This window comes from Podarcis erhardii (genome assembly GCF_964252035.2).
Source record: "Podarcis erhardii genome assembly, chromosome: 1".
Classification (NCBI taxonomy): domain Eukaryota; kingdom Metazoa; phylum Chordata; class Lepidosauria; order Squamata; family Lacertidae; genus Podarcis; species Podarcis erhardii.
In genome coordinates this window covers 89609388-89680561 of record NC_138497.1, presented here as the reverse complement: position 1 = coordinate 89680561, position 71174 = coordinate 89609388, and the positions used below count along the sequence as shown (strand labels likewise).

At 42.0% G+C, this 71174-nt stretch overlaps 4 protein-coding genes and 1 long non-coding RNA gene across 8 annotated transcripts in view; 1 reads left to right on the top strand and 4 right to left on the bottom strand.

Annotated features, from left to right (window-relative positions):
• Nucleotides 1–4484, bottom strand: part of LOC309337123 — a 10802-nt gene extending 6318 nt beyond the window's left edge. The window contains exon 1 of the long non-coding RNA XR_014154117.1: nt 1–4484. This exon is cut by the window's left edge and continues 3004 nt beyond it. This is a non-coding gene — a long non-coding RNA (uncharacterized lncRNA).
• Nucleotides 4485–5222: 738 nt separating this feature from the next.
• Nucleotides 5223–33549, bottom strand: MAP3K2 (mitogen-activated protein kinase kinase kinase 2). The gene is made up of 17 exons (XM_081852920.1): nt 33432–33549; nt 25235–25304; nt 24800–24918; nt 24409–24449; nt 22839–22938; nt 22615–22728; nt 21407–21494; nt 20711–20841; nt 19797–19876; nt 19615–19682; nt 18794–18886; nt 15051–15257; nt 12350–12498; nt 11095–11226; nt 9336–9465; nt 7947–8124; nt 5223–6342 (listed from the first exon to the last, which is right to left on the bottom strand). Exons 2-17 carry the CDS (start codon nt 25236–25238, stop codon nt 6117–6119), a joined length of 1860 nt encoding a protein of 619 aa, XP_081709046.1. The 5' UTR covers nt 25239–25304; nt 33432–33549; the 3' UTR covers nt 5223–6116.
• Nucleotides 33550–37383: 3834 nt separating this feature from the next.
• PECR (peroxisomal trans-2-enoyl-CoA reductase) lies at nt 37384–53635 on the bottom strand. 2 transcript variants are annotated; one of them, XM_081853291.1, is made up of 8 exons: nt 53473–53635; nt 51529–51662; nt 44244–44409; nt 42760–42841; nt 41527–41623; nt 40329–40436; nt 39090–39201; nt 37384–37918 (listed from the first exon to the last, which is right to left on the bottom strand). In XM_081853291.1, the coding sequence occupies exons 1-8, from the start codon at nt 53618–53620 to the stop codon at nt 37830–37832; spliced, it is 936 nt and encodes a 311-aa protein (XP_081709417.1). In that variant the 5' UTR covers nt 53621–53635; the 3' UTR covers nt 37384–37829. The 2 variants fall into 2 exon arrangements, with proteins under 2 accessions (XP_081709417.1, XP_081709418.1); XM_081853292.1 differs by lacking the exon at nt 53473–53635 and adding an exon at nt 51783–51940.
• Nucleotides 53636–53721: 86 nt separating this feature from the next.
• On the bottom strand, nt 53722–54495 carry LOC309336973 (uncharacterized protein; the record flags this gene model as incomplete). The annotated part of the gene is made up of 1 exon (XM_081853535.1): nt 53722–54495. One exon carries the CDS (start codon nt 54493–54495, stop codon nt 53893–53895), a length of 603 nt encoding a protein of 200 aa, XP_081709661.1. The 3' UTR covers nt 53722–53892.
• Nucleotides 54496–54500: 5 nt separating this feature from the next.
• On the top strand, nt 54501–69168 carry TMEM169 (transmembrane protein 169). Of its 3 annotated transcripts, none has more exons than XR_014154075.1 (4): nt 54501–54638; nt 59557–59994; nt 65484–66176; nt 66415–69168. XR_014154075.1 is itself a non-coding variant. In XM_081853336.1 (3 exons), the coding sequence occupies exons 2-3, from the start codon at nt 59691–59693 to the stop codon at nt 66104–66106; spliced, it is 927 nt and encodes a 308-aa protein (XP_081709462.1). In that variant the 5' UTR covers nt 54501–54638; nt 59557–59690; the 3' UTR covers nt 66107–66229. The 3 variants fall into 3 exon arrangements, 1 of the variants encoding a protein (XP_081709462.1); XR_014154076.1 differs by having other exon boundaries at nt 65484–66193; nt 66421–69168; XM_081853336.1 differs by lacking the exon at nt 66415–69168 and having other exon boundaries at nt 65484–66229.
• Nucleotides 69169–71174: the final 2006 nt, after the last annotated feature.

Genomic DNA, 71174 nt, shown 5'->3' with positions numbered 1-71174 from the left:
ACTATTGTAATTAATATACAAACAAACAAAATTAAGGCATACAGATAAAGGCACTCTGCTTGATTTTTGTTGTTTGTATAACTAAATAGGTTTCGTTTCACTCAGTGGGGTGTGCATCTGAAAAATGAGTGCAACAAACTACAAAAAATAAAATGCTTTAGAAATGTAAGGACTAAAGCTTAAAGCTTATGCTGCAGATTCAAATTGCTTCCAACAGACTGTACATGATTTTGGTGAAACTTCATTTTTCTTTTAACTTCAACAAATCATGTTAGGGTTGTTTCCTGATTTTCAAAAACTTATTTTAGGTATCAAAAATCTACAGACAATGGCTGGATTCCATTTCAATGTTTTGTTTGTTGAATTCTTCTCCAAAAGATGACAACTTTCAAGATATACCAAATACAAGAAGTTATGACACTAATGCATTATTGCATTACGCTCATTTCTGACTGGCTAAAATGTGCCATCTAAATTCTGCTAAAAACAGTGACAAAATCCAACTAGCATGGCTGACAATTGTTGCTGCCAGATCTGCAACTTATGCTTGGAGAGATGAATCTTTAGTTTGCTGTGACGGTTCTTTTACCAGCTTTTTGTTGTTTCTAGTTTCACCCTAGAATGATCATTTGATCACAGTCCCCAGACCAATTTCTCATAATTGTCCTTAAGAAACATGGAGAATATTCATGATTTAAAATTTCTCCGCAAATAGCCTATACATGATAGCAGTTGTATGCAAGGTTATTGGCTTCATGGCCTCATCCTCCCTGCATCTTTGGAATTCTAGGCACACAAGAATTTTAGAATACACACCTAGAAAGGGGGGATTTAATGAACTGACAATGTCACTAGGATTCATTATGCACCCCAGTGCATGGGTGAGGATATATGCAACTTATTGAGAGATCAGTGCTTTTTTTCTAAATAAAAGTGTACACTTCTTGTAGATGTTGTTAAAAGGCTCTAAGTGGTTTTGTCAGTTAGACAGCAACCCACAAAGTAATCATGTAAACACTCTGCTGTCCCATTTGGCAAAGTCTTAATTGTAAACAAAATGGTAACTTTTGGGCTCCTTAACATCAGAGCTGCTGCCTTTCACTAAAATTCCTCACTGCATTTTTTGGTTTGGTGACCTCAGTGACCAATTCATGTGAGGCAAAGGGCTTATATCCAAAACTTGCACTACATTAAGTGCAAAATTGCTAAGGATTAAGAATCAGACACCTTTGATCCACTCCCCATGCTGCTTAGGGGGCAAATCACAAGTGTTTTTAATAATAACTAGCAACAATGTTAAAGAACCACTGGGACTCCTATATAAGCATGTATTTGTGATAGCATTTATGTCATCTAAATGGTATTAAAGACAGTAGTTCAGATTTCTGAAATCTCCAGAGATACTTATCTCTCTGCAGCGCTTTTACATTGCCATTGTCAAGACAAAATGCAGTACTGGGGGGGGGGGGGAGGCACAGAGAGCAGGCACCTTATTCTGCTAGGTTCCCCCAAACCCTTGTCTAGCCACAATAAGGAAATGGACCTGCAGCTGAGAGAAACAAGCTGTGCACCGCAAGCTGGTGGGTTAATATAGAATCTGAATGCTGCCAAGCTTCAAATAGTTCCTTTTAAAACAATTCAAGAAGAGTTTAAAATTCATATGCTGCAATTCATACATTCTTTTTGAAGTCCATTCTCATACTTTTTGGTAACAGAAGTAACCTTGTTAAAATAGCGCAAACTTTTGAACTGCATGCTTCAGCACAGGTATTCAGAGACCAAAATAAACAGAGATGCAATTTGAACCCTCTAGCCCTCTGTCAAGGCTCTGGTTCTTTAGAACAAAGGAAATGGGAGGATGAAACAACATACTACTTCAGATCATAAAGTGGCTTTAAAACTGACTTTGGGTTACTGTAAGCTGCTCTGTTTAGGAACAAAAAAGGGTGGGAAAATATGTTGATAGTAAGCAATATAACCAAAACCCATAAGGCTCCCCCCGCCATCTAGTAAGATTTAGGTTGCAAAGAACTCTAGAAAAGCAGAACTCATATCTGTGTAGCCTGCTAGCAGCATCTACTTGCTTTGTCCTAGAGAACTGCACCCAGCTAAATAACCCAAAAGCCTGACTACAAAGCAAATTCTGTTTGGATTTTATTTGAACTCTGAATGCCTGAAGCTCTGAAACGACTCTAAACGTTTGCATATTCCCCCTAAATGACCGGTAAGAGGTATTGTCCTACTTGCTCTATATTGTACCTACACAACTAATACTCTAATAACATTGTTACCCTTCACATAATCAATGAGTACTATCATACCTGTACACTATAAAGTAATGTTAACATTTTTAGGCCCCTTTTAACTGCTCAAAATTTAGAGTTTCAGAGATTCACATTCTCCCTTCAGGTTCCACAAGCGAGTAGTGTGTAATAAGAAGCCAAAAAAAGCTGACTTTATTTCCTTCCTCAAGGACCTCTCCTAAGATTATACTGCTACCCACCCTGAACAGTGGGGAAGAAAAGAAAACTGAAACCATCACTACTATTCCTCTGCCTCAGACACTAAAACAGCAACTATGGTATAGGTGGCTGAGCTAAAGATAAACAGGTTAAGGCAGATCCAGACTCCTAAAAGCAAGCCTCAATTCTAGATTTTAGCACATTTTTCCATCCTCACATTTTAAGATTAAGTCTTGGTAACTTTCCTAGGTGCTTTTTTAAAAAAGTTCACTCTTCCATCCTCGCCTCAATCATGGCTTACACATATCTGAGACTTCTAAAGGCAAGAGGTGATACGACAAATCCCAAATGATTAGCAATCCAATAATAAAAAGCACCAAGAGACACTGTTCTTGACACAGCTAAACAGCAAGGGTAGGCAGCCAGTGACTTTAGCACCAAATTTATATTCTGCAGCTCAAAACAGATATTCAAAGAATCATGTTAAACAGTGTACACTACTGAATGGCATCCAAGCTAGAAACTTCTGTCAGCTGTTAAAAACTAGGAGGAGATACGATAGCCATTTTCAATTATCTAAAGGGCTGTCACATGAAGATGGAGCAAGCTTGTTTTCTCTGCTCCAGAGGCTACAAGTTACAAGAAACAAGATTCTGACTAAACATCAGGAAAACTTTCTGACAGTAAGAGCTGTTCAACAGTGGAACAGACTTCCATAAGAGGCGGTGGACTCTCTTTCCTTGGAGGTTTTTAAGCCGAGATTGGATGGCGACCTGTCATGTATGATCTAGTTGAGATTCCTGCATTGCAGAGGGTTGGGCTAGAAGATGATCCTTGGAATCCCTTCCAACTCTACAATTCTATGACCACTCAGCATAAAATCAGGTGAGATTTTGATGAAAATTGGAGGGGGCAAATCCAATGGCCCAGTCCTATGCATATTTACTCAAAAGTAACTATCGTCTTGTTTAATGGTGCTTATTTTCCAGTGAGTGTGCTCAGGATTGCAACCCTAGTTACTGTTTTCTGTAGAGGGGAAGGTTCATTAAACATGCTCCTCAAATCACTGCACTGGAGGAAGATTTTCAGTTCAACAAGTCTTTAACTGGTGCAGCAACACTTTATAAGAGGTCACTTACAGGCTGCAATGATTGTCTGCTAGATATTAAACAATTCTAAACAGTGACAACGGAGTAGAGCAAGGAAGTTTGACAAATATGCTCAACATAGTTTGGTACACTTTGGAAACTGGGGAGTCAATACTTCCATCTTAGCCTCATCCCACATTCCATTAATGGACCAAACAATGCACATTTGTATATGTTTACTGGATTTGCATGTTTTACACAATTTGCATAGTTACAGTTTTATGGGAGTTTAGAAATCTGAACCTTAGGGATCTTCCTACGAGGAATGGAAAAAGAGTGTATAAGAAAGACGAGCACACGTCTGTAGGAGAAGACAACAGACAGTGGGCCACAGAGAGGGATCAATACCTATGGTATAGAAGGAAAGTCAATCACTGGAATCACACCCAGACTATTATACTTCTTTCTTTCTTTTTTGGTAGCAAAAATTGTCCATTTCTTTTTTATTCACAATTAAAAGGATTTGCTTCTTTAAGAACTAAAGAAATTATTATTCTTAGAAGTCTACTCAGTATGATAGTTTCTACATTAGGTACTATATTTCATAGAAAACTGCAAGAGTCTCTTAGTGTGACCTAGAGTAAATTTTGTTCAATCAACTTTCAATTCCCAAACTTTGAGTGCTCTCATAGTGCTCTGCATCCTTTAACCATAGCTAAAGGATCAGGTATTATCTCTAAGCCTCTTGTGCCCCTGCTCCCAACTGCAAATTTCCCTTGTTGGCTTTAACCACTTACAGCTGTAAACAGGAGTTAGGGCTTGCAACTCTTATTTCTAACCTGTGGCTAAAGTATTGGGAGCGTTATATACATGCATGCAACGTATCACATGCATAGCATTACACTGTTCCAGATCTGATTGATGTTGAGACTTATGACATAGTGTCACCGACTATACACTGTCCATGTAATATCTGCACACCTGCAGTATGTTTGGTTTGCCAAGGATGCTTTTATACAGGCTGCGCTGAATTTCCCTAGGAAACGTTTAATAGCAGCATTAAGAAACATCACCTCTGGAAAACAGACACTGTGGCACCGGAAACTAGAATTATTTCCTTTCAGGAACTTTTCCCAATTTCTTGAAGGGACAGAAAGTATTAAAGCATTCTAAAGGGGTTTCTTTTCAAGACTATATTCAGGTGTCCAAATATGAATGTACACATTTGGGATAATAATGTCAAATCTGAAATTATTTTAATTACTAACAGTCAGATAAGGTATAAAATGTACTTTAGAAAAAGGACAGTAAAAATGGTACCTCATTCTTTGTGCCTCCATCAGGGTCAGCGTGCCGGAACTTAATTATATTGTTGCGATGCACATGGAAACCTCCATATCTATTTCTACTCAGCTTGCTTTATCTTTTTGCTTAAAAAGAGGAGGGATCATCTATACTCCATATAAAAAACCTGGAAAGCCAAATTCTGCAGGCTCACCATGATGCAAATTCTGCAAATACTATTTGATTATTAAATCAAATGTACTTAAGACAAAGACTTCTGTTTAGCATCAACATAAATGGTAACGGCTTAATTTTGACACTGATACCTATTCAAGTACTTTAAAATTTCATCGTAAGCATGATAATAAAGGAAGGAAGGAAGACTGGGTCTCATTAAGTATTTTATGCAACAGACAGACCAGTTGGGACAGCATGAAGGATGCAGAACAGAAAATTATCGAGAGAGAAACTAGCCTTCACCCTGGCCACCAGAGGCCCCGTCCAGCACAACTCATTGCGGTTCTTAGCAGATTAAGTAAACTCACTTGTGGCACGGTATGTGAAGCCTGTTCTTCAACTGTAAAGGTTTATGGATCTACAGTAATCTGTTTATCTACGATTCCTGGTCTAGAACATTCACACATCAGAACTACTTGACTCAAAAGACTCTTGAACTACTTCAGCTAGGGAACCCTCCTGTATATTCTTTTAAAATTATAAATATACATTTGGTTGCAGGCGATGCACTAGTCAGATTTCTTTTCCAGAATACACCTTGGTCGGCAGTTTGAGTTTGCAGCTTTTAAACCTGTTTCCAATACTGTGGATGAGCCTCACGTCAAAGCTGAAACACAACCAAAACCTCCCAGGGCATCTATCTACATATTACAAAGAACAATTGGACACATTTTCCTTTTCTATATCTGCTAACAACATGTATATTTTTCCTGCATCCTGAGTTAATCAGTAGTGCTAGGAAAAAAAACCTTAACACACAATTCCTGGCAGTCCCAATAACTTGCCTTTCCCCCCTTAAATAAGGAATGAATATGTACTAAAGTGCTTTATGCGAACCACATCAGTACATTACCAAAACAAAAAGATCTTAAGTCCTAAATGGGGAACAAAATCTGCAGTGTAAATATGCAGAGATTATTAACAATCTATATGAAATAAAGAATCAAGAGAAACAACTTCTCCCTTGTCTTTTCTCAACCTTGTGTAAAAAAAAGTGCAGTCAGAAAATAAATGCAGTAGGTGACAGCTGGGTTGAAGCAGGCCATCAGTGATAATGTGCAAACGTGTGTCTTAGCAGTTCATCTGCGGATGGTCGCAATTTGGCCTCAATAAATATTCGCTTCAGAAAATCCCGACCGTGGTCCGAGACATGAGGTGGCAGCTGGGGATTGGTTGGCTGTGTGGCAATTTTAAAGATGGCAGCCATTGCTTCAAACTCTGCCCAAGGTGGTTTCTCCGTAAGCATTTCTACCACGGTACAGCCTACACTCCTGTAACAGTCAAGAATGAAAAGCAAGTTGAAGTCACATAAATTAATAAGTATCTCTACTATCTGCAGGAGTAAGCAGACAGGGATATCTAAAGAGCACAACTTACATTCAGTTCAAAAGACTGCATTTCTTTCACATGTTGGAGTAGTGTGTATTATGCCAATAATCAGAACATAATAATTCTGTTGCTAGATCTAATGGTCAATCTATCAATAACTTAATTACCCAACAGCACCACAAAGGGTTTGTACACTTGGTAGGCACATTTACCTAAAAACCATAGGCCAGCAAAAGTGTTTTGTGTTACAATTAAATCTCTAAAATGGTGGGAGACTGAAATTGTACTGAAGAAAATTAGAATACGAAGTATGGAGCTACATTAATTCAATATTTAAAGTTGCCCCTCAATTTTAGAACTGGCCGTTGTCAGACTGAGCCAGACAACTCTCCCAACTGTCACTTACGGGGACTTGAGAAGAGAACCACATTGCCCTTGTCGAGAAAAAGGGCATACAGCATTTTCAAAACAAACAACTGCATTTTTTTATGTGGAAAGGTTTTCGATGCTTATTGTTGTAATAATCTTATGCAAACACTTTGTGAGATACTTCTGAAAAGTGACATAAAATACCTTGAAAAGCAAGGAAATAGCTGCAATCACTGCAAGAAAAGAACTTACAAATCTTCTTACAAAGAAAACTCACACACAGCAGTCTCTGAAGCTAGAATAATCTATTAGAAGCACATAGTTAATTCTCCTTTCAGAAACATAATCCAAACTAAATGCAAGTGATGCCAACAATGGTATGGACCATGGGATGGTGACCTGAGATAAGGCCTTCTCAGTAGTTGCATCCTGGGACTCCCTTTCTGTAGAATGCATTTGTTTATCACACTGATGACACTTGGCTGTAAACTGAAGACACTTTTGCTTGCCCAAGCTTTTAGGACATGAACATTGTCTGGCGATTCAGCAGTTCTTTATTACTGCTTATGTTTTTCTATATTATAGAGAATTTCAAATGTTTTAATCATTGTAACTATTATCATGTTGTATATGTGCCTGGGCTCCTGCAGGACAAAGGTCAGGATGATGATAATAATATTAATAAACGATAATAATAAAATGTCAGAGTGAAGAGTTAAAACTAAGCTTTCTCCATGATATGCTAGTTTTTTAAAAAATAAATAAATCTGGAATACATTTGTTTGTAGGGAAGAATATTATCTGAGACCCCACCTGTAACATGAAGTAGTCTAGACCCAAGCCATACCAGAGAATCAGTTCAAAAAATGGGAGCCTGTGAGCTGTATCAAAGAGGCAATGGATCATCTCAGCCTCCTCCAGAGATCATTTTCTCACATGTATTACCTGAATTCTTTCACAGATCTGTACACAAGTGACCAGTCATATTGCCCTGCTTACTAATGCCATATCATTATGCCACTTCTTCATAACTTTCTAATCCAGATTTGTGAAGTGTGTCCTAAGTAGATGAAAACACACACACACACACACACACACACACACACGTGTGTCAAGCATACCATTTAATGTTAAGACCCCTGTACATCTGATTTTCATTGGAACAGCATAGACATACCAGATATCTGCTTTCCTCCCATACCCTTCTCCACTAATGACTTCTGGACTCATCCAGTATGGCGTTCCTGTGGCAGACTTCATACCTGTACCAGACAAGCAAATTGTTTGAAGCCGCTTGCTGGCACCAAAATCGCCCAGCTTAACATTCCCTGCAGAGTCTCTGAGAATATTTGCACCTGCAAAACACAGAGAGATAAAGTTTGGTGTATATTTGGTAGCAAGCTAACTCTACAGAAGACTTATAGTAGTCCCATGGGGCTAGCTGAATCTTACATGACGTTACATGTACATCTGCTCAACGTAGAATTCAATGTTTGATTCAGTGGCCCTTGCATACAAGTCAATACATTTGTGCACACAGATCAATTCCAGGGTGTCTTGGCACTTCACCCACATAAGTAGGCCAAGGTAGAGGAGACAGGATGAGGAAGTAGAAATAAAATTACTATCGTTTTCCTTGAAAACTGATAGATGTGTCAAGAGGTGTGTGAGCCTGGGGCATTTGCCATGCTGTTTTCCCGGGGCTTTGGAACTGTATATGGCTGTTTTGAGAATTTAGTGCAGTGTCCATGTCAGGACTATGAGCCAGACTCAAACTGCAACTAAGCAATGTACTCCCTCGTTGGTGATCTTAGGCAAGCTGCTATTCTTTCAGCAATATGGGGATAATACTGGCATACGAGGAACATTTTACACATTAGCACAGTAGTATATGTGAAGCTCTTTAGGCACCGAGAAAAGCACTGTGTAAACGCTAAATATTGCCAACCTTTGTGGTTGAAATTCCAAATACAGTGGTACCTCGGGTTACAAACGCTTTGGGTTACAAATGTTTCGGGTTACAAACTCTGCTAACCCTGGAAGTAGTTGCTCCGGGTTGCAAACTTTGCCCCAGGATGAGAACAGAAATCGAGGAATGGTGGCACGGCAGCAGCAGGAGGCCCCATTAGCAAAAGCGCACCTCAGGTTAAGAAAGGTCCTCCGGAACGAATTAAGTTCATAACCCGAGGTATCACTGTACTGGAAAAGCATTCACAATGAATAAATGGAAAAGATTCACCTATTGGTACCATGATAGAGTTGTTTAATGTTCTGACTGCTTTGGATATGTTTTGAGAATTTTTTGACAAATCAATATGAATGAGAATGTCTGTTAGAATTTTCTAGCAGTCTTACTTGAAATGATGTCTTAACTTGAAACGTTGTAAACTACCAACAGATATATTTATATTTTAATTGCAAGAAGAACCTTGAATAAAACATCGTCTTGTTTTCATCATAAAGATTTGGCTCATCACTGGCATTTAGTTAATAGTTATTTTTTCTAACCACATTACTTATCTACAATTTGGTAAGTGCACACCTTCAACAATTCTCCCATTCTTACCTTTAATATCTCTATGTACAATCATGTTACTGTGCAAATAATGAACTCCTTCCAAAATCTGCCGGGTATATTTCCGAGTCACATTCTCCGTGAGTGCGCCATATGCCTTCAACTGATCTTTAATTGAGCCCTAAAGACAAAGAAAGAATAAGAATACTGTAGCACCTGTTTTAAGAGTAGAATCACTTTTGCATGAAAAATGGTTGCATTTAAAAATGTTTCACAAGTTTGTAGAAGCAATCCTCTAAGGACCCTTCCCCTATCTGGCCTTAACCATAGGCGCCGACTCCATGGGGCCTGAGGGGGCCCGAGCCCCCTCAAAAATTCGTTTGGGGGGGCTCTGCCCCCCCAATAATTTAAGAAAATTATTACCGTAAATTTCGCTCTATAACACGCAGATTTTTTCTCCTAAAAAGTAAGGGGAAATGTCTGTGCGTGTTATTGAGCGAATGTGTGGCCCCTGGAGCTGACTCGCCGGAGCACAGGGGCAAAAATAGGCAAAAATCAGGCAAAAATAAGATCGGGCGGGCGGGCGGAGGGAAGGCGGAAGCTGCTGCTTTCCTGCATTCTGCCTCAGGGTCTTACTGCCCACCCGCTTCTGTTGCTGCGTTTGCTCAAACTCAACAAAGAGCAGGGAATCATCCCCTGCCCTCCTGGCAAGCAGAGGGTTAAGGAAAGGATCGAGTCCTTCTAATTCTTTCCTAGTCACACTGCGTGCAGGCTCCAGCCCACCTCCTCCTCTCCGTGCTCTAGGGACTCGCAGGCAGCCGATAAACATGCAGGTGGGAGAGAGAGAGAGAGAGGGCTGGCTTGGGGGGGGGCTTCTCCGCACACCCCTCTTGTGCTTCTTGTCCCTTCTGTGTTTTTCCTTCCCTCCCCATTTAAAACGTGGTGACAAAGCATGGATCCACATGGATCCTCAGGATTTTTGCATTGGGTCACCCCAAACTCACTGTCAGATATTAAAAATCTTTATAAAATAGAGAATTAAATACATACAGAATGTTAAATTTTCAGTTTCGAAATATTAGTACTAGTTTAGTACTGTATTTCTATATTACTATAGTACTGTATTAGTTATTTTCAAATACTTAAATATTTTTAGGGTGTAAGACCCAATTAAAGCCCGTTATTTACATACAGTATTACAGTATTTACATACAGTATTAGGCATACTGTATTAACTTTATTAACTGTATTAAAGCATTAACTTTGAGATATTATTTTTATTTAATGAACCCTCAGCCTTATTCAAAGTAAGCTTAAATTAGCTATTTCACTTATTAATCAAAGTGCTATTACTGTGTGACAGCAATATTTTATGTTTTATTCTTTTAATGATAGTTTAGGATTTATTTAAATATCATTTCAGTCTTTTCAGAGCTATATATTCACTGCTCTGTAATAGTCTATAAGCATAATTGTTACTGTAAATTAAATTAGCTTTTTACAAAAATACCGTGAGTGTTTATGTTTTGTTTCTTTTCTCAAAGCCAAAAAGTGTTTCAGGCTTGTCGAGTTTCCCGGAGTGTGGAGTTATAGAGAGTCGAGTTTTCGGGGTTCTAATGTTGATCATATGACTCTAAAATACTTTTAAAAAAACTTTAAAACTCACTAATTTTCATCTAAAATTTAGAAAACTTCCCGGGGCAGGACCCCGGTATGGGCCCCCCCAATATTTTTTATAAGTCGGCGCCCCTGGCCTTAAGTCTAACTAGCCCACACTAAATTACTATCTATATCCAGATCTCTGGCTTACCCCAGGCATATATTCCATAAATATAGAGAGTGTCCTTTCGGGAGGGTCCCTCAAGCAGCCATAATACTGAACAATTCTCTCATGTAGAAGGTTTTTCAGAAGCTGAATCTCACATTCAAGTGCATTTACCTCCTGGAACGCAAGAGCACAGGATTAGCCTTAACAGAATCTGACAAGCAGGTTTGATTCAAACAACAATAAACGCATCATTTAACTTGCACTTGGAACCAAAGACTTCCAAAGGCCACATTGGGGCTCATCCTTTAGCTCACTAGTAGAAAGCCTTGAACTTGGGGAATTAGCAAATCCACCATCCCCAACTATTAAATAAGAATGGCTAAATTGGATAGTACTTATTATTTTATCTAGTACACCACATAAAATTACCACTTTCTTATATAAAGACTGGACGTTTTCGAGTCCCTTTGAAATGAACTTGAGCAATTTAAGAGTTCTTATTCTGTTATTTTCACCGCACAGTGGCCTGGGTTTCAACCTCTTCATAATGTCCACATGGCAAAGTTACCTTGTAGCAGCAAAAATAAAACTACAGGAAATTTTCAGAATATTATTGACTGAGGATTGATTGCATTCATAGCCTACCATTTTTCTACATGGAGCTCAAGGTGGATTGTACATGGTTTCCCCCCTCCTCATTCAATCCCCACAACAAAGACAGTGACTGGTCCAAGGTCACATTCAGTGAGCTTCATGACTGAGTGGGGATTCGAACCCTAGTCTCCCAGGTCCCACTCCAGCACTCTAACTACTATGCCTCACTGGCTCTGGAAGTAGTTGGGTAACAGATACATGAGGCACCTCTCCATATATGAAGCTACCTGGACACTGCATTCCTGGTCCTGTTCTGCCTCCTCCAAGGAATGTGCAGAGGGAGGCAACATAGAAACAGGCCTTTGCAGTGGTGGCTGCCCATTTGTGGAATACTCTCCCCAGGGAAGTAAGCCTGGTGCAATCATTGTTTGCTTGTAGGTGTCAGGCTAAAGCGTTTGCGCTCAAACATCAAGAAAGAGAATTAGGTTTTTTTAAAACTTTTAATGCTCATCCTGTTAATGAGGTAAGTAAGATTTGTCCTACTATTACACATATTACTGGATGAGCATGTTCAGGTTTTTTTATGGTTTTATACTGAGTTTTAATGTATTTTATGCTGTAAGTTGCTTTGGGGCACTCCTCTGTGTGAAAAGTGGTTAACAACAACAACAACCAATTAACCAACCATAACCAGTACTCTTACCTTGCTGGTCTCCGGGCTGTCAGGATCAAACTGAACTTGCTTAACAGCTAGTTCACGTCCTGTATCTGCATCATAGCATAGATAAACTCTGCCAAATGCACCCTGCCCCAGGAGTTTACCTAGTCTCCAGTTAGTTGGAGCTCTTGGGGCTGAAAACAGAATATAAAAAAATCAATTTCTATTACTCAAAGAAAAAGGATCAGAAGAATGTTTCAGCAAGGATTCATACATACACACATTGCATTTTGCAACTTAAGTATTTAAAGAGAACCTTTAAGACAACAATCTGTAGTAATGACCAAGAATGCAAGCCACAAACTACTCTTGCATTCCTCACTTTAATGCAACTAAAGTAACTTAAAATAAAAAGTGGCATTTTATCTGGCAGAAAAATCATTAAGCTATTAATATTATTTATTAAAAGTAAATGTGCATCAATAAATATCCCCTGAGTAGTTTGCAACATAGCATGTTGTAAAAATGCTAAACATTTTCCATCTGTCAAAAACTCAAAGAAAATGCTCATTAAGCACAGCAGTGTGACTAATAGGCAGGCTGCTGATGTCTCTTGAAAACTTATCCATGCATCTAAGGATAGAACATTAGTTAATAGTTAAGTAACTATTTAGTTTCAGTCTGTACCAGATGCCTTTTCAGTCCAAAGTATCTCACACAAAAGATTACTTTGGACTGAGGAGGCACCTAGTACAGACTGAAACTAAATAGTTGCTTATGATAGCAATGTACTCAGTTAGGGCAACAAACCATTACAGTTGCTCGGTCACATACAACTTAGTAACTTTACCCTGTCAGGTGTGAGGAAAGTTTTTTGTTAAATATGACACCGTTTTTTGTGAGGGACAATGTATTTCCTCCTAATGTCCCAGGTTTGCCCATGGTGTATCTCTTTAGAATTACCAATTTCCCCACAAAAGTGCTAGAAGCTAGTAATCCAAGATACCTGTGTGTATTTGACTTTTAGAGAGACGTCTGTGCCAGCTGTTCTTCCAAAGAAATAGGCACATCCAATACATAGGCCCTCTGCAGGCATTCAGTACGAATGCAGAAAGGGACAAGCAGGAATACACAGGCTGAGCTCCATTGTCTCAGTGTCACTGTGCATGTCGGGCACAAACTCCAGCTGATGCGTGATCAGGGTGAGTCTGAAGGGAGCTGCTTTACATGTGGGTTTTCCAGCAAGGGGACAGTCCTGGGGGCTCTACCCATGAGCACCACTGACTGCTGCTTCACAAGAGCCAGGAGGCTTATATGAAAGTCATTCTTGTCCTACTTTTCTGTAGGTGTAAACTGCTAACATTTAAATAGCAGCACAGGAACTCACTGGGACAAAGAGACTCAAAGTAATTGAAAAGAAAAATAGGAACGCAGGTAGTCCAGTAGAGACTGGGGAAAGTACATGCAAACTTTAAAATAATGGCAAAAGAAATTATTTGAGACATCATCAGACAAGCAAAAAAAATGAAGATCTGAAAAGCTGCCTTGTTCAGATCGATGAAAATGTTGCCATGGCTGGTCTTAGTACAGGGTGGATGGAGTGACCACTCCAGGCACCATAGGCCATCCTCCTTTAGCATTTCCAAATGAGAACAAGAGGGCCATGTATTCAAGGCAAGCAGGTTCAACCCACAGACAATGTCAAGAACTGACACCTTGGGGACGTTAATAACCAGTGGATATAGGGATAGAGAAGGGACGTGGATGGCGCTGTGGGTTAAACCACAGAGCCTAGGACTTGTCAATCAGAAGGTCGGCGGTTCAAATCCCTGCGACGGGGTGAGCTCCCATTGCTCGGCCCCTGCTCCTGCCAACCTAGCAGTTCGAAAGCACATCAAAGTGCAAGTAGATAAATAGGTACCGCTCTGACAGGAAGGTAAACGGCGTTTCCGTGTGCTGCTCTGGTTCGCCAGAAGCGGCTTAGTCATGCTGGCCACATGACCCGGAAGCTGTACGGTGGCTCCCTCGGCCAATAAAGTCAGATGAGCGTCGCAACACCAGAGTTGGCCACAACTGAACCTAATGGTCAGGGGTCCCTTTACCTTTACCTATAGGGATAGAGAACTGAATAAGCTAAGCTTGGGTTCACCCCAAATCAGACATCACCACCTCTAGGAGAGTATCCTTTATGTGATGGCACAAAATTGTGTACAGTCCAGTACTTCTATGGGGTAGAAAATCTGTCAAGCATTTGGGGTACCTTATTCATTTCCACCCACACTGGCTGTTATTAGCATGGAGGAACCATACTGGATTGAGTCTTAAGCTGAAACAAAGTGTTGGCCCAGATGCCAGAAGATAATGACAGTGAATGCCATCAATGGATTTTACTGATGATTTAGAAAAAGGAAATTTACAAAATAAGTTCCAGAGGTTTTTGTTTTTCAAGATTCGGTGTTAATAGGTTTTAATAACAAATTTACAAAAAAGGGACCCATTTGACCCCAAAGATTCCAAAATATTACACTGTCAGGTGACTATTACTTTTCAGTCATGTCCAGCAACTGGGAATGGAAAAAGAAATCTGTTTTGTATCGCGCTATATATATTTTGGTATGGGGTTGTTTGTTGTTTTGCTAGTCTGATTGTTCTCTCAAAAACAATTCCTTTTGCAATCATTTTAAAGTTACCTTATTTTTACTGGACTTGACTGTCACATGGCATTATATGCAGCTTTTTTCCTTACAGCGGCTAGGCGGACTGATATCCATGACTGTCAAAGTAGGATTGTCTATGTCACTTCCTCTTCTTCGCATCCGCCCATCTTCATATTCTGGAGTGAAAACACTGCTCCCACTGCTTGTACTCAATGAGTGATCAGTTGGGCTGAAGCTAACTGGGGATCGTAAGCTGTTTCCTTGGGTTCTCCTAGCTCGTGGAAAAGTTTTACGGCCTGCAGAAATGAACAAAGAAACCTACAATACAGGACCATGAAACATTATTTCCATTTGTACATTCCATTGGAAGCAAAGGACAGTAACTGAATGCTGGATAGACTAGAGCCATGCTTTTCTACCTCAATGGCAATCACAAATGAACAGAGCATGCTACCTTTAGATTAAAAAAGAAATAAAGAAAAGTGCATAGGATGAATGAGGAATAAGGAAATACCTTCTAAAGGAAACAGTTCTAGCACCATCTCTTGGAAGATAGTACACATTCAGCAGACTCGGATCCAACTCTTAACACAACTTTTTCTGTGTGGAAGGAGGAACTTAACTTGGGGAAAGGCCACAGCTCAGTGGCAGGCAGTCCCAGATTCAATCTCTGATGGCATGTACAGGAAAATGTCTCCTATCTAAAACCCTGGTGATTCCCTGCCTGTCAGTAGGCAAGTGTTTCTCAGCCAGTGGGTTCCAACCTGAAAGTGGGGCACAAGGCTTGTACAAGTTGGCCAAGGGCGTTATAAGTAAGCCCAAAATAAGTACTGCTTATAATTCTTCATTGGTAGGATGAATACCTCTTACAACTTTTATTATAATGCTGTGTTGAAACTTGTAACTGAACATGGTAAAGAGTAAATTTTGCATTACAGCATTTGCAAACCGCCTTCTGGTGGCTCAAAAGTGTTATGGAAATTTTTGCCTGGATACCTCAAGTAATGGCTATAAAACTGGCAAACTTGTAGCTAAAATGCATGAGGACCTAAGGTCCTAAATTCATGTGATAATAAATCAATGGGCACCATACCAAGTCAATTTTGACATGGGTTGCTGTATCAAAAAAGACTGGGAACCACTGGGGTAAACATCCCTTCACTAGATGGACCAAAGGTCTGACTTGGGATAAGACAGCGCCCTATGCTCCTCTATGACAACGAGGAAATAGATCTCTCCTCATGAGACACTCCTGCCAGATGAAGGTAGTTTCCACACATTCCTTCCCCTTGCAGCCCCCTGAAAAGCTGTTCCGAAGGGTTGAGGGCCATTCCGGAATAGAACTTGGGGTGGTGCTGGGGGCTGCAGTGGAAAATTTGCAAATACTGCCTTCCCCTCTCTCCCTTCTTTCCTCCAGGGCAAGACTCCGCAGGATCTCAGCCCTTTCTGCAAAGAGAGAACTTCTTTTGTGGAAAGGCAACTATGGCTTTAAAAATATAGTACAATGCAGTAAAATATAGTACACTGTTACCTTTATTAAAACTGGGAGTAATTGTAATGAGATTCAGATACGATAATGCCCGTGGGTAACAAGAAACAATGGAAAATTTCCCATAGTTGTTTAAACAGCAGAATCCACAATTAAGTCGTCAGCAAGAAACATGACTCAGCTGCCTCTGTGTAATATTTGTATTTGTTATGCTGGAAGCCAATGGAAGTTAATTTGGAAATAAATTCCACCTAATTCAAAGGGGTTTACTAACACACACATAATATGAAAGTGGCCAAGTTGTAGAGCATCTGCTTTATATGCAGAAGGACATCATGTTCAATCCCTGGCATCTTCACGCAAGGCAGAGAGAGAGCTTAGTCTGAAACCCTGGAGAACAGTGCACAGTCAGGGTAGACAACACTGAGATAGCTGCACCAAGGGTTTGACTTAGTACAAGGCAGCTTCCTATGTTCCTAAAGCAGCAACCCTACATTTAGGTTCCTTTTTCTTTCAAACAGTGATTTCTGTCTCTAGGCCATCCAGAAAACTCATGAAAATTAATTATGTTCCTAAATCCATCACACATTGTTATGGTTGCATACAACAGATCAAGAATTAAGGAACATTTCAAACTTGGAAAGGAGACCAGCCAAGAAATACCTTTTTGTATTGCAGAGCACACACAACTGAAGATTAAAATCGCCTCCCTTCTGGATAGGAAAGTGCATTATGGGCAAAAGACCCAGAATACAATTTAAACTACTGACAGATGTGAAGGAAAGGGGGGGCTTTGCTCTGCCAGATTTGAGACTATACTACGAGGCATCATGCCTAAGCTGGCTAAAAGACTGGGTTAAGTTGGAGAATACGGAGCTACTCGATCTCGAGGGCTTCGACAATTACTTTGGCTGGCACGCCTACTTGTGGAAGGATAAGATGAAAGCACACAAGGGGTTTGGCAATCACATCTTCAGAGGGCCGCTAATTGAAGTGTGGGAAAGATATAAAAATGTGTTAGAGCCGAAAACACCACACTGGCTATCACCTCTTGAAATAACAAGCATAAAAACCACCAATATGAGGAAAAACTGGGCAACATACAATCAGCTAGTAAGGAAGGTAGATGGGAAATGGAGAACTAAACCTTACGAACAAATAAAAGAACATGTCTACGACTGGCTTCACCATCAACAGGTGAATCAGATGCTTAACAAAGACATTAGAGAAAGAGGCTATGCGGATAAAGATTCTAATTTCCAGACGGAGATAATAAATAGCAAAACGAAAACTATATCTAAGATGTACAGGATGTTGTTAGATTGGAATTTAGGAGATGAGGAGGTCAAATCAGTGATGATCCGCTGGGCAAAGGATATAGGGCACAGTATACAATTTGAGGACTGGGAAAGATTTTGGAAGGACGGGTTGAACTTCACGGCGTGTACTGTAATAAGGGAGAATGTTATGAAGATGTTCTACAGATGGCACTTGACACCCATGAAACTCTCAAAAATGTATAAGGTGGATAACAAGTGCTGGAGGTGTAAAGACGCAGAGGGCTCCTTTTACCATATGTGGTGGGAGTGTAGAAGGGTTAAACAGTTTTGGGAGAAGGTTTATACGGAACTAAAAAAGATACTAAAATACACGTTTTTAAAGAAACCCGAAATCTTTCTATTAGGAATATTACGACAAGAAATAAAGAAAGAAGATAGCAGATTGGTATACTATGCGGTAACGGCTGCAAGGGTGGTAATAGCCCAGAGGTGGAAACAGCAAGAAACTCCAACAGTGGAAGAGTGGAGATCTAAATTATCGGAATATGCAGAGCTTGATAAACTAACAGGGAAAATTAGATATAGGAAAGACCAAGTGTTCATCAAAGATTGGGGAAAGTACGTAGATTATCTGGAATGTATTAGTGAAAGTCAAATAACGCTAAAGGGATTTAAAGATGCACTGTGAAAGACTATGGGTTATTGTTCAAAGTAAATAGAAAACAAAATTAGATATAATGACAATATAAATGATGGAACGTGTAACTGTATTTATTGCTTCGAATGATTCGCGGCCAAGCTGAAGGAAGTCCTGAAAGAAATAGCTATGTTATAGGAGCATTGTAAGAACAGTAGTTTTGTGTATTTTTTCTGTTGGTGTTTTGTGTAGGTTTTCTTTGTCTATGCTTTGTTTGTGTTCTTTTCTTTTTCTGTGTCGATCTTGGTTTTCTTGTGGAACGAACAATAAAAATTATTCAAAAAAAAAAAAAAAAAGGAAAGTGCATTATGGTTTTTTGGGGGGGGGAAAGCTTTCATGAAAGTGTTAAGGGGCCCACAAACTTACCATCATTGTAGTCTTGATGGTGGTATGAAATATGATACCTTCGAGGGTAAGTTCCACCTTTGCCAAACTTCTCAAATATAGGAAGATCATAATCTAAAGGAAAATAACAATTAAGTTCCTGTTCTCAATTAGGCTATTTTGGGTTTGGATGAAAAAGTTAAGTGAGTTAGTCAAATGATCAACCAAAATAATCAAGGGGACAGGAAGGAAAGGCTGTAAGGAAAGGCTGCATTATTTGGAGCTTTTTGGTTTAGAGAAAAGACGAGTAGGAGGTGACACAACAGAAGTTTGTAAAATTATGCATGGCATAGAGAAAATGGACAGAACAAAGTTTTTCTCCTGCTATCATAGCACAAGGACACCCAACAAAGCTGAATGTTGGAAGATCAAGGACAGATAAAAGAGAGTACTGTACTTCTTTACACAGCACATAGTTAACCTATGGAACTCACTCCCACAGGATGACCACCAACTTGGATGGTTTTAAAAGAGGTTTAGACAAATTCATAGAAGTTAAGGCTATTAATAGTTATTAGCTGTGATAGCTATGCTCTGCCTCACTGATTTTTTGCGGCTTATAAGTGCATGCTTCATCTCCACTGATATACTGATTTACTAGCGTTTCAAAAAATAGTAAACATTTTTGTATGAACATACGGTTGTTTCTACTTTTCATACTTTTGTCATTGTTACGACAGCCTCAAAGACAAATAAAACGTTATTAGGTTAAACTTTATGCATACATCCAGACACACAATGAAGTTACAGTAGAAGATTTTGTAAGGATAGCATCGGAAACTGTACGCATTTGTTTTACCTACCAGAAAACTCTTGGTGATTATCTGGGTAGCTCTGGGCTCTTGGCATCCGGGACTTCGGGTAGTTGTCCCTATAAGTAGAAACACTGAACTATTACATCCTTGTGTAAAGCACTACCTGAATTCTGTTACCTTGTTGTTTTAAAGATCACAGCAGAAAGAAGTGCAGATTATGTTGTTCTTACCCATCTAAAGGGCTGTCAAGCGAAGGGCAGCTTCCTGAGCCAGAGTTTTCAGGACTGCTCAGTGATAACGGATCCAGCATCTGGAAACAAAAGTACAAGAAAGTTTGAAGAACTATCACTACAAGGGTGTAACATACATAGGCAACATGCAACAAGCTAGGGAAACACAGACTACGGTTGTTCAGGCTCCTAACATTTTGGATTGCTTACTGTAACACATTATACATAGTGCTACCTTTGAAGATGTCTCAGAAACTTCTGTTAGTAACCAAGTAGCTCCATGATGAGCTAAGTAGACACTAGCCAAGCACAAATTTGGATACTGGGAACACCTTAATCCAGTGTTTAAGGAGATACACTGGCTACCAGTTCATTTCTGGGCATAATTAAGCGTTGGTGTTAGAGATGAGCACATTTTCTCAAGCTCACCTCAGATTTATTGGTAAATTATCAGAGATCTTCAGGGGATGGGAATGAGAAAAATCTTATTCCATTTTTCTGAATAAATCTGGTAATTCAGAAAAATGTCCCTGTGTAAATATTCACCAACCCACATCGCTCCCCGAAACCCTCCCAAAAAACATATCCCCCCATTCACTTACCTTGCAAGCAGTGACAACAGCAAAATCAGGGGCATGAAGGAAGAAAAGGAGGGAGGTTTTTCCTTCCCTTTCTGCCACTTGCAACACTGCTTAGCTAAGCCTGAAGGATCATAGCATATATAATTGTACCAAGAGTTGCCTTTGGGAGAGCTGCATCTCCCCTGGCCATTACACCATGGTCCACTGTTAGCCGTTAGGTCAGGATAACAAAGAAGGTAACAAAGGATCTTAAACAGCAAAACCTTAATGCAGTAGCCCCTTTTAAAGGAAATGCAGAAGCCCCTTAAAGGGAAAATGAAAGAAAACACTCACCTGATCCATGCTTTCTGGAATGAACTCGCCCTCACTGTTTATACTGGTGAATGAGCCATTCCGGGCCACCTGGTGCAGCTCATCTGGAATGTATCCTGGAGGGGGAGAGCTTCTGTCGCGACTATAATAACCTGTTGATTTTTTAAAATATGTCAGTAAATTATAAAAATCCTTTTACCAGCAAGAATCATCTACTTATATGATTTTAGCATCAAAGCATGTGACATTTATTTGAACACCCACAGATGCTGCAAGGCACACAAAAGAAATAAGATTTGACTATCTCTTGGTGGGAAGATAAATTCTAAGGGATGGGGTTCAATGCCACACTTAAGTGATTGTTCTGCCAGCACAAGTATTTCGGCTTGCCAGACAGAATGATTTCCTCTGTCCTCTGCCTGCTGCTGTTCTGGGGGTTCTCCTGACCCTCCCAACCAGATTTGGGGAGGGAATAGGGGCTACAGAGGGAGAAGAGGGGCGCAAAAGTCACATTGCGCTAGGACTCAATGCGCTGGTCTCCTCTCTCTCACCCACACACAGGTACTTACCTTTTTATTTATTACATTTGTATCTCCAAATTTGACCTCAATTTAATTCTCACATCAATTCTGTGAAGTATATTAGACTGAGAGATAGTGATTCCCTCCACTCATCACCCAACCAAGTCAAAACTGTAGGAATATGAAGTTTGCTTACCTATTACAGAAAGCCTGTTTTTCCTCTCAGTCACTCTGAAAACTGTATTATCCAAATCTTCCAGCGATGGCAGAGGCTCAGTATTACTCTGAAGGTGAAAGCATGGAGCAGTTTATTTATCCCTTAAAAAAAATAAGAAATCCTCCCACTCTTGTAATTTTTCAGTGAATGGACTGTTAAGGAGGACAGGTGCTATTTGCTGCCGTGCCTACACAACCTTAGCAGCTCTTTTTGGACCACAATTTCAAAAAGCCAGTTACAAAAACAAAGGAATTAAACGATTTAAAATATGTAAACCAGAGTATTTTAAAACTGGGAAGAAATATTCTATTTCTGTCAGTAATATTCTACTTTTGTCATCATTCTAGCCCAGGCATAGGCAAACTTGTCCCTCCAGATGTTTTGGGACTACAGCTCCCATCATCCCTGACCACTGGTCCAGTTAGCTTTGGCTGATGGGAGTTGTAGTCCCAAAACATCTGGAGAGCAGAGTTTGCCAATGTCTGTTCTAGTCCATGAAAAAATACTTTTGCACCCATCTTTCACACAATGGCAGCTATCAGCACTAACAGATTAAAAAAAATACAGTCGCTAGCAGTCTTTGAATTGACGTAGGTCATGCCTACATCACCCCTTCCCACTGCTTTGGTGAGGCAAGTAGTAAGAAGCAAAAGTCTAAAACTTGTAAAAGCAGCAGTGTGCTGCCTAATCCAGTGTTGCCACAGCAATTCATGCCCTCCATAGACTCTCGTCCCTGTTCAGGCATTCAAATGTGAGGAGGGGAGCGTCCATGAATGAGCACACTAGCTCTGCATCTTCCCTGCTGCCCTCTGTGGGTTCAAATGCAACTATCTGCATTAATGAAGCCTCCTTTACTCATGGAGGCTTTCACATATTTTGGAACGCTAGGACCTCAGGGAACCTTCTTGAGTGTGACCTAAGAGGGTGGAGCTCGGGTGGTGCTCTCTAATCCCCATGTGTTAGGTTAATCCTCATAATGAACACCTGAACAGAGCTTCAGAAAATCAGCCATCTGGATTTCTTCACCTGAGCACATAACACACAAACAAAGCTAGTTCAAAACAGACCAATGGATTTCGATTCATGTGGACATGCCCCAAAGAGTAATTTTAAACACAGAAAGTTCACTTGTGTCATGTGATATCTGAATACACACACACACATCTGTATAAATAACATGTACAGACCTGTGTGTTTCCATGGGCAACAAGCAATATCTTGAGACTCTTCATATGAACACTTCGATCAAGAAGCTGTACCGCTTTGTCCAGGTCATCCTGTGTAGCTAATGGGATCACCAGCTACAGGCAGAAAAGTATACACACAGAACAAGGTCACAATGCAACCTACTCACAGCTGATGTGATTAAGGAATAACACAAACAACTACTATTCAAGAACCATTCTTTTACCTCATTATTGCTGTAATGCAAATTCATTGACTGTCCAAAGGCAACTTTAGCTTTTGATGCAATATCTTCTAGCTTGACAGGTCTAGGAAACTGTAGAATTCTGTAATACAAGTTGGGGGAAAATCCACCGACATGAAAACAAGTAGCTAGTGATGACAATGATGAAAGTTAAATTTTTGTTCGTGGAATAGTGACATACTGGGGGGGCAGGGGGAGAAAAGCATGTTTTCATAAGGTGTCACACTCTCTCTTAAAAATCAAATTATTAAAAAGTGCATTTACTGAAAAGACAAAAACAGCACCCAAATTAATAACCCCACATTCAGTAAGGTGAATCATTGAATGTACATGATTGCTGCTGGGTAAACTATTGCACTATTCTGGAATACTGTTTCAACCCACCTTACACCAAATAATTACTGCAGATGAAAAAGTAGTAGTCAAATTGCAACTTGCACAGTGAATTAACAAGCTAATCAGCTTCCGAAGACAGATTTTATGAGCCATTATAAGATTTTCTAAAGTTAGAAAGCCATGCTTAGAAATGATTTATTTAAGATCTACAGCAGGCTTAAACTATGTGAGTCAATACCTCATTAAAGTAAAACTCTCCTAATTGCGATACATCAACTAGGCCAAGAGTTTCTAGGAAATTAATTCCTATGCCAAAGGCAAACTATCTTAAGGATTTGAAATACGTGCTGTGCAGTCATTTGAGGTGAAATACTAACACAGAATAAATTTGTTCACCAAAATAACCTGAAGTCAGTTTTTAGCACAAGAACAGAAGCTAGATCATTTTCCAGGTTTGATCTCTCTGAGCATTAGTAATTTACTCAGCAGAAATGGAAACTAGCTGACCATCACAAACCATGATGCAGGTGCATGAAGGCTCCCACATTTTCTTTGGGATTCAGGAGTAGCTGGATGCCATAATTGAGCTTACTTTGCATGTGTAATTAGAATTATAGAATTGTAGAGTTTGAAGGGACCCAAGGGTCATTTAGTCCAACCCCCTGCAGTGCAGGAGTATTATAGTGTGTGCATGTGTAAAAATAAATGATTTTATTAAGATATATTGCTCCTTATTCTATTCTAGGAGCAAAAGATAGCAACATATATATTTCACACATATACATGCATTTTTAGCACATTTCTTAAGTTTCTCTTTTCTAAACACTGACGTTGGATAGGCATCTCTCTATTCTCTATCAAGCTTTGCCAATACTCCATAAAGCTACAAAATATTATGGGTTGCATCCAATTGGTTTTCCTTCACTGACAGAAGACAATTTGATTCAGTGGAATTTTTAGCCAGTGAATCAGGGATCACAGTAACCATTAAAGAGTCATCTTCCTTTTGCACACACACACCCCCATTCTATAGTCCATACTGTTCTGAAGGGTCCAGTAACCCTTTGCAGCAGATGTGGGAATTCTAGGGGGAATTGTTAAATATTGCCTCAATTCCCATTCCACTGGATCAAAGAGCCTTCCATCTGCCGAGAGTCATCAACTGGATGTAACATTAAGAATGGATTCTGGAAACTTGTGGATTATCTTTTTTTACCTTTTCTCTCCTCGGTGTTCAAATTTGACTCGGACATCATTCTGTAAAAGAATTACACACATACTAGAAAACAAAGCTGGGAACAAATATTATTTGTGAATATTCCTCCCTGGATTGCAGACAGCCAACAAATATTCTCACACACTTGAAGCAACATTCTTTGGCAATGGAAGAAAAACTATTGGGAAGTGGGAATTTGGGATATGCATTACTCTAGTACACAGGACACATCTGTTTAAGATCTGTTCTGCAACACTATATCCCTTTCATTTACCTCATAATTTCAAAAATATGTACACCACAAGGTGGAACATTCCCAGCAAGTGGAAATCACTCACATCAAATGCAGAAACACATTCTTCATTGTAAGACAAACACATTACAGGATTACCTGTTTTTTCGGTGAAGATGATTTTGCTTTCCCTGTTTCTTGTAGAGGCAATGGAGGGCGACTTGCCTTATGAAGGACTGCCAAATCCTGCATGATTGACTTCAAAGCTTGCTGCTCATCTGTTTAGGGAGGAAAAAAGAACTATCTGTACCCACTATTCATAAAATGCCTTTGAAAACAAGGTTTATTATTTTTAATACCTCCAATAAAATAAATAGGATCTGAAGATTGTTCTGATTATACATTTTATTAACTCATTTATATTCAGACTGTCTAATGTCTCAAGAACTACTTTGTATTCTAACATATGTTGTTAACATAGATTTCCAAATTTTAATATACACTTGCAAAAATGTCCTGTTTTCAATGATGGTTTGCATTATGAACACAAGGCTGATGTGCTTGAGCTAAATTGAGTTGAACCCAAGAACTCACCCATAGCTGCAGCCAGCCAGCAAACCTTTACTTCAGAAGAATGGTTCTCCCATTAGAACCCTTCTATTGCCTATATGAAAAACAAACACATAAATTACAGCAATGAAGAGAATAAACAGTTCAGAAAGGACTATGATTACAGGCATAAAAAAAGAAGATTGCCATGTCCCAAATGTTAAATATAATAAGCCACTGGAAATTAGTTACAGGTCAACCACATCCTTTCCCATCAGCTTCTTCATGAAGAAGTATGGGTGAAGACTACTATAGGAATTACTTGACTACTGTTCGTGAATAGCCAACAATGCAATGTTGTAGCTTTTGCTGTATTATTATAGCTCTGCAAACCACAGTCCCTTTCTCAGACCTCCAAATTACCATGCAGCAGAGAAGCATTATGTTGGCTGTACTGACACAATAAAGCTGTTGTTGTTTTAACCTCTTCTGGATCTTAAATAATATACTAAAATAATAAAAGAAACCTGTCTGGACAGATATGACTGTAGGGATCACAAGGTGGGGGGCCAACAGAGGTGGTAAACTTTAATAAAGATGAAATATATTTGTGAAGTAAATGCTACTCTCCACTAGAGAAGTAAAAAGCTGAAGCCCACTTACAACTGCGTTGTCATAATGATTATATATTGTTTATTACATTTTAGTCACCTTTCTCAAAATAACCTGAGTGACTATATGTATGAATATAAAAAAATGAAGTTTAAAACCATAGGAAAAGTGAGCAAATCCATAGAATACTAAAAGCATGCATCCATAAAAATTAAAATCAGAACCAGCAGAAAAAATAAATTCAAGGAAACTAATCAGTACTAACAGTCCATCACATGCCATCAATGCCTGAAATAGACAATTCACAGGATTTGTTGAAAATTCCGTGTCCGCCAGCATTAGAAGACCAAGTTAAGATTTACCCAAAATCAAATTGATTCAACAATAAAATGAAACACTATGGAAGACAGGTATCCTCTGGACTTGCTCATTTGTCGAACTTAAATCAGGAAGTGTGCAGTTAACATCATTGTAGGTTGCTACACTGTTACATGCATATGCTGATTGTTTTTATCTTGGTGCGTCTTATTGATACATTATTATGAATTTTGTTGTTTTATTGACATTGTACACACTTTGGGTCTACTAGTAGTGAATAGCAGATACATTTTACAAATACAATAAAACATAAATTTCCCACCCTAGTGGCGCCTATGCACCATTCAGAGCAGCTAACAATTAAAACCCAGAATGAAAAACAATTCTTTTTAAAACATTAACACTATATAATTAAAAGAGAGCTAAGTTGTAGCAGCTAAAATAGAGATTAATACTAATCTAGCCAAATGATAAAACAATACCTGCCTAAACAAAAAGGTTTATGCCATATAGTGAAACACTGTAAAAAAAAGGGGGAAGCATCCAAGTGTTAAAAAATTTAGGTGTAGCTGCAGAGAAGGATGTTTATCTAGACCCTAGCAACCATGCCTGCATCATACTGTAGCTGGGCACCAACTTGGATGGCTTTAGAAGAGGATTGTACAAATTCATGGAAGATAAGTGGCTATTAGCCATAATGGCTATGCTTTACCTCTGTGGTCACAAGCAATATGCTATGGAATAAAAAGGTAAAGGGACCCCTGACCATTAGGTCCAGATGTGACTGACTCTGGGGTTGTGGCACCCAGCGTTTGTCCGCAGACAGCTTCCGGGTCATGTGGCCAGCATGACTAAGCCACTTCTGGTGAACCAGAGCAGCACACAGAAACGCTGTTTACCTTCCCGCCGAAGCAGTACCTATTTATCTACTTGCACTTTGATGTGCTTTCGAACTGCTAGGTTGGCAGGAGCAGCGACCAAACAACGGGAGCTCATCCCGTCGCAGGGATTCAAACCGCCGACCTTCTGATCAGCAAGTCCTAGGCTCAGTGGTTTAACCCACAGCGCCACCCGCGTCCCTATGCTATGGAATACCAGTGGCCAAAAACCACAGAAGGGGAGAGTGCTCTTGTGCTTGGGTCCTGTTTGTGGGTTTCTCAAAGGCAGCTCACCGTGACAAGGTGCTGAACTAGATGGGCCTTTGGCCTGATCTGGCAGGCTTTCCTTCTGTTCTTACAGTTGGGACATAGAGAAGAGCATCTCAGTAATATCTTAAGGTGAGGGCAGGAAGATACAGGAGGGGGCTGTCCACAGTATCCTGGTCTTAAGGCACCAACACTTTGATTTATACTTTGAAACAAATCAGTATTCAGTGCAGCCTGGCAGGACAGGTGTAACATCATCCCATAAGCCAGCATTCTCGACCAACTAGTTTCAAATTTTTTTGGAAAGGTAGCCCCACGCAGAGCATGCTTCAATAATCCAATCTGGATGCAACTATGTCTACATGGTCACCATGACCAGGTCCGACCCCGTAGAAATGGACACAGTTGTCACACCAGCTAAGCAGGACAAAGGAACTCCTGGCTACAACTGTTCTTTGAGCACCCAGGTACAAAGCAGAGTTCAGACGCACACAACCCACCCAAACTGTGAACATGATTCTTCAAGGAGAGTACTGTCCCATTTGGAACAGGATGAACCCCTATTCCACAACCCCTTTGTCTTGTCTAGATTAAGTTTCAATTTATTAGCCCTTATCCTGCCCAACACTGCCTCCAGACACCAATGCAGAATATCAACAGCTTTCTGTTATAGATGATTGCAATGCAAATGAATGTCTGGTTTTATATATGTATTCCTATCCAAACCAACTAAAGCCACAATTCAAAGAAGCTGCTACATGCATGTACAGGAACAGCACCTCCACATTTTACTTTCTCAGCAGGTTTGCATATGTATGTTTCTGTCTACCTCCATCTCTCTCCCAATAATATCAACTATATTTAAGTACAGTGGTACCTCAGGTTACATACGCTTCAGTTTACATACGTTTCAGGTTACAGACTCCGCTAACCCAGAAATAGTACCTCGAGTTAAGAACTTTGCTTCAGGATGAGAACAGAAATCATGCTCCGACGGCGCAGCAGCAGCAGGAGGCCCCATTAGCTAAAGTGGTGCTTCAGGTTAAGAACAGTTTCAGGTTAAGAATGGACCTCCAGAACTAATTAAGTACTTAACCCGAGGTACCACTGTATTTTGTACTCTCACACAAAGTAGCTGAAACACCACTACCCATGCACTAGAAGAAACTGGGTAACCCTGAAGATTGCAGGAGTACTATCTATCTATCTATCTATCTATCTATCTATCTATTTAGATGGGAAACCATTTGTTTTTGCAAGAGCAACCTGCAACACAGTTTTGGAGCTTAATTTCCTATACTGGTGGTTTCCCATTTGGAAAACCAGATCAGGTAATTCTGAAACCTATCCATTGGGCACAAAATGCTGACTGACTGTCATGAAAAACAACAACTATAAACTATGTGGCGGCGGGAGTGCAATGGCCAGAGAAAGACACAGATATAAAATGGATAGACAAGGCCATTTCACTGTCTTGATAGGTCACTTCCTTGTTCACACACATAAACTACTTTAAAGTGTCCCCAGGGACAGAAGTGAGAGCTGTTCACAGAAATCCAAGATTCTACTGTATCTGGGATTTAGCACAAATGTGTGTCTGCCACCTCCGCTCAGAATACTGACTGTTAGATGGGGGACCTATGGGAGGCAGAGAGGAGAATGGGATAGTGTGGCTGGAACCCTGAACAGAAATAGTCCACACTCTACACTGCATTTGTACAGACTAATAGCAATCAAAATTAGCTAAGTGACAGCCCTTTGGAACTATCCATGCAGAGGAGGTGGTTTCACCAGGCTTGAAAGAACCCCAAGGTTTTCATAAATTAAAAACAAATATTTAGAGGGGAAACCATCAGTAGGAAATTAATCTCCAGAACAGCCCAATGGGGGCTGAATATGCTTGGTAGCCACAGAATACTGGCACTGCATAGGCACTGCATACGTATATACTGGAGTGAGTAGGGGAGAATGGAGTAGCCATGATGCTGTACTGAAGCACCCCACATTACAAAATTGTGTTGCAGGTTGCTCTTGCAAAAAACAAATCTTAAAAACTAAAAAAATGGGCTGAAATGAACAACAGAAACATCTGGATATTTTAAGGTCAGAAAGAACATTTGTGTTGAATTACGAAATTCCTCTGTTCCTAACACTTTTGAAACCCGTCTGCTGCCTAAACAATTAAGACTGAAGATAAGCAGAAACTTTCATGGATTTGGGTAGTCTTCAGCACTGCACACATTAAGTTGAAACTGTTTATTTTATTTTAAGTATTACTCTCTTCGCAAGCCAAGAATTTCATAACACCAACACTATTTAGCTGGCAAGGCTGTATAGAGATTATAACTGAGAGTTGTTCTTGGTACAGGTAAGGAAAAAAGTGCCCCCATACTATTTATCTTATTTGGAAAAAAAAATTATAGACTGCTTAATGTTAGAAAAATTTGAAGCAGAGTACATATATACAATAAAAGACAGCATAAAATCAATAAAAACAACAATAAAACACAAGAACATAAACATCATAATCATATAGGAAACAGAGATACAAAGAGACAGAGTCCAGCCTTAGGGGACAGGAGAGGCCTGAACAAGGTGTGGCTTCAAGCAGATAACTGATAGATTGCACAGGGAAGGGCCTTCCAAATGGCAGGAGCAAGCGTACAAAATGCCCCCTTCCAATTCATCACTCAAAAATGGTGGGGAACCTTTTTGGCCGAATGGGCCATATCTTTATCACCCTCCACTCCTGCAAGTCAACTCTGACAGAAGGGAGGGACAATCCATCTATAAATCATCTGATTTCATAATGATAGCAGATGACTGTCAAGTGCCAAAAATGGAAGCTTAGCCCAAAGTCTTTGCAAGCTCTAGGCTTGACACCTGAGCACCAAACACAGGGCTGGCAAAGCCCCTTGTACAGCAGCTACCAAGCACCCAACAACCAGTTGGTAGCTGGGAACTTGGGAACTATTGTAAAATAGGGGTGTTGCTGGCACTGCCAACTGGCAGTGTATGCCAAGGTGCTTTTGGCCAAACCGTTCCCTTACATACCCCACACCTGACATCATAATGACATCATGTGTAGGACAGTTGGGCAGAGTTCACTTGAAATGGCCTCAAAGACCAAACTGAGTGGCTTGGTGGCCCAGAATAGGTCCATGGACTGCAGATTCTCCACCCCGCCATAAAATAATCTTTAGGATCCACTACCACCAATAGGGTTTCAGGTTGATTAGCTAAGAGATCAAACAGCTCTTTCAGGTAACCTGGCCCTGAGTAGTTCAAGGCTTTATCTGTCAATTACAATACCTTGAACATAGCTCAGTTCACATACCAACCAATGTAGCAAGTTATGCAGAGTACAAGAGGGTGCGAGCAATAATGTTCAGCTAATAAATGGTTTAATGGTTCTGGCTATACAGACCTCTCTTTTTTTTTACATCAAAAAACTTTACAGCTATGTTGCTAACCACTTCTTTGCTTTTTGGCATTAAGTTAAATGTGTTCTGCGAGTTATTTTATAAGTGCCATTTTCTACCAAGGTGATAATTAAATCATTTCACAATTTTACAGTTTCTAGAGGAAGTCTGCATCAGCATTTACTTGGGCTGAAAATAGTCTGAATGACAACCCTTTTTGTAATGTTTTAATATTGTAATGTTAACATGGCAAGGAATTGCAAGAATCAAAATACTATTTTTCCTCCCCCCCAAAAAACATTGCTAAGTTATTTATCCTATATGCTTCTGCCCTGACAGCAACATCTTTCAGCTTGTTATGATCATGAAACTGAATTTTGTTCCTAAATTAAAATTTACAACTGATAGTCACAAATTTGCAGCACTGAAGGGGGGAGTGGCAGTTGAAAATAGAGTTTGAGTAGAGTGAGAAAAGAGTTGGGGAAGGCTCTGTTGTGTTAGCTTTTTGGTATTAGCTTATGTGTTGTACCCACCTCTTGTATTTCTCCTTGTTAAAATTGGTTTAGACAACAACAACAACCCTCAGTGTTCTTACATCCCTGCTTTACTGAAACTTCTGCCATAGTTTGAGTACAGGAAGAAGGGGAGAAAACTGAAAGGGGAAAATTGGTTGTTTTAAGCATCTCCCTCAGGTCTGCCTCATGTGAAAGAGATAAAAATGTGGAGCCCTCAGATATTCAATAGTACCTTCACAGAATGCATTTCTGTTCTTATGTGTTTGGTCCCATGAAGTTACAGATTCAATGTACTAATTTAGAAGATATATTTTATTAACAAGCAAACACCCATATATGTACAACATCCATCAACACAAGCTAACTAGCATACTTGCTCTATTCCTCTTAAAAATGTAGTAGCATATCAGCATGGGGTATATGTGCAAAAGAGGCTACAGAATAGGAGAGAAGAGAAGGCATGGAATTGGTGGGTGGTCTGTGTGCAAGGCAGAGTTAGAAAAAAATAGGAAAGAGGAGGTAAGAAAAAGGGGTGAAGTTGAAAATGGGTGCAGAGGAAGTTGCAAAGAAAGAGGGAGTGGGAGGCATGGGAGTTGGGATGAAGATGAAAGCAGAGGAATAAAAGGCTCTCCCAGGAGGGGATGGTGGCTTCATCATAACTGGATGGAAGGTGAAAAGGATGGTTAGTGGATGCAATGTATTTGGAGGAGGAAGATACAGGAGGTTACTATGGGGGTGGTCTGTGTGCAGGGGTTGCACAAAAAGAGAGAGGGAGGCATGGATATGGGGATGAAGGTGAAAACAGGCATTCAAAGCAAGGCTACAGAATAGGAGAGGTGACTTCTGAAAGGAGGTTGGGAAAATGAAAAGTGAGCTTAAAAGTTGCGTAGAGTGGGAATGAAAAGGGTTAATGTGGGGGAATTCCAGGGGGATTTGTGAGTGGAGAGAGCACAGATACGGTATTCTATGAAAATTCATTATTCCAAAAGTGAACTTCCACTAGCCTTTTTAGCCATTCAACAGAAAATAAGCATGAAACACAAATATCACTAAGTTGTGGTCAGCATCTTTCAGCTTTGATCTTCTAACCAACAATGTTGTGGCAAACCCTGAAGAATTTGTTTGCAAAGTAAGAACGGAAGCTAGATAAATTCCTTGCATGTATTTCCACACTTCACAACTCAGGGCAAAAGGAGCTCTTTGTTCACTTTCCCTCTTGAAAATACCTGATAGGCAATTCTCATAAATTCACAACATCAAGAACTCAAGTAAAATGACATTAATAGGGTAGTACAAGTTACAAGCCGCAACACATAAAAAACAGCACATTCACCTAATATTCCTTGTCAGTAGAAGTCACTCAACTTGACCATAACCTCTAACTACACTCCACAACTACACACTGAAATTTGTCACTAGGCAACATGGCCACCAAAACTGCACCAACTCCTCCATAAAATCCCAAATCAGGATTAAAACCCCGTTTTATACTTCTAGTAAATCAATATCTCATTTTAACATCAACCCTAATCTGTGCTGACATCCTGTTCTTTGAACCACAGTGTTAAACTGTGGCCTACTTCTTACCTGATGCTTTTGCAAGTATCTTGTGGATTCTTTCTTATTTCCTCTCTCTCCATACCTCATCTCTGCAGTTGAAACCAGATTCCTCTGCTCGAGATGTGTCTTTGTGTGCATGTGTGGTAGCAGAGCAAAAAGATGCTATATAAAAACCTTTTTTCCATTCTCAGATAAATGTACACACAATGTGACTTATTCCCAAATAAGTATGCTTACACCAAGCCTTATGGTCTAGAGAACTCACAAACCTCACCTCCTTTCCAAAGAAACACACACACATGCCAAAATCCCAGCCACACTCTTGATAGCGGGACTTACATTTGAGTAGACACACACGCAGGATGGCATAGAAAGAAACCACAATTTACTCCTCCCCTTTCTTCCTCAATGACAACTCAAGGGTCCTCCCAAACCCCGAATCCCCATAGACTTTCGGTACCTGGCTTTTGCCAATTACAACCGCAACCAGGAAAAGTGACCCACTAGAAATAAAGCTAATATATCATATATAATAAATATTGGTTACATGCATGGCTACGAGCTCCAAAGGGGGGTGGGGTCTCCTACACTAAGAGCAAGAGGCTCCTTTCCCCATCTCCTCAGACACCAGAGCAGGCGACATGAACGCGCGCGCGCACACACTACCTACCTGTGGGGCAGAGACGAGGAAGTGCGGGGGGGGGGGGGAGGCGAAGGGTTCCCTCCCCCCCAGAAGCCGGCAGCTCCAGGCCTCGAACACCGGAGGGGTCCAGGATCCTGGCTTTCAGGGGGGGAGAACTGCAGGCCCAGCAACACCCCCTCCGCAGGGAGGGGGGCAAGCAGCACGTCGATGCGGGGGGAGGGGAACAGACCCACAGAAAAAGCCGGGGGGAGGAGGTGGAAGTGCCCAATGAGGCAGCGGCCCCCCTCACTCTTCCCTGCGCTACCCGGGGGCCGGAGGGGGAAGGGAACGAAGCGCGCAAGGAGCCCCCACCACCCCAACCCGGTGCCCGTCTCCTATTCGAGCAGACCTTTTCCCCCACCCCCACCCCTCACAAGCAACCCCTGTTCTTTTTCCTCCTCAAGATCTCCTCAGGCTCCGCCTCCCCCCACGCAGGAGCCCGTGACTCCCGTACACACACACACACACACACAAAAAAGACGGAACGTCTCAACGTCACGACGCACGTCGCGCCTAAATAAATAGATAAATAAAAGGCACGAAGGAGGGAAAGAGCCGCGTCCCCCTACGGAGACTTTATTCGGAAAGGGGCTCGCGGGTGGCCTGAAGAAGCCCGCTCGGAGAAGGAGTCTCGCGAAAGGATAGCTTTTGTAACCCGTTGAAGTCGTAGGACCACAACTCCCAGCAAGCCCCATGACGGCATGGCCAATAATGAGGGATGATGGGAGTTGTAGTTCCGGTGACGTCTGAGGACACCCACCACCTCTTCCCATAGCGTCCAACTGCCGGTCGGGGGCGGAATTAAAAAGGAACCCCGGCATCTATGATCTCCTCTGAGTGCAGAGCGGCACTGGAGGTCTTGGGGATTCTAAGATGGTTAAAAAAAAAAATACACCACCGAAATACATATGCTTTGTGTCATAGAACTACCAACTGAGGATAAACGCACTCCTATATAGAAGCAGAACTTCCTGGATTGGAACTCACAAGTCTGCAAGCCGCAGGAGTCAAAGTAGTTAACTGGCATTTCCATTCTAAAATTGATCTGGATTTGTAAAACTGGATTTTACTAGGAAGAAATTTCCGGGTTATTTGTAAATGTTTTCTCCCTGTAACAATGGAGAAATCCACAATTTTAATATAGTTAAAGCTCTCCTCAAACAAGGTAGAAAAGTCAGAACTTCATACTCTTCCTTGTTCACGTCCCGATTTCTTGTATATATTGTTAAATATATTTATTTTAGTAATTAGAGTTTTAAAAACATAATGCTTTTGCAAGCGACTGTATATTGGAGCTGGCCTGGCAGGCTGATTTGAGGAGGCATATGAATAAGATTGAGCTGAAGGGTGTTTTGCATTAGGCAGCCTTGAGTGGAAAGTCAGCCCTGCTTCTCACCTCAGCTTCACCTCCTACAAAATCCTGTTTCTCCACTGATTTCTATGGCCAGCGCTCCCTTCCGACCCCACTGACATTCCCTTGTGCGAACCCTGAAATTCTCCGTCTCGTTAATGATGGGCTTCTCTACTATTCTTATCTCTGTGGTGCACAAGCCAGAGCTCTCCGTACCTCGCGAGCGACGCTCGCCACACAGTGGCCGGTGACGCCGAAAAGCGATTATCAGAAGGAGCATGCGCAGCTTCCCCTGCCGCCTTGTGGATCTCTCTGGGGATCGCAGGTTCGATCTCCACCGACAGCCGCTCGTAGCCCTGGGGAGAGCGCGTGCGTGCAGGGATGCTGTGCTGGTGAGGGATGTCGCCATGCAGCCTCCTCTAGTCAACATGCCAGCAGAACTCGCATGGCTTAAAGTTGGCTTATTAGGGTGCCAATTTTATTTCATTCTTGTTTTCTGTATTATTATTTTTTAAACACGTTTATGGACAAGGTGCAGAAATTCTGAATATTAAGCTGTCTATAAATAGGTGAAATGTAATAATCTGACTAGTCACTAGGTGGAATTGGAAACACAATCTTTTCCATTCTGGGAACCTGCGGTAGTGCTAGTAAGCCATATACTGTGTTTTATATATATATGTATGTATGTACACCTTTCTGTTAAACGTTTTCATTGCATAAACCCATGGGGAGACATAGCAAATGGTGTTTCCCTGTATTGTTTGTTTTTAAGGAAGTGTTTTGTGCATTGTTGATTTCCGGCCCATTGTACAGAAATGAAAAATACTGTTTGGAAGTTAAACGGAACCACAGTGTCAAACACAAGAACAGCATCTAATCCAGGATGGAAAAATAAAAATAAAAGCAAATGTTTTAACTATGATTACCTCCAGGATAGAAACCTTCCATCACTATGAAACAGGAAATAAAGTGACATTAGGGTCAAGATGTCAATGCTGGGCTACACATTCTGACGTCCATAGTAAGAAAAGTGTTTCACAATGTACATTCAAGAGAGCAAAGCAAAAAATGGAGTGAAAGTAGTTTGTAAGCCCATAGACATCTTGTTTTCCAGCATCTGGCTTTATCAGCAAAGAGTGTAAGTGAAGATCTCTCACGTGTCTTCAATTATGAATGGTCCCATTATCACTTTTTGGAGCTTCTCTGGACTGTTTAAGAAAGACAAACAAGCCAGTCCTTCCTGAAGCACTGTGGGCCATAGTAGGCAGGGAAATAACAGAAGAGTCATGAAAGGGTTCCTTAATAGGTTGCTGATGTTTGTTCTCGTCAAAGATTGAATTAAATGCAGACGCCCTACACCAAGGCAAGCTGTTAATTACGTTTTCCAGAAATACAGTAACCTACTAACTGTCTTTTATGGTTATAAATCTGGTCTATCAGTGAAGGATAGTACACATCTGAGTTGATCAAAAGGCATCATTGCTGTGCAGGTGAACTTCAAAAGCGACGTGGATGTTCAAATAAATGAGTATTTCCTTGCTAACAAGACAGTTCATAAACTGTTTGTAAATTGATAGATATCCGCTGTTCAACAGTGTTTGCAAAGGGTGATGCAAACTTCCTAATTGTCACAACAGCAGTCAATTATGAAAAGAAGATGCACTGTTATCAGGGAAGATAAGGATATTCCATTCCTTTTTTTGCTACTACACTTCCGCCTAGAGGAAAATGAAGACTCCCAAGAACCAATGTTTAGATACTAAACATTTAAATTTGTGCGGTAACTTGGCTTTGAAACTACCCCTTCAAAGTATTACACTCTGGCAGGATAACATTTTGCTAATTTTCTTTTTTATTTGGCAAAATAAATATATAAAATGCAATTCATTAAAAGCAAGGAACTGCAGCTAACATGAGCTTTCCCCTTATAGCTCTAATGATTTTTCTTCTTCCGCTTGGGTTCTGGTAATTGCAGTGATAATGAAGTATCCATATTTCAGTTCTTCATCTGCCACCTCTCCTCTTCAGCTCCTTTGTGGGGGGGAATGTTTCTGGACAACTTCTCTAATCACTGGAATTAAGTCAACATGATGGCTATGGCACATACCAGCCTGAAGGCTTGCAAATCAAGCTAAGACAAGCAGTGCTAGTTCAGAAAAATAAATTATCTTGTAACACATGTGAACAAAATGAAGCTTTGCCATTGTTTTATCCATGTGTACAAGATGAAGGCATTTCCCTTTCTGAACCTCTGAACTTTTAAAGTATAGTACAGGCTAAAGATGCCAACCTAGCAGTTCAAAAGCATGTCAAAGTGCAAGTAGATAAATAGGTACCACTCCAGCGAGAATGGCATTTCCGTGCGCTGCTCTGGTTCACCAGAAGCGGCTTAGTCATGCTGGCCACATGACCCGGAAGCTGTACACCGGCTCCCTTGGCCAAGATGAGCGCCGCAATCCCAGAGTCGTCCGCGACTGGACCTAACGGTCAGGGGTACCTTTACCTTTTTTACCTAAAGATGTTTTCAAGTGGCAGTTAGTACCCATGCTGCCTACTCCCACTGAAGATAAAACACAACTTTGAACATAGATACAAACCACCAGTTTATTGTGCACCAACATCTCTCATCTCTGGGAGCTGTGCCAAAGACTCTTATGGCAGAAGTGAGTAATGAATGCATGGCAATCAGAAAGGCTGTGATGATAGCAAGCTAGAGAACTTGGACCGTAATTCACTTCAGCACCTTGTTAATGCAGCATATGTACGTGATTTAGTGACCGGAGCTTAGAGTGCAAATTGCAAAAGCAGAGGTCATGAGAGATGCATTTACCGTTTTACATCAAAGCCAACAGCAGCACATGTTGACAGTTGTTTGGTTCTGGAGGACTTTCTTCAGAGGGATCATAAGAAGAAAACTAAGGCACAGTTTGTTACCCCAGTGGGGCTGTGATCCTCAAGATTGCAGTCAATTACTGAAAGGCAGCATTTATCCACTGACAGGCACGGAAGGGGGCTAACCTCATTTCTTTGTTTTACAGCTTTGACAAAGCTTTTCCTGGAAGTATCTTCTTGAGTGCTTTGGCATTATCTCCATCTGGTGCAGGTGGCCATCTATTATGATCTGTGGGAAAGGATACAATAAGACAACTACCTTCAAAAGCTAGTGGCTGCTTCATCTCACCTTAACCCAGCTAGATCTCGATGAGCAGCTCTCTTAAAGAAAGAAAACTTCCTTTAAGTGTAAAGCACTCTTTCCCGACCTTGTGCCCTTCCGTTGTTTTGGGCTACAATTTCCATCAGTCCCCACCAGCATGGCTAATGATAATTATAGTCCAAAATAAATAGTGATACCAGGTTGGGGAAGAACTGGGCTAAAGGAAATGCTCTCCAAACACCCTTTTATCCAATTCTTTCCAAAAATTATCATATTACATATTTACAGTGATCCAAATTACAGCACTGTCTTTCCAACATGTATAGGAAGAGATCCTAGGAGAAAAAGCTGTGGACCACACATTAGTTATGTTCATTTCGGCTGAAAAATCTTCCAAACACCAAAAAGGCAAACTATGTTTCTATAGATCTTTAGTCAGCTTGGATTCAGCACATGAAGATCTGGGAAAAACTAGATGTGACATTGTTAAGTAAAGGGTTGTTTGTCAAAATAATGGAAAATCATTACCCCCTTTCTTCCCCCATTCACTTCTTCCACCTCATAATCTCTATGACAGCAGTGTCTCACACCAAAGATAACTGACCTATAGAAAGGACTCTATGAACTGAGAACAGAGACATTGTATGTACCCCTTGTTGTCCATTAAAATCCTTCAAATAATTTTTATAAAAAGGTTGCTTCTTGTTGTTTATAAGACAGCTATATGACAATTCAATAACTGAGGTTGAGGTAATCCCAAGAGTGTTTTTACCAATCCCATTCCAATGTCATGAGATTTAAGGCGGCCATGGGTTAAGACTAGAACCTTTAAGTTAAGGCTGTTGAGCATATAGTTTAGGGAGGAAAGCATTCAGGGTTCACAGCACCACTTGCCCAGACTGGCTAGTATAGAAATCCTTTTATTACAGTGAGCTGTATTACTCTACAGTCCCAGGCTGGACCTAAAAAGACTCACAACTAAATTATCAAGCTACTGCAAAGCTGACAATAAACTATGATAAAACTGAAGTGTTGATTTCCACAAAAGAGTGTAAGAGATCTAAACAGGCCCTGAGTGGGCATATAACTGAACAAGCTACTTGTTAAAAAGTAGTTTTTAAAAAGCGGGTTTTTTTACCTGGTACTTCCCATGGGGAACTATATATGCTCTGCCCACCATCAACCTTCACAGTTTCTCCAGTGATAAAAGAGGCAGCCGGAGACAGCAGGAAACACACCAAGGGAGATACCTTATAAAGATTTGAGACATTTACTTATGTGAATTACAGGTATTCAATGCCTGCCATGCCATAGTACTTTTCAAAAATGCAGGTAAGGCTTCATGCATTCATCACAACAAAGGCAGTAGTGTATAGATTCTGCTCTACACATGTGCAAACGTATGCATTTGTATGTCAAAAGCATGGTGCCAATGCACAGTGATAAGCATGTAGGGTGGGCACAGAGCCAGTTACCACAACAGTGCCACCAGCCTTGCATGCGTCCACTGAATGCACATTTCTGAAAAGGGTTCCTGTTAGTTCCCTATTTGAAGGTGATTCTTAGAGCAGAAGTCACTACTGATCAATTACAGAAGATTACTGACCAGTGGCCCACAGGAATATATTACAAAATACAAAATGTTCAAGTCAAAAAGAAAATGCTTGGTATTTTACTGTCCATAAATATTATATCATTTCAATGCTTTGCTGGCTTGGATATGTCAGCAGAACGATCCATTCTAAAAGTACTCAAAAATCACCTTCAAAACTGGCAAGGTTCTATGATAAACTGCACATTCCAAAGTTCTGCAAGTTCCACCAGCAGGCTTGCAATGTGGTGTTTGCTCCTACTATGGAGTGGATGGTACATACAACATAATTATAGAATAATCAGGATACCTATTTTACGTTTATATAATGCCAGGCACATAGCTTGCCCTTTAAAGAGTACTCCAATAAACATTTTTTGTATGAACATATTAGTGGTATGCATCTTCAAATATTTTACTCTTTGAAATTTAGGGTGTTCCTTCCAGTGTCATGAAATTCCTCTTTCCAATGCAATAGCACCATTTCCCCTTAATGCATTAGTTATTCTATGAGAGGCCATAAATAAAATTACATATACTCCACCCATCCTGCCAGGCCACCCCAGCCACTCTGGGAGGCTTCCAACAGCATATTAAAAACACAATAAAACATAAAACATTAAAAACTTCCCTAAACAGGGCTGCCTTCAGATGTCTTCTTAAAGGTAGTTGTTTATGTCCTTGACATCTGGTGGGAGGGCGTTCCACAGGGCGGGCGCCACTACCAATCATCTGGAAAGACCCTCAGTGCCAAAAGGTAACTTTTAGGTTGAAATACTGTAATACCTCTTCAGGAAGTCCTAATCTCTTGGCAGGAATTTTTTGGACATAGTTTTTAAACAGTTCTTCACCATCTTTGTAATGTGCAACAGCAGTTTCTGAAAATATCACTCCCTATGAAGAAAAGGACAGACACAGTCAGACTCCATTAATGCTTAACACAGTAACATTGAACCCTCTACACTGAAAAGCAGGTCTCATTAAGACCTACACGGTTGGGGAGGGGGATAAAAAGAAATTCCAGCTCTTATTCAAAATCTTGGCTCTTTAACTTGCTTACAATTCTCTCAATAAATAGGGCTGTGCATATGCCTCAATTCCCAACGCAACATTCTGTTCTCGTGTGGTGCAGGATTCACTCTGAGAAAAAACCACTTTAATGGCAACTGAGACTGACGGCCCAATATTCCTCATCCACTGTATAATGTATTTAAATTGTTTTATTGGTATTATTGTTTGCATGGCTGTTTTAAAACTTTTTTTAACCATTTGTATTTTCTTGATTATGTGTACTTTCCAATGGTCTCCAGCAGAAGGAAGGATGGGGTAGAATGATGATAAATATTTAAAAAAAAAAAAAACCAAGCACACGCACCAGAAGCATAGTTTCTATTCCTTTCAACTAAATTGTTCTCTCTCCCTTTGGCTTAACGGCACTTATTATTTGAATCTTTTATAAACCACTAAATCTCTGTGAAGAGTTGTATCATGATATTTAGGCATGTACCAAAGTCATTTTTTCCTTAAGACAGCTTTCCCCAAAGTGTGGCCCAGTCATTCAAGGAAGATACATTGTATATCTATAGAAATTGTTTTGGGAGCTTGCATTTTATCACATTTCTATACTGTTGTAGTTTGCTTTGGCAGCTTCAGTCTGTGAAGCAGCCTATAAATTTGTAAAAGAAAGAAAGAAAGAAAGAAAGAAAGAAAGAAAGAAAGAAAGAAAGAAAGAAAGTCTCATCCTCTGTTTCCATATCCTAAGACCCATCCCAAACCCTGGATGCTGTTAGTAGGCTTAACTACAAAAACCCTTAGTAGACTCAAATAATTATGACCAAATGCACAGCTAGCATGTGATGGTAGGGAACTATCTTATTCTATCTCAGCTAAACCAAACTAAATGATCATTTTACAAATTTGTACTTATTTGATTCTTCCCTTACGGGCACCAAAGCTGGTCTGGTCACATGTTTCTGTCACCTACCGGGGAAACAGAGTTAATTCTCACTCCACTGCGGGCCCACTCGATGGCTAGGCTTTTGGTCAGGTTATCAACTGCGGCTCTTGCTGCACCACTGTGTCTGTGAGGGAAGGAAATTTTAAAAGGGCAATATTATCTTCCATCAATAAATAGACATGGGGTATGTGGCAGCTCCATCAAGACTGGATGCTTTGAAGTAACTATAGCGATACATAGCAAGTCTAACTAGGTTCACACTCTAACAAGTAGTCTTCCAATCAAACAAATCCAAAACAAATCTCAGCAGAACAGGGCAGTCAAGTTAGCAATATCTGACATTGTAGAAGCTTAATTGCAAACTCAGTGCTAACACAAACAATGAACAAAGGCTTGCTGAAGGCTTGCAGTAAAAAAAAAATTTCAATATTTTGTGTTTGTCCAATTATTCCAGCCCAACGAAAAGCTCACAATAATGTTAACAGCATTCTGTATGACTCATCAAATTATAAACAACAAGTTAGAGGAGTATAGGCATTGACTGAGAAAAAAGCATGGCTTACAGAAGACTGAGACTTCTGCGGTGCAAGGTTGTTAATAAAATTGTACTTTGCACCTCCAGACGTCTCAGTCTTCTGTAGGAACTTTGCAGAAACAACTTCCAGTACAAAAACAGAAGTCAGTATAGTACCTGTCTTTTCACTGTGTGTCCTCTTGAACTAAACTGCAAATGCATGAGAAGTTATGTCACTGGGGCTGTCTGAAGGCAGCCCTGTATAGGGAAGTGTTTGATGTTTGATTATGCTTTTATATTTGTTGGAAGCCACCTAGAGTGGCTGGGGCAAGCCAGTCAGATGGCGGATTACAAATAGGCATGTGCAAAGATGCACAGCTATATAGGCAGACCTCAGTTAGACTCATCACTCTGTCCCAGCAGAGGGACTCTGCTGTCTAGTTGGCCTAAGAAAAATGCAGCCTCTTCTTGTCTGTGACTGCTTCCTGCATTCCACTTTTTCTTCAAGAGCATTCTCAGGAAAGCCTTGCAGGTGACAATAAGTGAGGATCATAAGCACCGGCAATTTAGTCCCAAATTCCTCAAAGACTTCTGTTAAAATGGAATCTCAAGGAATGTGCATGTTAAATATTGGGAATCTGCTGTTCCATCTTGTTTTACCATTCAAATGCACACGACTACTCAGAGGGACAGCAGTTTAAGTGAAAGCAAGTGGACTGTGTATCGTATACTGATAGCAGACTTACGACATGCCAGGAAACCCTTTCCACATATCAGCCACGATGTTGACAATAGCACCTCCGTGATCCTGCATCCAAGCATTGTACACTGGGTAGACACAGAAGAATGGTTGGGAAGGCTTTTACATTGCCAGATAAATGGTGTGCAAAGATTACAGTAAACACATTAGTGGAATGAAATCTGTCTCAAGCCATATTTCCATAGCCTTAGAAAACTTGACAAAACCAGTTGCTATCAACAGGGCCTTATGTTGCTCAGAGGTAGAAGCAGCAATGACATTAAATCCAAATATTCACCTGAGAACCACAACTGAATGCACATCTTATAACTCTATTGATATTTATCTGTACTGTATAACACAAAACCACAGCTCAGTGGGACAGCGCATCTGTTGCATGAAGGTTTCAGGTTCAAACCTTGGCATTTCCAGAAAGGGCCGGGAAAGTCTACTTTGTGAAATCCTGGAAAGTCACTGCTAGTCATTGTGCAGGCAAGACTAGCTGCACCAGGTCTGACTCAGTGTGAGGCAGCTTCCTGAAGGATACCTGTCCATCTTGCTACCAATTCGTCTACTACTGCCTAAGAAAATGGCTCCAACTAGTTAGGCCTGATGACCCAGGCACGATGTTTCTAGGAAAGTATGGAGAACTAGAACTGACAGCGCTTTTGGACAATCCAGTGTTTGCTCCAGCCCCCACCTCCTGTCCTTCTAGAAAAAACTGCTCTGGAGCCTTAAAGGAAGATACTGCCGCCTCACCTGTCACCCACTATTTCTTAGTGCCAAAAACAGCATCAGTGTTCAAATGTAAATCTATCATCTAGTCAGTAGGTATCTGCAGACATGGAAAAAAAATAGTCAAGGAATCCCCTTGCTTCTTCCACCTCTAGTTGTAAATTAGTCAGGGGGAGAAAGTACTTGTCAGGTCTCATGGTTTGACCTGGGGATGTCAGATTTCAGCCTTCTTCCCAGGGTTTGAAGGGGGAAATGAGTTGAGATTCCTGCATTGCAGGGGGTTGGCCTAGATGACTCTTAGGTCCCTTCCAACTCTAAGATTTTACGAAAACAGAATTTCAGATTGAGGACCAAAAATCAAGGCAGCAGGCTATTGTATCACTGGCTCAAGAGACTTCATCCTGCTACCACTGCCCCATGTCTGTCAACCTCCAACCTAAGGCAGCATCCAGACTATCTTAGCCCCCAACCTCTCCTCCTTGCATCTCAGGGTCTGAGCTTCAACAGACCTGGCAACCCAACTTTCAACCAAACCTAGTTAGCAGTGACAACTTAGTCTGGAGTCCTTTAATAACCTGCTGAGCCCAGGAAGAACCTCAAAGTTCTCTGAATGTCTGATTATAATGCTTCTGGGGACAGCAGAGCAAGAACATGCCAAGGCAATGATAAAGAGACTGAACTGCTATACGGGGAAAGAAGAGGGGAAATTCTTCTGATGGCTTAGTTACTTATTTCCTGTGTACACCAAGTGCTCACCTGCTTTACAGCAGTAGAAGGTCCCAGTCAAGTTAGTTTCAATCACAGCATTCCAGCCTTTTGAACTAATTGCTTCTGCTGGGCTAGGAAACTGGCCTCCCCCATTGTTGACCAGGAAATCTATCCTCCCATGAAGGTCCAATGTTGATTTCACCAGTGCCTCTACCTACCAATAGTAAAAAAAAGTTGAGTGATAAGTCTGCACACAGTAGCCTTTTAGTGTTAGTCATTTCTACATTAATTACTCAAGCTTGCCCTGAGTAAAAACAATTGGTTGTTTTGTAGTGGTTTCTTTTTGTATTTTGTATATGTTGTATATTTCTCTTGCAAAAAGAAGGTTAGGGGCTGGTAAAACAGTGTGAACACTAAAGAAATCACAACATTGCAGCCGGAGGTCTAATGTCCACTGGAACCTCCTAAAAATAGACTTTTAGATCAAGATTATAGAATTTCTCAGAGAACTTCCACTGGTGTGATCCTACAAAATTTAACATATAGTAACAGCTGACTGACATGAGCATCTTGTCAAACCCAACATGAAATGACATTCCTAACAATGCCATGCATAATACTGCAAAGAATGAATAAAAAGAGCTTTTCTGCAATAAAGGAGATTAGAATAGTTATTTTATATCTAATCCTGGAAGCAGTAAACATGCATCCTCAAATGTACCTAAACCTTAGTTAGGTAGATAGAGACTTTATGGTGCAGCGGCAGCACTGATAGAATGAACAAGCAGCCTTTAATATTCTATTTAAGTCTTGTATGAAACAGTCTTTTGCCAGCAGGCAGGTCTTGCTAGTTCCCAAGGTCATCAAGGGAGGACAACCAATCTGTTGTATTTTATGAATGAAAACAGCAGCATGCAAATTAATGCATTCCCAAAGAATGGAAGCAAGGCCCACTTGGCACAGATAGAAGAGCAGAGTTCAGAGAGAAGCTGGGTGAGCATTACTGAGATTTTAGACCACCCTTGCTCAACTTAGTGCCCTGTAGATGTTTTAGACTACAACTCCCATCAGAAGATGAAACTAAAGACCAGAAGATGAAACTAAAGCCCAGCGGTAAGTAAGAAAGCATGCAGGTGGGGGCTGACTGATGGCACTTGGAGGTGGTAGGTCAGTGCCCATTTGCTCTAATGGACCAACTTCCATGTTGCTCTTCCCTTTTCAACTCCATTGAAAAGTTCTTTTTAGGGCAAACTTGGAAAAGCGATTTCATTCTCCTCTTAATTCAATAGCACCAGTTTTCTTCCCACCTCTCCACCTGTGTCCCGAGTTTCAAATTCACCTCTGACCTTCAGAGAATTTGGCAAAAGCTCTTAAAAATTGAGGATTAAAAATAAGGCTGCTTTCTTGCCTTAATGCAAACATATCTGTGCTTTAAAGAATAATGCATTGCCACACAGAAGTTATTCTTCCCATCCAATCAGTTTGTGCGTCCCCTTTCTGCTATCTGTGCCCATGGTCTTCACAAGGATCCAAGGGGCCTGGATCCCTGCCAAGCAAAAGATGGAAAAAATGCTAATCCAGAAGCATCCTCAGCTACCCAAAACAAGTAATGGCAACATTCTGCTGAAGTGGCAGAGTCACAGTCTATACAACCCCGTCAAAGAAAGGTGAAATGCCATTCTTGAATATTTAGCAAGGCATGTAGAGGAGGTACAATTCTTTCAGCATAGATTGTGTGCAGAATCAAACCAGGAGTCTTGCAAAAATGCAAGAAAAAATCTTTACATTTTTGTAAGAAGAAGTTTTATAAATGTGTAATATTTGTTTATAATGATGCCTAATACTAGGCAATTTGCAGAACAAACCCTTGTCCAACTAGCTCACAGCTAAGGGCTGCTTCAGGTGTTACATCATAGGTATAAATTCATACCTGTGCACTCCTTTTAAAAAAAGGCATGCAATCTGGGAATCTGAATACAAAGATCAACAGCTGAATTAGCTCAAGTTGACAAGAAACTGTGTGCGACTCTTCTAGAAAAACAAGAGCCATATATTACTAAAATGTTTCATTTTGGTATATCATTTGAGGAAATGATAATCATGGAAACATACTGTCAGGGAACTGACATCAGAGAGAAAAGCGGAGGCAGGGCTCCAGAGCGATGCCGGAGAGGGAACCAGTCGGGGGGGGGGGGAGGAATTCAGCGTGACACCAATAGAGAGGAGAGGGAGATGGAGGAATCGGTGTCAGGGCTCCGAGACCCTTCAACCGAGACCAGCGGAGAGAGCGCTGGCACGCCTTTGCCGTCCCCTTACTTGCGCAGACGCGTTCCGCGCAGGGAACATAAGTGGAGACTTGGGGTCAAACAGCTTTTATGCTGGAAGAGATTCAAGAAACGCCCACTGACGGATTCTGCAAGTGACTAACAGGTCACGGAGGGCGAGCTCTAACCCTAAACATGGTTGAGCAAACGATCTAACTGAAGTGGAGGCAGTTTACGCACGAGTAACCCACCCATAGCCATTACACATACCCTCCAGAATATATCACAAGATGGTGACCCCAAAACTGTCTTTTTCTATAATCATCTCTGTACTGTGGAATTCCCTACCATCTGCCATATGTGAAGCATTATCCGTCAGATGTTTCAGATTACTTGTAAATGTTTTGCCTGTGATTTCCCTAGTCCATAAGACTGGATCCTGATATTACATAATTCCTTTTTTAAATCATACTGTTTTACTGATTTTGTTGTATGTCTGTTTTATGATACCGTTTCAATTCTTTTAGGTTGTAGTTTTGTACAGAGCTTTGAGATCTTTAGACAATGAGATGAGGAAGAACCTTATGTACTGGTAAATTTAAAAATGGCATGTTTTTACTTATATTAAAAGAGGCTATAAGGGGGCAGCAGGGAAGGGGTAAGAGTGTGTTCAGGAGTTTGTTTTAAGAAGGGAGATAAATAGGCTGCATATTAGCATATAACACATTCCAGGTATATGGAGAAGCCAGAGAAAAATCAGTATAGGTAAGTAACAGAACAAATATCAGAGCTCTATTAAGTAAGAACAGCAATTAACTTCAGTTGGAAAATGAGGAATCAAGAAATACAAAAGGGCAAGTCCATAAAGTAGCACATGAAAAAAGTAGATCACTCAAAGGAATATTTATGGAGACAACCCTCAAGCACTAGACAAGAATGCAGCAACTCATACACAGAATTTGATATTTAATTATGATTAGCTACAGCTGAATGCATTTCCCAGCACCAGTCTGGATAGTCAACCAATTACAAAACCCTGATTTAACAATGCATTTAGAAGAAAATCCAGCCTCTTCAGAGAGCAAGCCACAAGAAACCATTAAATCCACACACATACACACTCCCAGGCAGCAGAGTCCAATCACATTATACTGCAAAGCCACTCATAGCCACGGAATGAGAAGTACAGATAAAAGGCTGGGCTGTTTACAGAGTATTAAGGAATTATGCAAGCACTGCATGCCCAATATGGAGAGCCATATTAATGGTTAAGACCCTTCAGTAAATGTTTGACTATGAAACCATGAGCAGTGTAATCATTCACATGACCACTCAGAAGGAAGCCTCACTGAGCTCAAGGGGAGTTACTCCTGTGTAAGTTTGTTTAGGCTTGCAGCCTAAATTGCTTTGCTTAAGAAGAAGAAAAATCGCCCAGAGAGTATCACTCAACCTTCCCCCATTAGCAAAAAAAGGAGTATTTCAGAGAGCATCATGGGCTGCAGTACTGCACCCTTTGACACCTTTATTCCATTGGGTGGCACGGGTGGCACTGTAGTCTAAACCACAGAGCCTAGGGCTTGCCGATCAGGAGGTCGGCGGTTCGAATCCCCGCGACAAGGTGAGTTCCCGTTGCTCGGTCCCTGCTCCTGCCCACCTAGCAGTTCGAAAGAATGTCAAAATGCAAGTAGATAAATAGGTACCACTCCGGTGGGAAGGTAAACGGTGTTTCCGTGCACTGCTCCAGTTCGCCAGAAGCAGCTTGGTCATGCTGGCCACATGACCCGGAAGCTGTCTGCGGACAAACACTGGCTCCCTCGGCTTATAGAGCAAGACGAGTCGTCTGTGACTGGACCTAATGGTCAGGGGTACCTTTACTTTTACTAGATTCAGAAGTCAAACTTATGAATGGAAGAGACCTCCCTTCCACTCCAAGAGGAAGCTATTGTTTCAGGGTTTTTGGAGACTTGTAACAATGTATACAACCAGACTTTGTACACTGTTGAAGCAGCACCCTCTTCAAAAGGAATTGTTATTAAACTGAAGCAATTTAAACCGGATGAATGTAATAATTTATATGCAGAATTTGATATTTAATTATGATTAGCTATAAGATCACTAAACTAGTGAAAGCATGGTGTTTTCTTTCCATACTTCACAAGTAATTTTATAATAATACATGTAATAACACCAAGCTTTCACTAGTTTAGTGATCTTATAGCTAATCATAATTATAGCTAATCATTAGTATTTATACCCCACCCATCTGGCTAGGCTTCCCCAGCCACCAAAGACTATCAACCTCATACCTAACAGATGCGATACCTAAGTGAAACCACTTCTAATACCAGATGTTGGAGACAAACAGGAAAGCTACCTTTGTAGCTTGTTTGCAAGCTTCCCAAAAGTATTTAGCTGGCCACTATTGGAAACAGAATACTAAGCATTTGGTATCCGATCCAAGAGTTTTCTTATGAAATCTATGGCTTCATCACTACTAGTAGGTAACACTATCTACAGATTTTGGTCCAAAGGTCTTTAGTTCCAACGACTCCTCTAAAAGCAGCAAGTATGATATGGAAGGCTGTTCAATTAAATAATCACAGGGAGCTCATCTCATCACTGCCATCTTATCACAACCCAGATACAATCTCCTGGTGCTGAGTGTGGGGTGGGCTGGAGAGAAAAGAGAACTGAGGTCATCTTTCCACATGACAGCATTCAATAGCTTTATGTTCTTTATGTCAGGAGAGACAATCAAGCCTGGTAGAACTGGTGGCTACAGGATGTTGAACAGCCAAGAGACACAGAGGGCACAATGCAGCATCACTGTATTCTTAACAAAGGAAACTGGCAGACTGCACAGCATTCAGGAGCCCTGTGCCAATGAGCAGAATTATTTATGAAAAAGAAAGCAAGGAGGCCCCTGAGGCGAAAGATGAAGACTCTGAAACTCGCATTCAATAAGTTATTCCCTAAGTGTTTTACGTGAATCTCCTTTTGCTGATCAGGGAAACAGCCACTCCAGAAGCCCAGTTATGAAATAAATGGAAAGAGAAAGCAGTGGTTTAGGCAGAATGAAGTAAAATAGAACCAAGGAAGGGCTATTTTTTGTAGCAGGAACACTATTTGGAGATGAAGGCAGAAGACTGGCAATAGATGGTTCTATTATTATTAGTATTATTATTATTACTACTACTATTGAAAAAGCAGAATTTGAAAGTGATAGGACAGCTCTAACACCATTGATTAATCAAAAAGCATAGCTGGCTTCCTTATACAAAGTTGCTGTTGTTTATTGAATTTATATGCCGCCCTATACCTGGAGGTATCAGGGCCATTCACAGAACAAAATCAAAATATAAAACCACAAAATATATAATCAAAATAAAAACTCAATGCCTACAGCTGACTGGCCATGAATCCGCAGGACTGCAAGTCTTTCCCAGCCTAACCTGGAGATGTTGGAGATTGAACATGGGATCTTTTGCATGCAAAGCACACATGCTTTCCCAAGGAGCTGAAACAGGGTTGAAAACCCGGGTCAAAGATGCAGTTTAGCACACGCACTCCACACATTTGCATACACACACACAGGCTGGGAGCCTCAATGGCACCCCTCTGGAGCGTTCACCTGGGGCAAAAAAGCTGGCTAGCCCCCCAGTAGCTATGACACTGCTTATAATATCTAGTAATTTTTGAAGCACTACCAAATTTGGGTCTCCAGCTATTTTTGGACTACAATTCCCATAATCCCTGGCCACTGGTCCTGCTAGCTAAGGATGATGAGAGTTGTAGTCCAAAAACCGCTGGAGACCCAAGTTTGGGAAACCCCGCAATACCATGACAAAAGAAACAAGCATCTGCAACCCTACTGCCTTCAACTCTCAAAAAAACCTCCAGAGAAAATGTCTTCCTCCAGCTCCAAAAGACAGGTTACAAACAGGAAGGGTTTTGAAGGATTACCAAGAGAAATAGTGACCATCACCCACGGATTAGGAATTAGGAAACCAAGAAGCATATGCAAAAAGAAAGGGAATTATTACAAACGCCGAATCTTAAAAGTTTATTCATGAATGTGAGACAAATAATTCCAGATACACTTGAGGTTTTGGACAGACCCAGATAGTGCATTGCAGTCTGAATTCTGAATAATTAAATGGTTCACAGTGACAAAGGATATTAGATGCACAAAAAAACGCTTTAGAGTTGGTGAAAAGGAACATTAACTTTCCCCTTCCCACTGCTCTTTTACAAAGCCCTTCCCCAATTATTTTTTAAAAGTAGAACCCAGTGGCGTAGCGTGGGGGGTGCAGGGGGGGCCGGCCGCACCGGGCGCAACATCTGGGGGTTAGGGTTAGGGATAGGGTTAGGGGGCGCAAATCCAGGGTTAGGGGGCGCAAATTACTTGCCTTGCCCCGGGTGCTGACAACCCACGCTACGCCACTGGTAGAACCAGCAGCATACCTTAACAACATAAACAACTGGGTGTTACCACTTTCATAATCAGACTGGGTGACTCTTCTAAGCTACACGAAATAAAAAACTACAATGATTTAGGGAAAGCAACAATTTATCTTAGTCAAAGCAACAGCCAGGTTACATGTTTTCCTTATAAAACAAAGTCACCAAAAATAAACGGCCTTTCCCCCTTTTCTTTGGAATAATCCAGATGCACTGTTTAAGTCCAAGTGGCTGGCTTCTAGATCCAATCTCCAGATGCAAGCACCCACATGTGTACATTTCTCAATGCCTGCAAAATCTACATTCTTCAGAAGTCATTTCAACATTGGCAAAGGAGGCTGTTATTAGCAACATACAACATTAAAGGCAATTATGCAGCAAGATGTAAATCTTTTCCCATCACAGAGTATTACTCTTACAACAACCTCTTTGAAAAATACTGTGGACTACGAGCTGATTTGGGATTCATTTGAATTAAGAGCGGCACAGAAATATAATAAATCAAATTTTGTGTGTGTGAGAGAGAGTAATACACTCAAGGCAAGTATCCTCCAGTGAACCAGTACACTAGTTGTCAATTCTGCAGCACAAAAGTATTTTGTTTTTACCTCCTCTTCTTTGCGAATGTTGCACTGTACAGGGGTAACCTGGGCAGAAACTGTGGATGGAATTTTGGCAGCTAGCTCGTTCGCTGCAGCTTTTAATCTGTCGAATTTGCGGGAGGCAATGACTACATTACAACCTGTCAAAAAAGAGGGGGGAAATACATTTTAGACATTCATAGTCTTGCATTCATAGTCTTAGCTGGGGGGGGCAGCTGCCCCCCAATCAAGTAAATAAACAAAATACTTAATAAACTGACCAATTGTGTCACAGATAACATGGTCCCCCCCCCAAAAAAAATCCTGGCTATGCCCATGGCTGCATTTTAGTAGAGGCAACAAGGGTTCTTGCTTAACAAATGGTACTGTACACAGACTGTGATAACCATCTTCAATCATGACTTTCTGGATTGTCAAGCATTTTTGGCAGTTCTGGAATTCTGCAAAGCCAGATACCCGAAATGCTTCTATAAAGCTTGCAAATTGTAACCCCCACTACGGAGCTGGAAAACTATCTCACAGAAACTTCCCAAGCCAATGGTAGAATTTGAATTATAAGACATGAAATTAGTGTAGTGCTAACGACAACAGAAACAAGACCTCTTTGGATTACAAAGAACCACGCCCACCATAACTTCTTGACCTAGAAGTGCAGATGTATGCACATGTGGTGGGAATGCAGAGCCATTAAGGAATTTTGGAATAACATCTATAATGAATTTAAAAAGTTATTTAAGTTCTCATTTAAGAAAAAACCTGAAACCTTCCTCCTGTCAATCAAACTATGGTGTATTTTAGTAAAACAACATTCAATGGCAAAAAGTTGCCCATCCTTAATTTATGACTTCATTCATCTTTCAAGCCACAAACGAGGTACAGAATCTTCAGCAGCATATGAGTTAGTTTGATATTTTAGTGCCTGCCCTACTTAACACACAAGTGACATGGCCTGATTCCCTGGTGTGACCCATGTAAAGCACACAGATATAGCCTGCTTTTTTTCAAACTGCCAATCACTTTCCCTACAGCTCAGTTACCCATCAGTTAGAAGCAGAGCTTAGAGAATCAGAGTTCATTATCTGCCTTCCTGGATTTGACATTACAGTATATATCACTGATTAACAAGAGACATTAATCCTCTAGGACGGGGGCCAAAGGGAATGATGAGCCAGTGTGGTGCAGTAGTTAGAGCGCTGGAATAGGACCAGGGAGACCAGGGTTCAAATTTCCATGCAGCCATGAAGGTCGCTGGGTGACCTTGGGCCAGGCACAGTCTCTCAGCCTAACCTACCTCACAGGGTTGTTGTAAGGCTAAAATGCAGAGGGAGAAAAGTTTGTACACCACCTTGAGCTCCTTGAGTAAAAGATGGGATATAAAAAGAATTATAAATACTGTATATATAAAACAACTAGCTTATCAAGACACAGTAGGAGTTACTCTCCCTCTGAAGCAGCATGTACTGTACACAGCTTGGATACTGTGAATATTTCTGGATCCTTTGCTGTCACTTGAGGCTCAGGTGGTCTCTGTCGCACTGAGTGCCTTCCATCAGCTTTAGCTGGTAGCCCAGTGGGGGCCCTATCTGGACTAGGGTAGCCTAACTGCTCTAGGAACCTCTAGGTTAGATTACTGCGATGTGTTCTATGCAGGACTGCCTCTGAAGATGGTTTGAAAACTTCAGGTGCTGCAAAATTTGGCAGCCTGCAACCCCCTGGCTACGCCCCTGGGAGGCTACACCTGTTGAATTCCTGCCAGTCCTGTTGAAAACAAGGAGAAGACACGGGGCAGCCCAAGTCTACCACCAACCCGCTATTTCCTCCCGAGGGGACGTGTGAATGCGTGCATGCGTGCGCGCAGCGAGGGTACCCCGCTTGGTTCACTCCCGATTTGGGGGGAGTCCCCGGGGGCTTCCCTCTGGTCCTTTCCCCTTCGGATCGCCCCTTGCCCACCGAGCTGCAGCAGGTCGGCGGTGATGGCCTTGCCGATGCCGGTGCCCCCGCCGGTCACGATGGCCACCCGGTTGCGGAACAGCCCGGACGCCAGAAAGCGACCCCCGTGGCCGCCACAAGACGCCGCCGCCGCCGCCGCCGCCGCCATCTTGGTCTCAAGAGATCCAAGGTCTCCAAAGCCACCAGCAGCCTTCGAGGGGGAGGGGGGAGGGATTAGCACCACGTGACCCAGCGCCCCGCCCCCTTTCCCCCTCCTCCTGAATTAAGCCACCAAAGCAAGCGCTGGCTGCAGGAGCATCAAGAGTATTCTTAGCATTAGAATTGTTTTATTATTGGTGCCGCTTTGTAGCCCCGACGGGGCGGGGCGTCCTCATCGCAGTGCAACCCAGTGGGCTGCCAAGAGGAGCGCGCTTTCTCCTATTACATGCGTGCCAGAAAAGGAAGGAGGGTCGCAAGGGGCGGCGGCCTTCTTTCTCTCCCCCCCCCCCACTTTTTACCTCGCAACACAAAAGGCCTGCCCCCTTCCCTGCTGCCTGCATTTAGCTTGAGGGAAGAACGGAGGGTGGGAGGGGGCGATTGCCCCTCTCCTCCGGTTCTTCCTCGACGCGCAGAGAGGGAACCGTGGCTTGCTTCTCTGCGCGCATGCAGTAAGAGGAAGGGTGGGTGGGAGAGATGGGATCCTGAGCCTCTCCCACCCAGCGCCGCAGCCTGAGGGTTGATGGCTTCACCCGTCGGGAAAAGAGGGAGCAGCAGCAGCAGCAGCGCCCCAGCCGTCGCGCCTGCTGCAACCGAGCTATGCCGAGACCCGTTGACTGCGGCGATGAGCAGCTTCAAGCGGAGGGATCCCGACGGCGACCCAGCCGTTCGTCGCTGAAGCGGACCTGCCCGGCGCCCCCCGCGCCTCTCTCCATCTCCTGGGCAGACGGGCCACTGGGGCGAGGGGAGAGGAGGAGAGCTCCTCCTTGCCTGGCTGCGTTCACCTTGCCAGGGTAAAGGGTGGTGGGAGAAGAGGCGGTGACACATCCTACCCCACCCAGTTGCCCGTGGGGAAGGCGAAGGACCAGAGGCTCCATGGCGCCCCTTCCATGCTATGATCCCAAGGTGGGGAGCCCGGCAGAGACCGTTTCCCACCCCTCTTGCAGGCCTCGTTGATCTCGCAGGAGCAGGTAAGCGCGAGGGTTTGATTGACTGGTCGGCCCTAAGCGATCGTGCATCCTCATCTCTTTCCACTTAAAGCGCAAGCCAGATGTCGCGCCTGCCCCCACCCTCCCAAGCACTTCGGTAAATGGGGCGGCTGTGGTGCGCACTGTCACGCGAGGAGTGCCGGCTCCCTGCAGGGAATGCTTGTCGAAAGATCTCATTCTGGTGAAATTCCTTTTCCACGGTGCTCCTGACCGATGTTCTATTTTTAAAGAGAGCTCACTATTCCAGAACTGCAGAGGGATCCTTGGATTATGTGGGGTTGTTGCAGAAATCCCATCTGAGGGCATACCTGGCATATAGGAAGTGAGTTCCCCGAGAGCGGATTCCTCAATATATACTGGATAGGGGCAACTAAATCATTTGTTACATTACAAAGAAGAGGACAGAGAGCCACACGTACACACCCCTTGCAAGCAAGCGTGCTTGTGGCAGAATCTGGCACACACGTCAAAAGAGTTTGTGCATTTGAGTTATTATTATTAATGAAATCTGAGCTATGAATGCCCGCCCTCCTGCACCTGGCCTGTGAAGTTCCTTCCCAAGCCAATTGGTGTCAATTAAATGGGATTTACTTCGGTTAGATCACTTTGTAAGAGGAAATTGGCAGCAAATTATGGTTCCCTTCTGGACTTGAAGCTTTTAACTGTGATGCTTCTGACATCTTGCCCAAATCTGTTTTTCTACCAGCAGTTCTTCTGTAACTTGGATGATAGTTTTCAAAAGTCTGTTCCATGTGGATTTTTGTGTAGAAGGATACTGAGTTCATTCCAGACTGGTGCTGAGAAAACTCCCAATTCCTGGCCTTATAATTATTTAAGTGCATGACTTTTGCACCTGACATTTGTTAGTGAATCTCAGATTTCTGGTAAAAATTAAGCAGATCCCACTAGCCTGAAGTTTGTGGTTTGAAATAACCCTTTGTTCTGAAACAGTGTGTTTCTGGAAAACGCCTTTAAAAGCTATATAAAATCTGGGCAGTGGTATTCAGTATGTTAACCACCAGCTATTGAGAATATAGATACGGCTAATGCATCAACCGGGGATGCGGGTGGCGCTGTGGGTTAAACCACAGAGCCTAGGACTTGCCGATCAGAAGGTTGGCGGTTTGAATCCCCGCGATGGGTTGAGCGCCCGTTGCTCAGTCCCAGCTCCTGCCCACCTAGCAGTTCGAAAGCACGTCAAAGTGTAAGGAGATAAATAGGTAGGAAGGTAAATGGCATTTCCGTGCGCTGCTCTGGTTCACCAGAAGCGGCTTAGTCATGCTGGCCACATGACCCGGAAGCTGTACGCCGGCCCCCTCAGCCAATAAAGTGAGATGAGCGCTGCAACCCCAGAGTCGGCCACTACTGGACCTAATGGATAGGGGTCCCTTTACCTTTACCTTAATGCGTCAGCTAGTGGAACTTAGGCAGATTTGACGTAGAGATATTTTAAGTAGCCAGAGCACCACTGTAAGAAGCAACAATAATATCCTTCTCAGTTACTGGATACAAACATAGAATCATAGAATTGCAGAGTTGGAAGAAGCTGACATTCACACCACTGCCCTAGGAATTCTTCTTGTTGTCAAACCATGAGCAACCTTTCAGTTCCTTCACCAAGGTACAGCGGTGGGGCAAGCTGATCAGGCACCTGGGGCAGCGCCCAGGGGCGGGCCCAGCCACCTGTGGGGGTGGGGCCAGCCAGGGCAGAACGCTCTGCGGGGCCTCCAAGGAGTCTGTCTGCCTGCCTCCTCCCACCCAGCCACCCTACAGCTGAGGGGGAGGCAGTGGGCAGACCGTTTGGGCAGCACGGAGCCTGTGCACGCCCAAACCACTGCGTCTCTTCCAGGAGGGATGTGTGGCATGGGCACACTGCAGGCCCTGCGGTGAGTGCCGCCCAGCATTTTGTCACCCCCCTCAGTAGTGAGACCTGGGGCAGACCACCCCTATCACAGCCCCTTCCTCCACCACTGCCAAGGTATGTTTTTGAGCCAGTCCTGGAAGATAAGGGAGATCTGAAAGAAGAGCCCATGATCCTTTGAGCTCAGTTCTGCTCCAGGTGTAAATCCAGAGTAGGGCAATGGACATAAACAGTGCTCTTTTGACAAAATAAAATAAAATGAAGTGCCTGTACTCATATATTGATAAAAGTGTCATGGGTATCAGCACAAAATAGCGCACCCACCTTTCTTCACACACATGTAGCTATGTTGCTCCTCGGGGCTGCCACCGCAAATCACTTAAATGGAGCTCACAGAGCACACACAGACCCACACCTGACACAGAGTCCACAAATTGGAGGTGTGGAGAAATCTTTCTGAGGGGCTTACAGTACAAGAGTGCTTCTGGGCATATGTGCGGGGCGAATCCTGGAAGTATACACTTCTGGGTTTGCCGTGTTTACAAACTGAAAAGACGCAACATGAACCCAATGCAACACAAGGTATGACTGTACCTAAATTTGTGTAATGGGATGGGCCACAACCTAACTGCATAAGACTGAACTGCAAATAAGTCTGCAACCTTTATAAGTTCCTACAAATTCAGGCCTTCTTAAAAGAGAATATGAACGCAACAAACTGTTATCCATCAATGATTTATTACTTCTATTTATTTATTTATTGCCTTTATATACCACCTTTATCTTCTAAGGATCTCAAGGTTGTGTACATGGTTCTTTTCTCCATTTCATCTTCAGAACAACCCTGTGAGGTAGATTAGGTTAAGAGATGGTGACTAGCCCAAGGTCACCCAGTGAGCTTCATTGCTGTGTGGAGATCCGAACCCTGCTCTCCCAGGTCCTAGTCCAACACTCTAACCATTACACCACACTGGCATATATTCTTCTTGATATATATTTATATATTTAAATTAATATTATATATTCTTCTTGATTTATATTCCTCTTGATTTCGCCCAGCAACAGACAATTTGTAACTCAACACAACTCTCGAGTGGTGTTTCAGCTTCACAACAACCCTCTGGGATAGATGAGACTTTAAGACACAGTGATTTGGCCCAGCTCAAGTTCTGACTCTTAAGAAACTGGCTCTATTATTTGGAAGTTGAGAGTTATCACTGATTTTGAGTCCTTTGCCTGAATTTAGTAAACACCTTCCTGTGGTGATCCATAAATTTGTTTTGAGTCTTCCTCAAGACCTTCCTTGGCATTTGAGCCATTATTGGTAGCCTGCTAGTTTGGGGAGATATAAATATAATGAGACTAATATCACTGGGATAGAATTTCACCATTGTATTATGCTGGTGTGGAAAGAATTACACTGGCAAGCAATTAGCCACTAGGCTAAGATGAAGGTGCTGGTACTTGTGTGGAACCCCTAATCTGCTTGAGACCAGGATACCTAAATACTGTATATTCACTGCATTCACTAAGAGTACCCTGAAGATACTGTCTTATCAGGGACATCCATTCAACACAAAGTGAGCTTTAACATCATGGCACCTACCCTACTACTCAATCCCAATCCACACCAGCCATCTTTTTTCAGAGCCTGTTAAAGAGTTTTCCTCTTTCAACAAGCTTTCAATATTTTTATCTCGGTTGGTACGTGTATTGGATTTGAAAATGTGTTTATGAATATGCGATAGTATCTGCTTTCTTGGAGGTTTTTAAGTAGAGGTTGGATGGCCCTCTGCCAGGGATGCTTTAACTGAGATTCCTGCATTGCAGGGGGTTGGACTAGATGACCCTTGGGGTCCCTCCCAACTGTGTGATTCTGTGATTTATGCATGTAATATGTGTTTTTATTGTATTGTGAAATTGTTTTGTGATGCTTCATGAGAAGAAATTCATAAATGAAAATTAATAACAATTATAATGTCTCTTTGGGTAGTGTATCTATTTCTGAGGATATTTCCCCAGTTGCTGAACCTTAATTGGTGGTAAATTGAGATCTTGGTTTAAGTCATGATCATTCATCTGCAGAATAACTTAATTGCTACTTTCTAAATGAAAAGTGCCCTAATGATATTATGGGCAGCAACAGCATATCCACTGTAACGTGTTCACTGTGTTTGTTCAAACATGATTATAATTTGTCTTTCTTGTAAATAAGAAATGCTAATTAGCTTCTGCCCTGCCAGCCTAAGAACATTGCAATACTGTATAGCCTTCGGTGTTGACTAAAGCTATCCACATCTCCCTTTACTTTGTACAATAAAAAGCCCTGTTATCAAATGGCAAAAACTTCTAAAAGCTCAACAGCTTCAGCAGGAATCCCTGAAGGCACAGCAGCAAAATTATGCACAATAACAGTTGATTTCACTGCCTCTAAAAGTTCTTTGTGTTTTCCCAGCAAACACCCTCTAGGCCAGGAGTGCCCAAACCTTTTTGAAAGAGGGCCAGATTTGATGAAGTGAACATGTATGAGAGCCTATTGAAGTTGTTGAGCTTTTTTTAGGATTGAAGTTTACCCCAAAATTGGGATTAGGCCCCCGAAACGTACTTTGGACATGCCTGCTCTGGGCTGTTAGTAACAAGTCAGCTACTCCCTGCTAACCAACTGCTGGCTCTGCAGTCTTTATCAATACTATCAATATTCTCATTCTTCTTCTTTCCTTCCCATCTGTTGCTGTGCTTTAATTCTCATTCATTTGTATGACACTGATTCATATCTTCAGAAAGGGGTGCATATAAAATAAACAGGAATGTTTCAGAATTTCTTCTGAGAGTTAAGATGCTGCTTCCAGATTGATACAGGGATGCAGAATCTGTGGTACCCCAGATGTTGCTGAACTTCAGCTCCCATCAGCCGCATCCATTTGAGATAGTTATAAGCCATCAACATCTGCATGACCACAGCCTCCTCACTCCTCTTTTAATAAATGGATTGGATTTATATGTACACTGATTGCTACTTCCCTTTTCTCCCATTTTTAGGGTTAGGCGTGGAATGTGTTCGTTCTGTGCCGTGAAATGGTTGCTGCTGTTAGGTGGAGCACCGACTCCTACATATCAGTGTTGACAGCTCATAGGTACCGAAGAAACTGACTTCTTTTGTCTCCCTCACCAAGATGCCCAGCGAGAGCCTCCAAAGTAGCAGTGGGGTGGCGGAGGAGCCTGCCTTAAGGGAGGGTAAGGGTGGGGCACAGAGCCCTCACTGCAACTCCTTGCGCAGGGCTGTAGCTACTGCAGTGACCTTTGATGGAGAAGCCACCACCGAGAGACGGAAGAAGAGGAAGAAGGAGTCCCGCCCAGAATCGATCATTGTCTACCGATCGGGGAACGAGAACAAGGTGGATGAAGAACAGGTGGAGGAGGATGGGGGCGAGAGAAGCTCAGAGGAAGGTTCCAAGTTCTTGGGACACTCTGCCGATGGTAAATGCCCGAGACCAAGTGGTCTGTGATTCATCAGGCACGCTTTGCTGCCTTATCAGAGTGCGAGGAAAGGGGCTTCTGTGGCTTCTTTCACAATGGGAAGTGTTACACGCAGTTTGTGCCTTCGACCCATTAGCTGCTGAGTTTTAGTGGATGATCAGCTACCCTTTTAATAGCTTGCAGAGGGTAGTCAAAGTCCAAACACAGCTATATCTTGCAGTCGGTTCTTTATTCAATAACAAGGTCTAAACATGATCCCTGTCCATTCATACTGAAGCATATGACCCAGGTGGCCAGCCTTGAGAGCAGTTGATCATGTAGAGAGCAGAGTTCTGGCAATGCATAGTCGCTACCTCTGGACTTGCCTTGTTAATCATGAAAATCCTAGGTGTGCAAGTTTTCACTTTATATTGCTGAGTTTTCATCTTGAAGTGAAAATGAAATGAAATTAATTTATTACGGTTGTAGACCAGAAAGAAAACAAAGAACAACGGTAGTTTACAAGGGGAGTAATGGTGTCAATTAAAAAAATTATGCATAAAAGCAATACACATATGCACACACACACACACACACACACACACACACGCACACACGCGCTACAATATATGTATAGACTTAAAAAAAGAGTGGGCTTGTCCAGGGGTCAAGTCTTTTACTTTTTTACAGCTAATGCCCTCCGCTTGATCGCAGCCGCAGAAAATTTGGCCACTTTCAGTGTTACTTCTGGGTTTTTATCTCCTAGTAGGATTTTCAGCCGCTGAGATTCAGATCGACCTGGAAATTTCTGAACGATAGGGGAAATAAACAGTGACCTGATATCCCCATAGAGGTCGCAGTGTAGCAACACGTGTGAAGCCGTTTCCACCTCTTTCAGACCACATGGGCAGACTCGTTCAGCATAGGGTTTGCCCACGTATCTGCCCTTTAGTAAGGCAGATGGCAGTACATCAAATCTGGTAAGGGTAAACGCCCGCCTGTATTTTGCGATTTGTAAATCCAGCAAATATGGTGTTAGATTGAACCCTTTTCCATAATCTTGGATAGCTGGATATTTATCTATCTTGCTCATATGGTCCTGAAGCTCTACATCTCCTATTCGCTGGCTCACCATCCTTTTAGCCTTTTCAAAACCTGAGGCTATAAGTTCTTGTGGGGAAAGCCCCAGGCCCTTCAATTTTTCATAGAGCAACAATCTCCATTTAGACTGGAACGGGTCTAATAGAGTCAAAGGAGCCACTCCCACTGGGTGATGTTAACTGTTGAGCTGAACCCATTCGATCCAATGTCATTAGGTTAGTTTCTAAGACCCCAACCTCACCCTCCTGTGTTTGTCCCAGTGTATGGTATTCTCAGAGAAGAAGGTTCCCACTCACAGGTCTGTTGAGCTTTCAGGGTTCCTGGAGCAATTAAAGCAAAGTCTCAAAAATAAATAAATTGAGTCTTGGCTTTCAAGCATATTCAAAATAGCCATTGAGCTATAAAAAAAAAAGTTACATTTTTTTCTTACCTTTCTTCCAAGGAGCTCCTCCCTTCCCTTTTTAATCCTCATAACAACCCTGTGGGGTAGGCTGAAAGACAGTGACCGGCCCAGTAAGCTTGATGGCTGCATGAGGCTTTGAACCCCAGTCTCCCTGGTCCTAGTCCAACATTCTCAACTGCTACTCCTACACTACACTCTAGTCCCAGCTTTTCAAGCTGTCCATTAACTCTGCTTCCCATCTTTTTAAGGAGATACATCCACACCATTCTCACCACCACAGATTCTATCCCTGGTCCTCTGCCATTTGGGTGAAATAGCCAAACAATCATTAATCCCGCACATTCACTAAACTTTCTCCATTTATTCTTGCCCTAACAGAAGCAGTTCTCAAATGATGAGTTATTTCTTGGCCTCTGGTGTCTCCAACATTTGTGCAATAAATCCAGAGGTTTTTCCTGCTTTTGGTGTCTGGAAAAACGTAATTCTTAGTTGTGACAATGTAGAGGTGTATCATTATTTGATGAGAAATATGGGGAAAATAAAACCAGGAAGTTTTCAGCCTGATCATATGTAGCGTTGTGTGCACCTAAAACCCTTGTTAATGACACACTCAATGCCACATTATTGTGTGTGGGTGTGATTTATTAATTATTACTTTTGGACTAACATTCAGCCTTAGGCACACTAGCATGGGAGATAATCCTATGGAACACAGGGGGCCTTACCTGTGAGTAAATATCATATATTTAAATTTATGGCTGTTTGCTTTTGAACTACACATTCTTCATCAGGTATAAAAATTCAGAGCACAAATACAAAATACAAAATAAGCATAAAAGAGCAGATAGCTGGAGTATATTATGTTAATTGGATTACAAATAACTAAATTAGCAAAGTGACTGAGAATTCACAGACCTCCCTGGAGCAAAGTGACTCAGAATTTACAGTCCCACTCCCCGAGGACTGTTTATAAACCTTAAATGTCTCCCATTAGTGATCTTTTTTCTAAACAAAAATAAATTTAAAAAACCTGGTTCTCCTCATAGAGGAGCCCCAAGTCTATCAACTGCTTTGATGGTTCTTTTCTGTACCTTTACCTATATCTTTACCATTAATAGAAATCCTCTGTGATACTAGTACTAGTATTCCATATACTGTATATAGCGCAGGAATGGGGAAGCTGTGGTTCTTCAGTTGTTCTTCAGTTGTTGGACTACAACTCTGTTTGTGCCAGACAATTAGCCATACTGGCTGAGGCTGATGGGAGTTGTAGTCCAACAATATCTAGAGGATCATGGGTTCCTCATCCCTGGTGTAAGACATTGTGCTACTTAATGTTTTAAATCCCTTTCCTAATAATTCTGCCGTTTTCACTGCCACTGCATACTGAGTTGACAGTTTTCAGCAAACTGTTCACAACAAGCCTAATACATACAGTGGTGCCCCACAAGACGAACGCCTCGCAAGACGGAAAACCCGCTAGACAAAAGGGTTTTCCATTTTGGAGGTGCTTCGCAAAATGAATTTCCCTATGGGCTTCCTTCGCAAGACGAAAGCCCATAGGGAAATCTCCGGGACAGTGGGGAAGCGCAGCGCGTCTTCGCCACTGTCCTCGGACCTCCTCCGAAGGCTGGCGGTGGGGCGGAGAGACCTCCTCCCGCCGCCAGCCTTCGGATGGCTGTCCTGAAGACTTGCGGTGGGAGGAGGGTTTTCCTTCCCACCGCCAACTTTCAGAATGCTGTTCTGAATGTTGGCGTGGGGAGGAAAAACCCTCCTCCCACCGCAAGCCCCGGGAACAGAGGAGAAGCGCTGCGCGCCTTCCCCTCTGTTCCCGTACCTGTCCTGAAGGCTTGCGGTGGGGAGAAAAGCCCTTCTCCGCACCGCCAGCCTGGCAAGCGGTCTCCATAGGAATGCATTAATTGATTTTCAATGCATTCCTATGGAAATCCGTGCTTCGCAAGACGAAAAACTCGCAAGAAGAAAAAACTTGCGGAACAAATTAATTTCGTCTTGTGAGGCACCACTGTAGTTTTCTGGATAATAATAATAATAATAATAATTTATTATTTGTACCCCGCCCATCTGGCTGGGTTTCCCCAGCCACTCTGGGCGGCTTCCAACAGAGATAAAAAATACACTAAAATGTCACATATTAAAAACTTCCCTGAACAGGGCTGCCTTCAGATGTCTTCTGAATGTCAGGTAGTTGTCCATCGCCTTGACATCCGATGGGAGGGCATTCCACAGGGCGGGCGCCACCACCGAGAAGGCCCTCTGCCTGGTTCCCTGCAACTTGGCCTCTCGCAGTGAGGGAACCGCCAGAAGGCCCTCGGAGCTGGACCTCAGTGTCCGGGCAGAACGATGGGGGAGGAGACGCTCCTTCAGATATACTGGACCGAGGCCATTTAGGGCTTTAAAGGTCAGCACCAACACTTTGAATTGTGCTCGGAAACGTACTGGGAGCCAATGTAGGTCTTTCAAGACCGGTGTTATATGGTCTCGGCGGCCGCTCCCAGTCACCAGTCTAGCTGCCGCATTCTAGACTGGATAGACATAAACAGTTTAAAAACTTTGTTTTATTGGTCTCTGTTTGCATAACTTTTAAAAAATCTCATTTTCTTGCCCATTCACATGGTTTTGAGAGATCAACTTGGACCTTTTCCCTATCTGCTTTAAATTTCATCATCCTGAATATGTCTGTGTCATTCACAAATTTGGTTCTCCCCTCACACCTGATAATTTATAAATGCTAAATTGTACTGGTTCCCCACTGTCTACATCCCTCCATTATGAAAACTGTCATTTTATTCTTACTTCAGCTTTCTGATCTTTAACCAGCATGTTTTTTCCATCTGCTATTTCACCAGCACGTGAGCAAATGGTAACCACAAGAAACCTTGCTGTGCCATCCAAATTTAACAAAACCATGGTTGATCTCTACTATGGTTTGTTGAAACAAGCCAACTTGAAATCATAATTTAAGAAGCTGGGCTATTTCAAGAAACCACAGTTGAGTGAGCCACAGTTTAGTATTAGGATGTAGTAGATAATTTTAAACGGAAGCATAGCTTCTGATTTCCTCACAAGGGGATGTATTTCTTTCTCCCTTTCCTCATTTAATCCTCAGAATATCCCTGTAAGGTAGGTTAGGCTAAGGGGTGGTAACTAGCCCAAGGTCACCCATTGAGCTTCATGGCTGAGTGAAGAGTTGAACCCTGGTCTCCAAAGTCCTTGTTTGACTTCTAAGCACTACTCCACACTAGCTCATTAAAGACATAAGGGCAGTGCAGGACATGGCTGGTTTTCCCAGGTCAGTTAGGAATTCTGCATAGGAACATAGGAAGCTGCCTTATATGGAGTTGGAACATTGGTCTATATCTAACTCAGTATTGTATACATTGCCTAGCAGAGGCTTTCCAGAGTTTGTCGGGGTCTCTCCCAGACCTACCTGAAGATGCTGGGGATTCAACCTGGAGCCTTCTACCTGCTAGGCAGGTGCTATTTCAATGTTTATCCCATCCTTCCTAAGAAGCTGAAGGCAGCTTTTTATACTGTGTCACGATTTAGTGCAGAGAAAGAATTGGTTAGCAATTTGTCAACTGCCCCCACATTGTTTTATTTTGCCTTAAGGCATGCTATACGGTTCAGTTGCTTGAAATGTGTTGTTGAGAGAGCTCCTGAAATGAGCATCTCGCCGAATAAGTGTGAAATAGCTGGAGCAAATTACCTAGTTTCCCCCTGTGCCGAGACAGGATTCCTTGAACCTGCACAACCCTAAAAGATTAACCTATGTACCGTTTATATGCTGTGTGCAGAGCTAACAATATTGCATCTTTTAGGGTTGTGTTTGTAAAGTCAGAAGCTTTGGTAAAACCAAACCGAAACGCCTCAGACAGTTTTAATTCTTTGCAGTTTTCCAAAATACTCTTACAACACTGCTGAAAATGCCATTCAATTCTGCTTTAGTTTTCTGTCTTGAACTGATTTAGTTTCTCTTTCTTCCTAGGTTCTTGGGCCATGCCATTAGATAGCAGATACGTCACTTTAACTGGCACCATCACGAGAGGAAAGAAGAAAGGCCAGATGGTGGACATTCATGTTACACTCACTGACAAGGAGCTGCAGGAACTGGCCAGGTCGAAAGAGCCTCCCAAAACAGACATCCCTGAAGGGAAAAAAGCTTGTGAGGTTGGGCTTTCTAAAGGCCCTCATGTCCTTCTCTGGAGCCTCACCTGTCTCCCCGTCATCTTCATCATGTCCTTTGTGGTGTCCTTTTACTATGGCACCATTGCTTGGTACAATGTCTTCCTGGTCTACAATGAAGAGAGGACCTTTTGGCACAAGATCACCTTCTGCCCTTTCCTAATTATCTTCTACCCCATCATCATCATGGTGGTGTCCTTCTCTTTGGGACTCTACACAGCAGTGACACAGATCTCGTGGGCCTTTGGGGATTGGTGGCATGCCGTGAGGGATATGGAGAAAGGATTCTGTGGCTGGCTGTGTAGCAAGATGGGCCTGGAAGACTGTTCCCCGTACAGCATTGTTGAGCTACTAGATTCTGACAATGTCTCCGGGAGCTTGTCAGCCAAAGGCTCAGCCCAAGGTGAAGAGATTTCAGCTGTCTGAGCCTTTGCTTTAAGTGTCTCTAACTTTTCATGTTCACTTGCATTGCAAATGTACTTTGGGAGGCATGCACGTAGAGTGGTACCTCAGGTTAAGTACTTAATTCATTCCGGAGGTCCGTTCTTAACCTGAAACTGTTCTTAATCTGAAGCACCACTTTAGCTAATGGGGCCTCCCGTTGCCGCTGTGCCACCGGAGCACAATTTCTGTTCTCATCCTAAAGCAAAGTTCTTAACCTGAGGTACTATTTCTGGGTTAGCGGATTCTGTAACCTGAAGCGTATGTAACCTGAGGTACCACTGTAAGTCGAGTCTTAGGGAAGAAAGCCAATTCAAACATGTGGGGTGGGGCATGGGGAGAAAAGGGGGTCAGTCCTTCCTAGATGGTACCACTTCAAAACCAAGGGGTGATTGCAAGTTTTAATACATTCCCCACCCTGCCTCCATCAAAAATCATCTTGTGAAAAGCTAAAGTGTTCAAGGAAAGTTCCAGCCTAGCTGTGTTTTTGATTTCCTATTATGCCTGACCCACCCAGACCCAGTTTATACCACTCCAGGCTACAGATGAAGGGTTGCCTGTTTGAATACATTAAATGTCTTCCTGTACATTCAAAAGCAGCACATAATTGAGAAGAGTAAACTCTTCTGACATGTCTCTTCTGTGTGTGTAGGAATTTGTTTTTTTGTGCAATAACATCCAACCCTCACTCCCTATCCACTGCCTGATATGGTTCAGCCCAGGTACAGCTTTGCCACTCAAGTCTACTGATTGTATACACTGGCATTAAGATTCTCAAGCGAATATGAAGTGCCAATGATCTGGGTGAAGAATCTCCCATTCTTTATAAGATGACCATTCATGACTGGCTAATAATACTGCTGATCTGATCAGTGCTCTTTCTTGGGTTTTATTAAAGCACACGGTTTAGTGACAAAAAGTCTGTTGTTTGGCAGGGGGTGTTGCTTTGTTGGGAGGGGCGAGGAAATAATAAAATTTGCCCCCAAACATTTTTTATTTTGCAAATTGGATATTCCAGTGTGAAGACGCAGATGCAATCTTCCACTTGATGCCTGCCTTCCTTGTGTTGAAAAGCAGGAGCTAACAGGTGCTATGGGTAATGACTGCAATCTGAAATGCACCAAGTATGTTGCTTTAAGACAGGGCCCAGGCACAACTACCCATAGCCTGTGATGCTGTAGGACGCTGTCTTAAAAACTAGTCCCAAGAACGGTCTCCAGGGAAAGAAGCAAGGAACCTGAACCCTCCAAGCCCTATCAGTCCCTCCCTTATTTTACCCGACCCCCAAAGAGTTTTTCAGTGGTCTGCCCCCCCCTTTTAGTCACCACAAATTTTAAATCTATGTAATGTTTGTTAAAAGGTGTTAAATCTAGTGTCTAGTTTAGCCAAGCTGAATTAGAAGTTTTCCTTCATATAATACAATATAATGGAATGGGGTGGGGGTGGGGGTGGGGAACCTGTACAAAAAAGATGCACGTGTAAATCAAGTTGTATGTTTGTGTAAGTAATTAGCACAAGCCTTATTGATTGCACAGATTATATAATGGGGGAGAAGGAATTGATATCATAAATGTTACAATAGAGTGCTCTTTCTTACTGTTTGTGTAGGGCAAATACTCTGGTATTTGGCGCTGGTAATTACACAGCACCTACATAAATGTTCTGTTTTCTACTATGCATTATTGGGCTTTCTTGCTCCTTAGTCTACTGCGGTTTTCCCCAACCCAGGTACCATCCAGATGTTGCTGGGCTCTTCCCTTTCATCAGCTGCAGCCAATATGGTTGCTGGAGTCCAGAGCATTTGGAGACCACCAGGTTGGAGAGGCCTGATCTGTTGACCCCTGTGGGATAAGCAAGGTTGAGCCCAAGTGCTGGTGCTATTTGTATTTGCCTTTGGTACGCCTTTCTGAGCTGTAGATTCTTCTCTTATCACAAGCTTTAGTCGCCTAATGCTGCAAAGTGTCTGTAAAGCTTAATAACTTTATTAAAAGCCATGCTGTAGTTGAAAAGCACAATGTAATTTCCTTCCTCCACTCACAGTGTATGCTGATTGTGTGCCATTGGGTGTGTTCAGATATAACACTATTTGAGGAGTGGTGCCTTTTGGAAAGTATGTTTGTCACATTCTGTTCAAACAAACTTATTTTCTTTCCAGATCAACCTGGGGGCGGGGGGGGGGGCGGGCGCGACAATTCTGCAGTTTTGTATCATAAGGTGTCTGCACACAGCACTGACTGGCTGATACCAGTGACATTACCAATCCATTCCTCCCCTGTCCGGAGCAGTTTTGCAACTTCAAAAGTGACCAGGAACACTTAAAATCACAAATGTGTATTAAGTTTTAATAAATAATTTTTTAACAGGTCAACAACCTGCCCAAGACATGGCAGGAGGAGGTGCAAGACTGATGACTGAATCTGTGTTTTAATCATTGATATGTGCATCCATCATTTTATATTAGAAGCGGGCAGAATGTATCTCAGGATCTACTGGTGGAGCTCTAGATAAGTTGCAATAGTTCCCTTTACCACCCACCCTGGTAGATTAGGCTACAGAAAGGAAAACCTTTGGAAAACCAGGACTGGATTTTAGTGTGAAAGGCTTGTGAGCTCAGTTCTCTTACAATAATCACCATGTCTTGATTGGGTATGTGCTGAGAAGTGCACTTAATTCTTAATTCTATGTTCACTCTCACACTTGGCTCTGGTTGGTGCATCTTGAGGTTCTAGTAAAAACGAAAGTAGATCATGCGAGGTCGAAGGCTGCCCACCTCTCATTTAAAGTGTGGCTGAAGTCAAGGGTAAATTCTGTGGTGGCTCCTGCTTTAATGATACATCTGTATGCACCCACTGTTAACTTGCTGGACTTCCCCAAAGAGGCTTCCTAGCTGAATGTGTCTGGTTACTCCCATGTTTGTATTGGGAGATTTAAATACTTTTTTCCTAATATTTATTTATATATTTCTGTCCCTCCTTGATCTTTGGCCTCAAACGTGTATCCTTTCCACTTTCCTTCCTTGACTTATATTAAAGTGCTATGGATGGTGACGCTGTAGTTATCATTTTTCCTTTACCTTTTTCTTCTACCTTCTTTCTTGAGATGCTTTCACCCCCCCTCTCACCAACCTTCCCATAAGCAATTTTGCAGTGAGACATAGACCTTCTTGATCTCCTTTCTTTCAAACCTAATCCATTGTTATTACAGATTAATGTTCTGCTGAAGTTAGTGGCATTTCTTACATGCGTTTTGGAACATCAGGAAATATGAGAAACCAGATACAAAAGATTTATCATTATTACTGTCCTAGTACAGTTCGTCAGATGATTTTAACAGGGTTTCAGCCAATTTGTATTGGAAGACAAATTTGTCTTTCATAAGATTAAAATAAAAAGCTCTTTCAATGTTTGTGATAAAAAGCCTTTGTTAGACCATGGGATTCCCCCCCCCCCCAAAAAAGTTAGGAAAATGCTAAGCAAATATCTGCCCTTGTGACCTCTCCCCCTCCCTCATTCTTAATTGCACATATTATTTGAGACCTGGGAGCCTTCTGGTTTGTGTACTGATGCCTTGCAGTAAATCAGGAAATAAAATGTTCTCTGTCTCTCAAGGCTCAAGCATAGCTCCATCCCCAAGCAGTTTCTTGGTTCTTCATGGCCTGACCATCATATCAATTAAGGAAAAGCACTTACGGACCTCCAGGCGTTGGTTGACTACAACTCTCAACATCCCTCACCACTGGGAATGCTGACTAGGGCTGATGGGAGTTGGACTCCAACAACATCTGGAAGACCACAGGTTAGATTAGCCACCCCAAGATACTGGGCCCAACCAGGAAGCATGTGTCAGTGTTGCCTTCCAGGTACGTACAAATTTCTGTATGTGAATGAGAATCTGGTGGCATCCATAGTCACTTCTGTAATCTGTAAACTTAAGTCATAATTCAAGTTTGCTTCACCCCACACTAATGTTGACACCAGCTGTTTGGGAAAGGGTGCAGTGTGGCTGGCGCATTTGAGCAGATCTGCTTCCATGAGATTGGGGAGGGAAGTCCCATTACAAAAACGGACATAATTTCACATGCATGAGGAATTAGTTCAGGGGTCAACAAACTTTTTCAGCAGGGGGCCAGTCCACTGTCCCTCAGACCTTGTGGGGGGCTGGACTATATTCTGAAGGGGGAAAAAAATGAACAAATTTCTATGCCCCACAAATAACCCAGAGATGCATTGTAAATAAAAGGACACATTCTACTCATGTAAAAACACACTGATTCCCAGACCCTCTGCGGGCCAGATTGAGAAGGTGATTGGGCCTTAGTTTGCCTACCTATGAGTTAACTGAATACTACCCTACGTTTCTAGCATTTGTAGAACCTGAGATAATGTGGCAAAACACATGGGCACTGCTTTCATTTCTTTGTGGGAAACTAGCCTGCTTCCCACTTCCAGTATTTTGCTTTGTCTCCCCTTCCCAAAAGATTCCTGTAGATGCCCATGTCCAAAACTCGCTACTCATGAGTCTGCTTAACTGTCAAAATCTTTCTTACCGTGGGGAAATGTTTCCTATTAATTGTTTGCGTTTCTGTCTTTATAAACTGCCCTGTGATCCTCTGATGAAGGGTGGCATATAGATTTAATAAGTAAATTATATATCCTCGCCTCAAAACATGACAAAACAGATAGCCAGTTTCCCGCATAGTGCATTGTGGTAATGGTAGCACAATGAGTAAATGTTTGTGGTATTACTCTTTATTTGGTATTTGCTGTATTCTAAGTGTCTGTTGCACTGCAGCAACAATCCAAATTGTAACAAGCCAGACGGATCTCAGTCTTTTGCAAACAGAAGCAGTTATTCCTGAGAGTTTGCCTGCTTCATTTTTAGAAAGTTTTAATCTGATTAAAATATTTGAATCAGTTATTGTGTTCTAAAGTTTAATTAGCTGGTGATGGATTTTCTGAAATGCGTGCAGATATGAAGTTAGATCATGGCCTAAGGTAAGCAAGAATTATTTGGGGGCAAATTGCCTTGTAGCACCCGGATTCGTGCAAACGGG

Coding starts and splice junctions, on each gene's coding strand:
- TMEM169 (XM_081853336.1), top strand. CDS start 59,691: ATGCCCAGCGAGAGCCTCCAAAGTAGCAGTGGGGTGGCGGAGGAGCCT. Junction 59,995..65,483: donor CTTGGGACACTCTGCCGATG/GTAAATGCCCGA, acceptor CTTTCTTCCTAG/GTTCTTGGGCCATGCCATTA.
- PECR (XM_081853291.1), bottom strand. CDS start 53,620: ATGGCGGCGGCGGCGGCGGCGGCGGCGTCTTGTGGCGGCCACGGGGGT. Junction 42,842..44,243: donor CTTCTACTGCTGTAAAGCAG/GTGAGCACTTGG, acceptor GTGTCTACCCAG/TGTACAATGCTTGGATGCAG. Junction 37,919..39,089: donor TTCCCCATGGGAAGTACCAG/GTAAAAAAACCC, acceptor CCTTTCCCACAG/ATCATAATAGATGGCCACCT.
- MAP3K2 (XM_081852920.1), bottom strand. Junction 18,887..19,614: donor TAATCACCAAGAGTTTTCTG/GTAGGTAAAACA, acceptor ATTTTCCTTTAG/ATTATGATCTTCCTATATTT. Junction 12,499..15,050: donor TATCAGTCCGCCTAGCCGCT/GTAAGGAAAAAA, acceptor TTCTGTTTTCAG/CCCCAAGAGCTCCAACTAAC.